This window comes from Ciconia boyciana, chromosome 9 (assembly GCF_034638445.1).
Source record: "Ciconia boyciana chromosome 9, ASM3463844v1, whole genome shotgun sequence".
Taxonomy (NCBI): Eukaryota; Metazoa; Chordata; class Aves; order Ciconiiformes; family Ciconiidae; genus Ciconia; species Ciconia boyciana.
The window spans coordinates 21,713,908-21,783,606 of NC_132942.1; the positions used below are offsets into that span (position 1 = coordinate 21,713,908).

Sequence of the window (69,699 nt, forward strand, 5' to 3'; positions counted from 1 at the left end):
AACTTCCCTGCCATGGTGCTCCTGCATCCCTTTGGTGATGGAGGAGGGAGATGCTGAGACCAGGGGTAAAGGAAATTGGAGAGACCCCTTCTGGGCTGTCTGGCCTTTCTGAAGGACCACCCGACCAGTATGTGTACTGGGAGGAAACTGGAGTGGCCGTCTCTGGGGAGGATGGGTAGCAGTGACCCTGGTGCAGCTGTGTTCTCATCCCTTCTCCCTGTTCGCGTAGGGCAGGGCTGGCCTTGGGGGAATTCCTCTCCTGGGAGCCCGGACCTTTCCCCTGGGTCCATGGGTGCTCCAGGGAGTGAAGTGGAGCTGGCCCTGCTTCGGGCACCTCCCGGCGGGGTTGACCCCTCTGTTGGGGCTGAGCCTTTTTGGGGGGCTGAGAACTGGCTCAGTGGTCAAACACTGTTTTGGGGAGCTGAGCACTGGCTTGGGGGTCAAGCATCTTTTCAGGGGGCTGAGCACCAGCATGGGGGGTTGAGCACCGGTTTGAGGGGCTCAGCACTGACTTGAAGGTCAACTGTCATTTTAGGGGGCTAAAGACCAGCTTGGGGGTTGAGCACCATTTTGGGGGACTGAACACTGGCTTGGGGAGTCAAGCAGAGGTTTGGGGTGTTGAGCACTGGGTCAGGGGGGCTGAGCACCATTTTGATGGGCTGAGCACTGGCTTGGGGGTCAAGCACCATTTTGGAGGGCTGAGGACCAGCATAGGGGTTGAGCACCGTTTTGGGGGGCTGAGAACCAGCTTGGTAGTCAAGCATCATTCTGGAGGGCTAAGCACTGGCTTGGGGGTCAAGCACTGGTTTGGGGGGTCAAGCTCTGGTTTGGGGGGCTGAGCACCATTTCAAGAGGCTGAGCACTGGCTTGAGGGTCATGCACTGTTTTGGAGGGCTGAGTACCAGCATGGAGGTCGAGCACCATTTTAGGGGGCTGAGTACCAGCTTGGGGATCAAGCACTGTTTCAGGGGACTGAGCACTTGCTCAGGGGTCAAGCACTGTTTCGGGGGTCTGAGTGCCAGTTGGGGGCCTGATCGCTGGCTTGGGGGTTGAACACCATTTCAGGGGGCTGAGCAGCAGCTCAGTGGTTGAGTGCTGGGTGAGGGTACTGGGCACCAGCTTGGGGGTCGAGCGCTGGTTTGGGGGTTGAGCACTGTCTCAGGGGCTGAGCACTAGTTCAGGGGGCTGAGCACCAGCTTGGGAGTTGAGCACTATTTTGGGAGGCTGAGCAACATCTCAGCAGTCCAGGGGGCTGAGCACCCGCTCAGGGGTTCAGCACCAGCTTGGGGGTTGAGCGCCATTTTGGGAAGCTGAGCACCAGTTTGGGCACCGAGCACAGGTTTGGGGGGCTGACCACCATTTCAGGAGCCTGAGCACTGGCTCGGGTTGAGCAACGGTTCGGGGGGCCTAAGCACTGGTTCCCAGCTCGGAGGTCAAGCACCAGCTCGAGGGGCTAAGCACTGGCCCTGCAGCTAGGTAGGCAGATACAACACCGGGGTGATGTGGGCAGGTCCAGCCACTGCTTGCTCGGGCATTTTACAGCCTGTGGGGTTGGATCCAGCAGCGGTGAAGACCAACAGGCATGTGGGGACTGGATCCTTCCTGAGAGTACTGGGTGGGGGCATCCCGCTGAGGATGTGTTCCTGCCTCGCACCCTGTGCTTTCATGCTGGGGGCTGGCAGTGCGGGGGAGGTTGTTCCTGCTCCATCTTCGCTCCCTGTCCTCCTTCATGCGCGCTCGTACTAGGGTCTCCACGGGATGAGGAGTAGCACGAAAACCTGAATCTGGGTCCCTTCGCTGGCACCAAGTGGGTGGGTGCCTCCTAGCCCTTCCTGCCTCAGTTTCCCTCCTGCAGTGGAGGACTTCCAGAGGTCTCCCTGCTGCCTCCTGCCTTTGGGTGTTCAATTGTCCGGCTGCTCTCCTGCTGGGCTGCCGTGGGGCATCCCTGCCCAGGCAGGCAGGGCAGGCAGGGATGGGAAGGAACTTGGTGCCCCGCAGCAGGGTGACTGGTACTCTGGGCAATGCCGGGAGCATCCCTCTGAGTATTCCCCTGGAGCTTGGCAGTACGTGTGTGTGGGGCTGGGCGCTCCAAAAGACACAAACCCCCTGTGCCCTTGGGGCTGAGACTGCCCCAAACTCATCTCATGGGTGAAAATAGCTGCAGGGTGAGGAGGATGCTTGGCCACATCCCTGCCTAGCTCTCCTTCAGCTGCATCCCAGCTACGGGGTCTGCCTTGCTCTGGAGGGACCCTCTGGCGGGGGCCCCGGCTGGGCTTTGTGCCGGGGTTGGGGGGGGCGGGGGGGCTGCGACGCATAGGAAATCACGTGGCTCGGGGTTCTCGGGCTTTACGGGAAGTGGGGGTTGAGGTGAGGGGCTGAGGGACCCGTGCTGGGCAGGTCCCATCCTGCCTGGGGGCATCTTGGCTGGTGTTAAGCACAGGATCGGGCCCCCAAACCAGCTGCCCCGCAGCAGCTTCCCAGCAGGCACGGGGCGAAGGGCGGCGGGGAGGGACATGATGAGCCGCCATCCCTCCCTGGAGCAGATGGTCCCTCGGCAGCAAGCTGCCCCTTCCGCATCGATTACCCGAACTGGCCGTTTAACGATTGCTTTCTGGGGTTAATTAAACTCTCCTCACTGAGGGCTGCTGTGTGGCATGGCCCTACCTGCCTGCAGCCCCGGTGGGCCCCCCCAGAAAAGGGTGGGGACGAGCCTGTGGCTGGAGCTGGGGTTTGCTTCCAAGCCAAACTTCACCCTTCATATCCGTCCCGGAGTGTGGTGGTGGTGCCGGGAGGATCACCGCCAGCGGCTGCTAGGGCAGCTGGAGCAAGGTCAGCTGTGGAGCCCGGCCATATCCTGCTTCCCAGGCAGCCTGGGGTGCTGGAGGAGAGGCTGGCTGGCATCTTCCCTGCCAAACACTGTTTTTTGGGAAGCGGTCCCTGCTACCTTGGTCCTGTAGGGTTTGGGCTGTGACCGACTCCGTCTCTATTTGCAATGATTTTGGAGAAAGGCGTTGAATATTCGGCAGCCAGACAGTGACTGTGGAGCAGCGTGGTTTGCAGAGCGGGTCACCAGCCCTGCAATTGTTGGGAGTTGCTGCTTCTTGCATATCTAAATGTGCCCTTTCAGCGGGCGCTCTCGGTCGAAACTGCCATCTTTTGCCTCATTGTCAACCTCTGCGAGGTTACGCATCATTTGCTGACTCACAGCCTCCTGCTCTAATTACTTGGCTTAACTCCCTTCCCGGAGCTGCCCGGCCAGTCCCAGCACATCGCTTCCCGCGGCCGGGCTGCGCTGCTTGCTGGGGAGGCTGGAGCCTGGGCACCCCGTGCAACCCGCCTCCCTGCCCCCGTCCCTGCCCGTGGGCATCGCTCCGAGTCTCCCGAGTGCAGCCGAAAGCTGCTCTCCTGGTCCCTTGCTGCGGCATCCCACTGCTCGCACCCTCCCGGGATGGTTTTGGGGTGCAGCTGGGGGGCTAGTGGGTGCTGGCAGGGCAAGAACATGGCGTTCCCGACCCATCATCCAGGCGTGATGCTGGGGGGCTTCAGGGCTGGCTGCCTTACCGGCCATCCCCCCACGCATTGCCTCGCTGAGGGATGCTCACTCCTGTGCGCAGGAGCATCCTGGGTGCGCAGGCCCCCTGGGGTGAGCAGGAGCCCGGCCTCCCCCCTCGGCGGCAGCACTGGCTGGGACGAGCCGCACGCTAAACCCGTTAGCTGAGCCTCTTTGATCCCTGTCTGATATGATCAGCCGGCCCAGCCCGTAAGCTCTCAGCCAGGCCCAGTGTGATTTCCAGTGTCACAGCGATTCGAACAGACGCCGCAATTACTGCCAGTGTCGGGCTGGTCCTGCTCCTGCTCCTGCTCCTCTGCACTGGCTGGGGCTTCTGTCTGCTCAAAAACGAAGCTGCAAAGGAAAGCACCAGCTCTGCCCTTTGTTGTTGTTGTTGTTATTATTTATTGTTATTGTTATTGTTATTATTGTAATTATTGTTATTATTGTTATTATTATTATTATTTTAAATATTCCCCCCATCCTGGGCTTGCCATCAGAGTGTCGTGCCAGTGGGAAGAGCCTGCTCTCCACTCCGGCATCTTGCTTCTTGGAGGCTTGCACCTTCCAAGGAGAGGGGACCCAAATCCACCTATCCCAGCAAGCCAGATGGGTGCAGGGGCTCAAGCTGGCTTTAATTAATTTAATTTTTATCTCCCCCTGCATTTGCGTGGTAATATTGGGGCAGAAACAACATCCCTGCAAATCCATCTTGCTAACGGAGGTGAAACCAAGCTGGGTAATCCGGTGGTAACGACAGCATTCCAAGCCGGGTAATGCAGTCGTGCTTGCCTTGGAAGAGGCAATATTTTATTTATTTATATATCAAGAAAAAGCCCCATATATGTGTTTGCACAGGCTTCTGTCTGTCACAGAATGGTACAACCATGCATCTTATCTCGTAAAGCCATATTTTGGCCCTTTTTTTCCCCCCAAGAAAGTGAATTTTAAGCACTGGGAGACAGTGATGGTTTCTTTGGAGCTGTTACGATCTGCCATGTACAATAAATCCGTCTTAGTTTGTGGATTATTGGCCCGATAGACCATAACAGCTCTGTCAGCCCCCCCTGGCGTGCTGTGTCCGGTGAGCTCACCCTTCTGTGGGTTTTCCTTTATTTTTTTATTTTTTAGCAGAAATTTCCTAAGGATTTTTCCATGCCGTGTGCGTGTACAGCAGCTGATATGGAAATCACAGGAGCTCAGTTGCCTGCCCAGGTTTTTTTGGGTTTTTTGCTTTTTTTTTTTAATATATTTCCCCTCTGAAAATACCCGAAGGCACAAACCTACACGCTGGAGTCCAAGCCCCCAAAATATGATGAAGCAGGAAGGCAGAGTTGTCCCTGCTGGAGTGCAGGAGGCTGGCAAGGGGCTGGTGAGGGGCTGCCTCGACAGTGTGGGTCGGGCTTGTCAGGGATGGGGTTTTGCTGCTTTGCAGCAGGATTTTCCTTGGATGGCTCTGCTCCTGCCAGATGTCACTTCTGGTCCCCTGTGCTTGATCCAAGCCCGGAAAAACAGGATTTCTCGGGGATGGCATGGGATAGTGTGCTGGCCCCTCCATCCTCACCGGGCAGGGTGCTGGGTCACCCCCATGCTCCTGTCACCCCCAGCCTGAATTTGAGGGGGGTCTGAGCACCCCAGAGAGGGGGGAACCTGCAGCTGGTCCTGCCCTGATCCTGCCCCAATGCCAGGCACCCCTGGTCCTGCTGCATGGGCTCCGCATGGCCCTGGGTGATGCAGTGGGGTGAGATGTGAGGTGAAATGTGGGGTGCAGGCATAGGGCAAGATATGGGGCACAGGCGTGCGGTGAGCAGTGGAGGGTGGGCGTGGGGTGCCAGTGTGAGGTGCAGGTGTGGGTCACAGGGTACGGGTGCAGACATGGGGTACAGGCACAAGGCACAGGCATGGAGCACAGGCATGGGGTGGGGGTGCTGGTGCAGGCACAGGTGCAGGTGCAGGCATGGACCACAGGTGTGGGGTGAAGTGTGTGGGGCACAAGATGCAGGTTCAGGCATGGGGCACAGCATGGGGTGAAGTCTGGGGTGCAGGCATGGGGTGCAGATGCAGGTATGGGGCACAGGCATGGGGTGAAGTATAGGGTGTGAGTTGCAGGTGCAGGCGTGGGACGCAGGTGTGGGGTGCCGGTGTGGGGTGCAGGCACAGGTACAGGCATGGGGGTGTGGGTGCCAGTGCAGGCATGAGTGGGTGTGCTGGCTTGCCCTCTGCCACCAGCTTGCCTGCACCCCGCTCTTTACCTGGGCCGTTCCTCTCTTCCCCCGTAGCTGTGGGCTCTGCTCTCCCCTGGGGGTGCCAGGGGCCGGTGGCATGGGGTGGGGGGGATTAGATCTGCTGTAGAGCCAGGGCAGCTGCAGGGGATGCGCATCTGCCTTTGTCCTCAAGGCCAAGCAGGGGATGCCTGCCTGGAGGAAGGTGCATGGGATTTGGGATGGGGGCGGGAGCGGGCTGAGTGCTCCGTGCTGTCAGTGATAGCCCGGCCGGGATGGGGCTGGCAGGTGGCCCCCGCTGTGCCAGGGATGGCTGGTGTCAGCGGTGCCGTGGGGGACAGCTGGCCAGCAGTGCCTTTAAGTCCCCCAGCCCCTGCACCTGGGGAGCCACTCTGGTCCCAGCAGCTCCGTAAGCCCATTAAGAGCTCAGGGAGCCTTATGCCTCGGGGGTCTGCAGGAGGGACTTGCACTAGCTTAAACCCCTTGAGCCAAAGCGGAGCTGCCTGCTGTGGGGACACGAGGATGTCTGTGGCCATCCTCTGGAGACGCCCCTCCTGAATCCCCCATGGGTGCTGGCTGCTTCCCTTGACTGCGAGGGACAGTGAGGGCTGCAGTCCTGAGAGCGCCCTGGTGTGGGGTTTTGGCTTTGATGCATCATTAAAATGCATTTTTGGGATAAAGAATTACCTCTTCCTCTACAAAATCCTTAAGGAGGATGTTTCCCCTCCCGGTACTGAGGTTTAGCTTCACATCATGTAGGAGAAAGGTGCAGGGAGGCCATGTGAGTCCATCCAGGCTACACGAGGATGGGGAAGCCACCCTGATCAAGGGGAACCTGGTTGGGAAGTGCTGGGGAATTTTTTTTCTACTCTTAACCTGAATGTGCCCCATGTCAAATGTGCCAAAGGAGGAAAAAAACCCCAAGGATGGGTCTTTGTGAAGCCCTTGGGATGGTAATGTGCCTTCCTCTGTTTTGTGAGTGCAGTGTTCACCCCACCTTGCCCTCAATCATGCCTTGGATTTGCCGACCACCTGCCAGAAGATGAAGGAAGGCATCGCAGAGTCCTTAAAATGCTGACGGCTCATCCTAGCTGTGGGGACGAGTTTCTTTCTGCCCAATCCACCGCCTGCAAGACCGATCCTGCTCACTGGGGGATGGAGGCTGCTGGGGCTCCCTGCCCAGCTTGCCCCCACAGCCCCAGCTCATCCCCCAGGCTCCCTTGGGCTCTGCCACCATGGAGCAAGTCACCAGGGTCTTGCTGCCGTGAGTCTGTGGCATGATGGTGCCAACGCGGGGAAGAGGGAGGAGGAGGAGATGGAACAGGCTGGAGAAAGCAGCAGATGGAGGATGATGTCCATCGTGGAAGCTGAGAGTGGGCAGTGGGGATGTCAACCCTTTGGGTTGGTGCCCTGTGCTCTGTAGGCCCTGTTCCTCCCATCTCGGGGGCTTGCTGGCGCTGCGGCAGGAGGACCCATCCGGAGATGGGGATGTGGATGTTGGGTTTCAGGAGGGCATGGCATCAAACCCTTCTGCATGGGTGATAGAAGACTGTTCTCTTGCAGGGGGGTCACGAGGTCCCTGGGAAGAGGCTGGGGGAGGGGTGGACCACCATGTGGCAGGTGCTGGCTGTGACAACCACATCCAGCTTGTTCCCTGCCATTCCAGCTTGCCACCTTGTTCCTCACCTTTTGGGGAAGTGAGAAAAGGCAGAAGCATTGATATCTAACTCTAGTTTTAGTTGTAGACCCTCAGAGCTTGGGACCAAGAAGGACCAGTGAGTCCAGAAGGATGCTTACACCCTGTAATCAAATCTCCTCAAAGCACATCTCCAGTGCGATAAGCTCACCACATCAAGCCCTTTCCAGCTCCCACCACGTGGCATTTCCTTCATGCTCAAGGCTTGGTCTTGTGGCTCTTCCCTGTCTTCTTCCATGTTGTGACATCTTGTGAGATGGACTATTCCATGGCCGCTCTCTTCGAGGCCACACACAGAGCGAACCCCTCTGTTTCTTACTGTGTGTCCTGCAGCTCTTTCATGAGGGTTCCCCCTTCCTGACTCACGTCATGGCTGGTGGTAGTGGTGTCCCCTTCCTCCTTCCCAGGGCCTCTGCTTTCTGAGTGTCTTGTGGCTGGTTCTTTGAGATCTCCAGCTTCACCCATCTCACTTGTGCTTTTTTGATAAGGCATGGTGCTGGTGGTTAAATTACCATAGAATCAGAGAATGATTTGGGTTGGAGGGACCTTCAAAGATCATCCAGTCCAACCCCCCTGCCATGGGCAGGGACATCTTTCACCGCAGATCAAGTTGCTCAAAGCCCCGTCCAACCTGACCTTGAACACTTTCAGGGATGGGGCATCCCCAGCTTCTCTGGGCAACCTGTTTCAGTGTCTCACCACCCTCATTGTAAAACATTTCTTCCTCATGTCCAGCCTAACCCTACCCTCTTTCAGTTTAAAACTGTTGCCCCTTGTCCCGTCACAACAGGCCCTGGTAAAAAGTCTGTCCCCATCTTTCTTACAAGCCCCCTTCATATATAGAAAGGTCTTGTGGCTGTGTGCGAGACATCCAGTGAAAATCTAAGTGTTTTGTAGTGGTCCATTTGCTTTTTGCAGCCAAAGTGGTATCCAGTCAAAGACAGAAGCTGGGCCTTGTTGGTGCAACCCCTCCCCACCATGCCACCACATCCCTGAGGCAGGACTTCTTGTCCCAACAGTTCGCTGGGAACTGTTTTCCTAATGACTCTTCCCATCAGCTTGCCCAGGACTGCTGTTCTTCCATCCGTCCACAGGAAGACACCCTTCCTCTTGGGCTGATTCTTGAAGAAGTGTCAAGAACTGAGAGAGCTGTTAGACATCTCCTCCGAAGGAGAGCTTGGTGTGGGTTAGGTGCCTTGCCTGTGCTCCTCTGACCTCAGACACGTTTGCTCATCCAAGAGCACGGCGTGCGTTCAGTGCAGATCTCCTTCCTGGCTGTGGTCCTGGTTGAAGGTAGAACTTCTCACTTATGACATCACAGTTTGTCGCCATTGAAGCCCCGTCAGCCAGGACGGGGCTGTTCTCGCTCACTCACCCTGGAGCGCCCCAGCACCAGGGCTTGCTGATCCCCAGGACACGGTGCAAACCCTCCCTGCGGCTCTGCTCTCCTGGAGGACAAGGAGCTGGTTGCTCCCTGGGCTCCATCAGGTACGAAAGGGAGGAGCATCACCTCCTTCTTCTTTGTCCTGGGATGCTCCAGCTCGCCTGTTGCATCGGGCACTGCACCAACATGGTTTCTTTGACTGCCCTTGCCCTTGAGTGTGCGGATGGCTTGGGGGGTCTGGGTCTAGTGCTACGACTACATGTCATGGAGAAGCCAAAGGGGAGGAGAAAGGCGGTGAGGGTCACAGGAGACCCGAGGACCAGTGGAACCAGTTTCTGTAGTGGTCCCCAGGGTGAACCGAAATGACGGAGCACCTGCAAAACTTCACAGGTCCTGGAGGTGGTGTTGGCAGCAAGTGTCCCCATCCTCTGGTACCCACTGGCCTTGCGGTGGCAGCCTTCCCTCTGCCCAGGTCTCCAGCGCTGTCCTCTTGCTCAGCGTCTTCCAGCCTGGCATGCAGAGCCCAGCAGGTCATGCTCAGCTCGCCTGCGCTGCCTTGAGTTGTCCTGGGCTCTCCAGTTCCATCCCTACCGTCTCTGGCAGGATCCAGCTTGGCACTGGGGTCACCCATGACCTCCCGGTCCTGCTGGGAAGTGGGAAGCTCCCAGGGCGCACGGCAGCGAGCTTGGGTGAGCACTTGCATCCGAGCTACAGCACGCCAGGGTTTGCTCTGTATTATACTGGATTTAAAAGGAAAAAAGTGATTGCTCTTTCCCAGTTCCTGCATTTCCTGAGAGAAGGCTAGCTCCTAGCTTATCTTCAGACAGCCTCAGGGGTATTCCCTTGGAGTTTGGGAGTTTAATCAGGCATTGCTGGGGCATGTGAACTCTGTGTCAAGTCGCCGTTCCCATGGAGGGGAGCGCCTCTTGCAGATATTTGGGTTGGCGTGTCTGGGCTGGGGGCTGGGCTGGCTGGGAACGTGCTGCTCCTTTTCCTGGGGATGCAACTGGGAATGGCTGGGGGATGATGACCCGCCTGGCTGGGGGTGGCTTGCGGGCAGGATGCTGGCAGTGGCCGTGGGCAGGGTGGCTTCCCGAGGGCACCCCCTGCAGTGGGGCTGGCTGTGCTTGGATGCATTGGTTTGGCAGCGGTGGGAGGGAGCTTTCGTCCCCTCCAGACCTGCCTCTGCCACCTGCTCTTTTTTTTCCAAACCCATGGATTTTCCTTGTAACATCCTGGGCAGGGTCCGCCGGTCCCCACCAGCTGTCCTGACCCATCACCCTTCTTCCAGCCCCAGGGCAGCTCCAGCCCCTCCAGCCCTGACCCGACTCCGCTGCCCGTTTTATTTTGGGTGATTCTGAATTCGGCAGAGAATCAGGACCCGGGTGGAAATGCCCGATGCCAGGCTCTGCTTTGCTGGTGAAATCAAGGGCTTTTGTTGCTGGCTCTTTAGCAAGCAGTATTTCTTTTTTTGGGGGCTGGATATATTCCTGGCAAGTAAAATGACGGATGCTCTGTTTCGTTTCCAGCGGCAGCATTTCAGATTCCTTGCTCCAGGGCAGGAGCCGAGCAAACTCTGATTCCGGAGCAGCTCTGGTACCTTGGCAGCTTAAAGGCCACAAGGTTTGCTTGAATGACAAGCAGTGCTGAGTGTGGGGAAAGCTCGGTAGAGGCGGTTTTGGGTGGCATGCCTTCCATCTCTTGGAGGAGTGAAAGCCCACTGAGCAGGGAGGCAGCTTTTTATTGTCTTTGCACTTCACAGGCAGACCGGGTGGTGGTGGAAAGGCAATGCACAGAAGGATGGCGAGCCCTGCCTTGCTGGCGAGCAGGGATGCTCCCCAAGTTGCTGCTGGGTGGATGGGGAGAAGCACAAAGTCTTTGGGCATGGCTGTGCATCTTCTCTCTAGGAGCTCTCGGATGCCTCTTAATCCAGCTCTGCCTGCACCTTCTGTTGTATCCGGCTTGGAGGGATGGGTGCAGATCCCGGCAGCTGGCTGAGCCCTGGGACCAGCATCCTGCGGTGTTGGTGAGCCCAGGCCATCAGGGAGGATGGGACCTGCCAGCGGGGCTTGCCTGCTGCCTGGGATGCTGTGGTGCTGGGGATGAAGCGTGAGGGATGGGGGCCCACAGCCTGGGTGGGTCAGGGTAGGTCGGAGACCTGCCTTCATGAAGCTCCACAGCCTTTTTGGCCCATCAGGATGGACCTGAGGCATGTGTGGGTCTGCAGGCAGGGCTTGGGATGGTGCTGGCAGCAGACAGGGCTTGCCTGTCCCTACCGGAGCTCCCCTGCCCTTTCTTTTGCTGGTGGAGACAACCCCGACTGCTGCCTGCGCAGGAGGGTGCTGGCAGCTGGGCAGTGAGATCTGCCCTACAAAACCTCTCAACCCTCTCTGGTCCACTGGGCTTACTGGGGTTACTGGGAGCAATTCCCCTGGCCACCCAGGGAGGCTGTGATGCCTGGGCTGGTAGGCCGCACTATGACCTTGCCACTGGCCTGGCCAGTCCCACCGCTGTGGCGAGCTTTAGCTGTGCTCAGCGAGGCTGTGGGGCTGGGAGGAGACCGACCCGGGCTCCCTGAGGTCTGCGGGATGCCCTGCTGTCCCCTCCCAAAGCTGAGCCAGTCTTCTCTGGCCAGGCAGCCTTCCTCCCCTTCCTCTTCTTTCTCCTATTTCCCTCCTGCCAGCAAGGCCAAGCAAAACGCGGTGCTGACCAAAAATAACAACCATCGGCAGATCCAGACAATGGATAAACCCCTGGTGAGGGTGAGGGCGACCCGAATCCTCCCAGAGGAAGATGGGATTATTCACCGTCCTCTTAGATATCTGTCAGTAGGTGCCATTTGTGGACCCCGGTGGCTTTCCGACAGTGCTGCTGCCTTCCTGGCAGTAAAAGCAATTCCTCCAAAGTGGTCACCTTCGGGAGTGGGTGCTTGCGGCGGGCTTGGGGGGGACGATTGCACATCTTAATCCCGCTGGCGCAGAAGCAGCAGGGACCCAGCCCTCCGGGGCTTTTTTGGTGTAAGCGGCGGAGATGCCTCTTGGATGCCAATGTCTTCTTCAGCCTGCAGAGGGATGGCTGGCTAGGCTGCGTGCTCACTGCACCCTTGCTTGCACGGCTTCTGCCTCACTTCCCTGCGCTTGCTTGGTTCATGGGGCACAGGCACCGAGGTGCTAGCCTTGCCCTGCTGCCTTTGAGGTGGGGGGTCTCATCACTAAGGACCATGAGGTCCCCACCACCCATTAACGACCAAACTCAAATCCACTGAGCAGGCTCTGGCACTCTTGAGTGCACGCTGCCATGGCCGGCACACTTCTTGCTTGCCAGTGGTGACAGTGGCACAGGTGCTGGCACAGATGCACTGGTCCTTTCCACCACTGTCTCTCCTGGGATCTGGAGCAGCTCCTCGGTTTGTGCTCTGCCACCATGGAGCTGCCTGGTGGGATGTGGAAGGATGAGGTTTTGAGAGAGCTGGGAGCAAAAGGGGACCTCTCCAGGCTGGGGCTGCTCTTGGAGGTGGCACTGATGGATTTGGGCACTATTGGAGGTTATACTTGGAGGTGGCACTAATAGATTTGGGCGCCATTGGAGGTGGCACTTGGAGGTGGCACTGATGGATTTGGGGCTCTTCGCCATCAAATATTCCCATGTGGCTGTGCCTACAACTTTTTTTTTTAATTTATTTTTAATTAACTTCTTGGAGCTCTGTGCCTGCTGATCACTCTCTCCATGAGCTGGTTATCGGTTAGACCCCAAGTAATTTATGCTGTAATCGCCCCATCTGTTAATGGGAGCAATTCACATGTCTTAGCTTGGCCTTGGTGAGGCTGCGTGCGGGTCTCCCCAGGGCGAAGTCTTGCCTGGGCCTCCCGCAGCCCTTTGTGGTGGCTCTTGGGACTCTTGCTGGGGTGCCTGTTGATGCTGGCATCTGCTGCTAGGCAGCGCCTGTCCACCTGTCCACCTGGCCCCAACGCCCTTGGGTCATTCAGCCTAGTCTCCTGAACACCGCAGCCCTGAAATCACCTTGGGGACCTCCCCTGGTGCGGGGGACACTGGGGACTAGCTGGCCCAAAGAGCTGGGGTGCCTCCAGGAGGGTCTGGGGGGGCTTTGGAGAGGGCAGGGGGTTCTGCTGGGCTGAGAGTGATGCTTCTTCTCCAGGGGGGCAGCGTTAGGCAGGGCGATGCCAAGCTGGGGGGAGTGGGCGAGCGGCAGAGAGCCGTGCCACAGCGCGTGAATGTCAGATGCTGCTTGGCTGCAAGCTGGGCTCGTGCGAGCACAGATCTGTTCAATCCCATTTGGAGGGAGGGGAGAAGTCGGGGGGGCCTTCCCGAGGCTCAATCTGGTAGGTTTTAGTTACAGTCGTTTTAGGATTTGGGCAGCAAATTGGCACAGCTTTGGCACGGGGGGGGGATGGATGAGTGCTGGGGAGGTGAGGCTGCCAAGCCTCCCTTGTCCCCCCGAATTGGGGAAGGGGGGGTTGTGCAGGTGGGTGCAGCCCCTGTGCTGAGCAGCGTGGCCATCACCCTGCTCTCTGGGCAGCAGCTGGGCGAGCGGAGGAGGGGAGGAGGTGCCTGGCGTTGTCCGCAGGGCACCTGCAGCCCTGCAGTGCTCGGGTGGATGCTTCAAATCGCGTTATCTCCATAACCGCTCGGCTCTGGCCGCTCCGAGTGGCAGCGGAGATAAGTGGATTTCAAGGGAGCGCCTGGTCGTCTGACATTTAAGACTCCTTAATCCGTAACCACCACCCCGTGGAGGCAGGACGCAGCCATGTTTCTCAGCCAGGCGGTGTGGGGCGGCCCGGGGCGTAGGCTGGTCCCTGCAGCGGTGGCTCTGGCTGTGCCAGCACCGCAGCTCACTAGGGCAGCAGGGTGTGCACGGGGCCACCTGCAGGGTGAGGTTCAAGGATGTGCATGGAGGCAGTGGTGTCCCTGGGGACATCCTTGTCCTCTCCATGGTGGTAACCTCCTTGGAAGTCCAGGGCACGTTAGTGATAGGCTCTGCCTTGCTTGGGTGCACTTGCCCGAGTTGGGTATCCCTGTATGGCTGTGCTGTACCGGCACAGTGTGCCGGCAGGTTGGGAAGCTCGCAGCAGCCATTGGGTTATGTGGGGAAACCCATCACCAGCAAGGAAAAAATAGGCCTTTGCTGGAGCGGAAGGAGTGGCATCAGCTCCTGCCTGCTGAGCTGGGGCATCTGCAGGACGGTGGCATGGCCTCACTGCACCGTCCCTGGAGGATGTGCCTGGCAGGGCACGTTGCTGGCCCTTGCTGGCCAGGCTGTTTGTGTGTCCAGAGCTGCTCTTGGGAGGCACCACCAGAGCAGAGTGGCTGCCTGCAAGGAGGAGACGGGTGAAAGCCACTCTGTGCGCCACAATGATTCACCATCTGCTTCCAGGGCTAACTCCAGATGCTGGATTTAATCTTCCATAGCCTTTTTAATTCACGAGTTGGCTTCTTAACGTCCCTCAGTGCCACCTCGGCAGCAGAGATGAGCAGAGCGGCTGCCACAACTGGCCCTTCAAAGGATGTTCTGGAGCACAGGAGATGAACTATCTCCATGTGAGTTGCCCATCTGGTGACCTGTCATACCTCTGGCTCATTAACCTGCAAATGGCCAGGGTGAGGCTTAGCATTTATGACACTGCCCAAACCTCCCCCAGGACTGGGCGTCCTTTCTTGATGTCTGGAGAAAATGTAGTTGGGTGACGGTAACTTCCATGGCGCATTCAGGAGTTGATCTTCTGGCGGGACCAGTTTTTGGGAGGATGAATGCGAAGAGCAGAGCTTGGGGGCTGTTGGGCTGACAGAGGCAATGGCTTGCAAACAAAGTAGGTGAAGGACATTCTTGTCTTTGCCTCAGGGTGCCCGTGCCTGGTTATCAGGCACCATGTTCTCCCTGAATGGGTGTCCTGCAGGGATATTCAGCCTTGGGAGATCGCAGCTTGATTTCTCTCTGGTTCACCTTGTTTCCCCACATGGCTTTGGCAGAAGCAGCAGCCCAGAGGTGACGGTACCATGGGTCTCTGCCCTGCCAGCAGTCCCTGTGGCCAGCTCTCGCCTGGCTGAGTCCCCGGCAGCTCAAGACTTGATGGTGCTTCCTTGTGTGGTCAGAGACGTCCAGTAGCTCTTTGATCTGTTGCCTGCTGCCTGACTTCTGGTCAATGAGGCTGTGCTGAGACATCACCGCCAGCTTTCAGATGACCTGTATCTCCTGGTGGAGGGAGCAGCAGGTTTGACTGTGCTGTGGAAATTTGGTACCTGGAAGCTGAGTCAAATGTTATGGCGCTGGGTTTGGAGCTGCTTTGAACCTTGTTCTGGTGGTTCTTGTTCTCCTGAGCCTTTGAGCTAGGTTGCAGCTGGACCCTCTGACCCATGATGCTGCTACAGGGCGGTGGTCCTGTTCTGCCTGCTGGCTTTTCTCATCCGAGGGTGTGTTTCAGACACCAGGATGCCTCAAGCGTGTCTTGGGACTTCATGAGCCCCATGCATCGCTCCCACCACCCGTGGCCCCACAATCCTGGCCATCCCAAGGTCTTGTCCATGGCTGTTGGCCAGGGTGGTTGAGGAGCATGTGGCCCACCTCTGGCCCCTCTCTGGAGCTGCAAGTGGTACCTCCAGCTGGGAAGGTACCTCCAGCTGCAGCCTCCCTCAGCCTACACTGTTCCTGGGATGCCTTGTAGAGTAGCAAGTGCTGGTGGTGGGTGCCCTCCTTAGGTCTGCCTGTGGTGTGGCTGACTGTGTCCATACGTCCATCCATTCATCCATCCATCACCAGGGCTTTGCTAGGGAGGTGGGGGTCGTGCTGGGTGGGCAGCTGCATGGCGAGGGGGAGGAAACAGGGACAAAAACCTGGTGGAGGGGACAATTACTGCCTTTCTTGAGGCTGAAAGGATGCCGGGGTCCCTTCTGTCTTCGTTCTCTGACTGCTCTGGGCGGACAAAGCCGCCGCCCCCGGTGCCCATCCAGCACCCAGGGATTAGAAAAAAGCCGAACTTTTATTTTCTCCCTTTGTCTCCAGAGCCCAGGAGCAGCTCGGCTTCGGCTTTGCTGCTTTCTTCTCCCTGTACGGCCATGTCTATGCATGGCTGACTGACCGGCAGCTTTTCTGGGAGGAGGTTGATTTATTTAAAATTAAAGGAAAGCAGAAGTTCTTTCTTGAGGATGAGACTTTTTACGTCGGCAGGAGCTGATAGCTTTCCAGTGATGCAGTGAAATAACACAGGGGAGCGGTCTGGAAATTGCAGCTTGTCATTTTTTTACAAGAAGCAAAGCTCCTCTCCCGCTCCCCTCTGATGGTAAATGGTGCCCGCAATCAGGGAGACTCTTAGTCCATCAGCTGGCGATTGTTCCTCCGGGTGCTGGACCACCAGAGATCCTTTTGCAACCTTTATTTTTTTTGGAGTTGTTAGGACTATTGCAGCCCAGTGCCCCAGGTCAGCCCGTGTGCCAGGATGCAGGGAGCCCCGGCGCAGAGTGAAGGAAGGATGTGGGGTGGTGCTGGGCTGAGCTCCAAGGGGAAGCCCTGGGGAGAGGAGAGCTCCCTTTCTCCCCCTCTGGACCACAGGAGAGTGCTGCTGCCTCGCCTCAGCTGAGCATCCCAGGCTGGCGGGGTGCAGGTTTTTGGGGTGACCCATGGAAATGAGTGTTGGCAGGAGCAGGGAAGGTGAAGCAGGTGACACCCAAGTGGTAGCCTCTCCAGGGAGTTGTAGCTCACTGGTCACTAGACCCCCTGGGGCACCTGGCTTTCAGATCCTATGGGCTCAGTCTGTACCTGGCAGAGGGGTTGCAGGGGGGAGCAAGGTCCTGCAAAAGGCTGGGAACCCCCTGGGTGTGGGCTGGGGCCTCCCGACCTTGCTGGTGTCCCCTTGAACCCTGGTGTCCCTCCAGGCTGCTAAGCTGCCCGGTGCAAAGACCCAGGCAAGGGAGCCCATCACATGCCCCTTAATGCTGTGGCCGGGACTAAGCACCTTCTGGCGGGAACCCAGATGATGCTGCCCGGCACCTTCCCCAGGGCCTGGGGGCCCAAAAAGGGGTAGAAACGGGACGGGGGGGCCCTCGCAGTTGGGTCAATCATAAAGAAGGGATTAAAATCATTAATTCCTCCCCCCACTGCAATTAGCAACCCAGCCGGGCAGAGGCTGGTGAGGAGCAGCTGAGATGTCTGCTGTGCTGTGTGGTCCTGCAGTGTTGGGGTGGGGGGACACACACCCTCTTTGTGTAAATTAGCCAGGCACCCCACAGCAAGCAGGTCCTGGGGTCCCTGGATGGGAGACAGTGTGGGGACAGACCCATCCCACCTGGCATAGCAGCAGTGCCTGGTGCCTGCCGCAGTGGAGGAGTGCAGCCCCAGGGGGCTGGAGGGCAGCGCCGGGTGGTTGCAGATGGTGGGAGCTGGTGGAGGCAGAGTGGCGGCAGGGACAATGGCGGGGTTGTGTGGTGGCACTGCTGGCACGGCTCGGTACAGCTCGGTACGGCTCGGCTTAGCACCCCGTGCCAGCAGCTGGGCACCGCCTTGCACCTCTGGGGCTGAGAGGGGACACAGCGGTGTGCCCCTTGTCCCCCCTGGCTGACAGCAGAGCTGCATTGGGTGGGCCTGGGTGGCCTCATCCTGCAGTGCCACCTGCCACAGCAGTGGGTACTCGAGGAGGCTGTGCTCCAGGCTCTGCAGCCATCAGTCCTGGTTGGAGGAGGCTGTGACTGGCGAGGGCTTGGAGCTGCTGGCACCCAATTTACGTGGCAGGGTGGGACTGGCAGGCAGCTGCCTGCTAGAGCCAGCTGGGGAAGGCTGGCTGATATGGCTGGCTGTGGAGGAAGATGTGAACTGATGGAGATGGTGACCACGGCGTGCCTCCAGCCAGCGTCCTCCCCACTTTAGCGCCGAGACCTCGCCGTCCTGTGCTGTGGGGCTGAGGGGGACCCCTCGGTGTGGTGACGAGCCCCAGCGGGCACGACTTGGGCTCTTTGCCAGAGCGATGCGAGGCACGCACCTGGTCATGACTGGAGGCCCCCAGTTAATGCTGCAGCAGTGCTGTGGCTCGGCAGTTAGAATGCCACAAGGCGAGTGGGCAGGCTGGTAAATCCTGGGCCGATCCAGCCTGGCGCTTGGCTCCCTGCTCGGTGGCTGAGTGGGGCTGCCGCGCCATGGGACGGAAGAGGTGCAGGGCCGCAGGAAAGGCAGCCGCAGGCGGGTGTGAGATAACGCTGCCGGGTGGCTTTATCTCACATCCTCCCGTCCGGTGCTTTTCCTGCCACACTCCCCGCTCTGGCCCCAGCACCCGTTACTTTCGGTGTTAAGGTGTGACCCGTCCTAACGCCTCCAGGGATGGGTCCCCACCTCCCTGGCAGCCGGGGACGGGTGCCCCAGCTGCACGGCAGTGGCTCACCCACCCTCCCAGCACCCATTTAGGGTGCACCCCAGCCTTGCCACCACCCAGCATCCTGCTGCCTGGTGTGGAGCGTGATGCTTGGCGAAGGGCAGTCAGTCCTGCCACTGCAGCCCTTCCTCCCCGCGCGGCCTGGTGAGCTCCAGGCTGGAACCCGAGCCCTGCATCGATCTGTGCTGCATCTTAAATCCCTCAGCAGCTGAAGCAAGCGGTTTTTAGCGTGAGAGTGGGGGGTGGTTCTCCACAGGCGAGCTGGCTCTGGCACCGGGGTGAAACGGGCTGTCTTCCTCTGCCAGTACTGTGGTGGTTGCTGTGGGGACCTAGCCCCCGTCAGTGTTTTAACAGCAATGCCCGCAGCTTGACTGCCGAGCTGTGTCCGTGGGGAAGGGTCCTGAGCTGTAGCGGGATCGCTGGGGTTGCATTGTGGCTCGGCTGTGATGAAGGGGACATGAAGGGTGATGGATGAGCAGGAGTGGGGTGCAGGGGGTGCAGGGATGCCCCTTGCTCTGCTGCATCACCCCTGGGCAGGAGCAAGGGTCTCAGCAGAGCTTTCCGCATGTGGCCACAACCCTGCCCAGACTCCAGAGAGGAGGCTACCAGAATAGCCGGGATGGAGAGATGGGGTAGGCGAGGGGCCTCCTCCCAGCGCTACCCTCCCCCAGCTGCTGCTGGGGTGGGGATGTGGGTTGCTGCTCCATTAAGCCCTGCAGCTTTTCTCCTCTAAAGCCTGATTACTCCGGCGGTGCCTGTGCGTGCGTGCATGTGTGCTCAGTAGGGGAGGAGGAGGAATTTCACAAGTGTTTGCAGCCACACGAGGCCCAGCTGCCCCAGAGCCACCTCAGGGACAGCGGCATCGCCCCTGCTCCAGGGAACGGTGCTGAGGGGGGGTCTCTCGCCATTGCTGCTGAGCCCCTGCCTCCGCTGGAGCGGCCAGGCACCTGTGGTGGGCATGCGGGCAGGGCACACATGGCAGGAGATCAGCACTGAGGCTTGGAGGTGGATGCTGTGGCTCCTTATGGGGTTTGAAGGTGGACGCTGCGGCCCCTCATGGGGTTTGGAAGTGGATGCTGCAGCTCTGTTTGGGGTTTGGAGGTGGACACCATGGCTGCCCATGGGGTTTGGAGATGGACACTGCAGGGGCTTGGAGGTGGATACTGCAGCTCCCTACGTGGCTTCCTTCCCCTGTCCAGCACTGGTGTGCAGTGCTGGCCCAGCGACAAGGGTCCAGGAGGAGGAGGAGGGTGAGGGGCATGACCCAGCCTGAGCTGGGTGAGCAGCATCACTGGGGGGGTATGGGAGCCAGGGCGCAGCCCTGCAACCTGCTGCTTCCGTGGCACCCGGCCAGGGGGACATGGGCGGCCGCAGGATGGAGACCGGGTGCCCCTCGCATGAGCTCCAGCTGCCGGCCTGGGGGCATCCCGTGGACGCCTGCAGTCCTATCCGGCATGGGGGCTGCATGCTGCTGGAGCAGAGCAGGAGATGAGCCCTGTGACTTCCTTGGGGCTTCAGTCCCTGGGGGAGGAGAGCTGGGCACAGAGAGCCTTTAAGCATTGGAGTGCCATTGCTACCAGGCCAGGACTTCCCCTGTGACCCCCCCACTTTCTGTCTGGATGGCGACCCTTTTAAAGAGCAGTGGAACGGATCTCCACTGAAGTCCGTTCCCTGGAGTTTCTTTGTTTGCAGCGCTGAGACTTTCGTGGCGGGGGGAGGAAGAGCCGCTTTGAAAAGCCTGTTGGCTCTTGCCAATGCTAACTCTCTTTTCTTTTCTACTTCCAGAGCTGTATGTTGTGTACCAGAGCCGCAGAGTACGTCTTTGCACTGAGATTGGACTGAAGTGCTCTGCAGCTGACGCTGGAGGAGACTCCCCGTTGATGAGCATTCCCATCTAAGCTTTCCCTGGTGGCTGGTGGGCTGGTGCTACCAGAAGGGCTTTGGGGGTCTTTTGCTTGGGCGTTGGGGGTGGATTTTTGGGTTTTTTTGTTGGTTTCTTTTTTGTGTGTGGGTTTTTTTTTTTTTTTTTTTTTTTTGGGGGGGGGGGGGTTGGTTTTGTTGTTGTGCTCTGGGCACCATGTCAAATTCGGGCTCCCATCAAGACACTGGGAACAAGCCAGAGACAGAAAAAAATAACCAAGATGACTCTCAACCCCCTGTCAACTCCGAGAGGAGGAACAAAAGTGGAATAATAAGTGAACCTTTGAACAAAAGTCTTAAGAAGTCCCGTCCACTCTCCCACTATTCCACCTTTGGTAGTAGCAGCTCGGTAAGCGAACATTCAGAGAAAGGCAACCCCTTAGCTAATGGCAACGAAGCGACTGTGGATAAAAGTCATTCTACCTCAAAGCACAAAAACATCTCTAGTATGCTGAGCAAATTAGACCGGGTGTCGGAGATCTCCTCAGAAGGACAGACCGCCCTACAACAGTTTGCTCAGTCAACAGAAATGCTCAAAAGAGTGGTACAGGAGCATCTTCCTCTAGCAAGCGACCACGGGACTGGTATCTCTGACATGGAGGCAGTCTCAGCTGCAGAGACAATGAACAGCCCCTCTGATTTTCCTTACCTGGGGGCTTTTCCCATCAACCCAGGCCTTTTCATTATGACCCCTGCTGGCGTGTTTCTGGCAGAGAGCGCGCTCCATATGGCTGGCTTGGCAGAGTATCCCATGCAGAATGAGTTGGCATCTGCCATCAATTCGGGGAAAAAGAAACGGAAAAGATGCGGCATGTGCCCGCCCTGCCGAAGACGGATAAACTGCGAGCAGTGCAGCAGTTGTAGGAATCGCAAAACTGGTCACCAGATTTGCAAATTCCGAAAATGTGAAGAACTCAAAAAGAAGCCTTCTGCAGCACTGGAGGTAACTGGCCCCTCTCAGGCACCCTAACCCCTCCTCGGGCTGTGCTCCTGGGTTCGGATCTTGCCCTAGATAATAAAACACCTGGTACTCCTTACTTTTTTATTTTTCCCTTTTCCATTAACAGTTCTCCCCATGAGATGTGTGTTCTGCCCAGTGCCACCAGTCCCCGCCCCCCCTTACGTACTGGGGTTGATTGGCTTGGGGAGGAGGGCTGGGGTCTCTCCCTGGCATACCCAGGTGCACTGAGTTTCACTCTCCCCTTTGCAGGCATGGGCAGCAGTGGGTCTCTGCTTGAGTTTCAGTGCCAGCATCCCTTGTCCTGGGTGGGCTGCAGCTCCCTAAGCCAGGGCGTGGCTTCTAACCTGGCGATTGGGTCAGAGGATGAGGAGGCAGGAGGCAGCTTTTCGGGTCAGAGCTTGGGGGTAGCAGTCAGTGATGGTGAAACCCGTGGCCATGGTGCAGCTGGAGCCCAGCCCCTTACCTCACTCTTTGCTCTGAGCAGGAGGACGGTGGTACCTGGTTTTGGGTGGCAACAGCTGCATCATGCGCTGGGCAGCGTCTCCTGTGCTGTGGCCGTGCCGGGTCTCCCTGGGCCAGCAGCTGTCCAGGGCAGTCAGGATAAGTCCATAAGGCACCAACCGGATTTCCCTGTGGCAGCTGAGCTGCAGTCCCCGCAGGCCATGTGCCTGCTTCACCACCCAACTGAGCCAGGAGCACCCCTGCTCCTGCTGCACCTGCTGAGTGTGGGGATGCCTGGATCCCCCTGCTGTGAGGCTTTGGGGTGGTACTCGGGCTGTCACTGCCCACCACGGTCCTCCCATGGGTGTTGCCCTTGGCCTCAGAGGAGAGCCACTGCAAGCTGCTGTTGGGTTGGGGTAGGGAGGTGTGATATTTGTGTGGGGAGTGAAGGAAAAGTCCGGTGACTCAGGTCGTCGCGTGGGTCTGAAATTCAGCTGGGGCCATGGGCAGCTGCTGGTGGCATGGCATGGCATGGTGTGGCATGGTATGGCATGGGTGAGGGCTGAGTGCTGGCAGCGATGGGATGCGGTGCAGGGATGGCACATGGGCACACTGCTCTGGCAGAGCCTGCCTCTTGCTGCACACCCGTGGGTGCTCTGGGCCAAGACCTTGTCTGCTGGGTCCCTCACCTGTTTTGCTTTAAGCTGGGTTTGATTTTTCTGGGAGCTGATCCCACCGCCAGCTGTGCCAGCATGCTTCTTCCTGCCGGTGAGTGCATCCCCAGAGGTGGCAAAGGCTAAAAAGTCACCCGGACATCAGCTAGATCGCGCATCCTGGCACGAGGGTATTGCCCATCCTCTGGTCATCCCAAAGAGACAACCTACCATTTTCTTAGCCACGTTCTGCGTTTTTCAATTAGCATCAGCTCTGAATGAATAGTGAAGGGGGAAAAAAAATCTGTTTGGGCGGTGGGGATGAGGAGAGGGGGACTGTGTCTTTCAAAAACCGCTGTATTGCTAAATTATATTCTTGTTCTAATTTGCTGAGTCAGTGATCTGGAAAAAGGGAGAAAGGGAAAAAAAAAGTTCATATCTTCCAAAGAGTCCTGAAGCGGGTCAATAGACTTGGAGCTCACAGCAGCTGGAGGAGTTGCTCTCTTCTCCTGGTGCTGTGCTGGGTCCGGGGATGATAAATAGCACTGGGAGCCCATGAAATGGTCACCCCCTGGCTTGGTTTCTGCATCCTGTGCCTGGCTGAGAAATTGGAGCCACTGAAATAGTGCTCTTCATGTGATAGAGTTGTGCCCCACCAAAGATAGGTCCCCATCCCTCCTTGGCACAACCATAGGTGTGTTGAGGCTGAAAAGAGATGTTGTGCTGGTGGGGACGGATGCCTGGGCAGATGTGGGTTGCTCCAGAGCATCACCATCCCCTTTTCGGAGCAGATCCTCCCCTCTCTCAGGATATCCACTTGCGCTGTGTTTTGACCTTGGTAGGGTTGAACAAGATTGTGGCCTTATGTGGCTGAGACAGGGACGCTGGGACCCCAGCTGGTGTCCCAAGGTCACCTGGGCCAATGACTGCATTAAACCTCGCCCTGCGTCAACCAGCCTTGGTAATGTGTTGTGTTGGGCCAACCCTAGGGCAACCACCGGCACCTGCCTTGTGGTGGAGACCCGTCTGGAGGTGGCGGTGGCCAAGAGGCAGAGCTGCTGCCAGCTCGGCAGCTCCATGGACTGCTGGTCCTGGTAGGGTGCCATCACACCATGGTGCTTGATACTGGGACAGGAGGGGCCATTCAGTGGCCCTTTATATGGGGCTAAAATGTTCATAGGGCTTTGTAAGCCATCATCCCCCTCTGTGGGGAGCTGTGCCATTGCCCGGGAGAAGAACAGCCAGCAGTGACTCTGGTCTTCCAGCCTTGTTCATCCAGAGGAGCATCCTTGGAGAGCCTGGACAGGGGCCACAGCTGTGATTAAATGTTGATCTAAAATCAAGCAGTAAAAAAAAAATAGAATTAAACCTTTATGGCAGCATTAAAAAATGGGCTAAATCACTCTGCTGCTGTTAGTTTTATCTGCACATCTACAGAGCCTGAATAACCAGTTGCTGCTTGTGTCCCAGTGTGGCGGTGGCCGGCTGAGGCTCTAAGACTGGTGAGGCAGGTCCGATGCTCAGAGCAGGCAGCAGCACGTCCCTGCATTGACCCGGCTCCTCTGGGCTCTGTCAGCCCCAGCAACCCTGGGTAATGCTGTGGGGGCTGGTGGCCAGCCCTGGACAGGTCACCCTGGGCTTGTCTCCAGAGCTGTAGGTCACACGAAGGCCATGAATAGTCGGGATTTGACTCAGAGACCTGTCCTTCATCTGGAGAAGCCTTGGTGAAGTGCCTTGGTGCCCCAGCTAGCACTGGTGTGAGGGTCACGGCCACCCTCACGTGAGTCTCACGGAGTGAGACTTTTCACCAAGGCCTGTCGTGACAGGACAAAGGGCAACGGTTTTAAACTGGAAGAGGGCAGGGTTAGGTTGGACATAAGGAAGAAATGTTTTATGATGAGGGTGGGGAGACACTGAACAGGTCACCCAGAGAAGTTGTGGCTGCCCCATCATTGGAAGGGTTCAAGGTCAGGTTGGACAGGGCTTTGAGGAAAGTGAAAGATGCGCATGGCAGAGGAGGTGGACTGGATGGTCTGCGAAGGTCCCTTGAACCCAAACGATTCAGTGATTCTATTATCGTGAGGATGATGGGGGATCTGTCCTGGGCATCCACATTAGAGCTGGTTGTCCATCTTCCTTTAATAATGAAGGGGCAGAGGTGTTTAAGGTGATCTGTATCAGACGTCTCCTTCCAGACCCATTAGGAGCCCCCTCTCCCCTCGTTCCTCTCTCCTGGGATGATGTATCTGAGTAGGTGGCCCTTGCTGGTGAGTCCACCATGCTCTGCCGTGGCGGTTCTGCATCTGGTGCCTTGGGCGGGATCCAGCACGGGCGGCATGCTGTGCCACAGCCCTGTGCATCACTGGCCAGAGGCACTTTTGTCTTCCCCAGATGCCTGATTACATATTGTAGAGACCTTTGGAGAAGTGGTGATGCCTGCAGCTCTCTGCTCGTTGACTGCCCCAGCTCAGTTTGCCCCGAGGACCAGACACGGGCCAGGAGCAGGAGGTGCAATCTGTCAGCAGCCTAGCTGGATACCACCATCTCTTGCCTGTTCTTGCCCTTTGGCCCCCTCCGCTTGCCCGAGCCCCATGTTTGGCTCATGGTGCCTGTGGAAGTGAGCACATTGGGGTCCATCCCTCAGGGGTAGGGGGAGACGCTGCCCTGGTTACTCATTGAGGCTTGGTGAGTGTGTGATCCAAGAGAAGGACCTGATGAGAGCTGACTGGCTCCTCCGTGGGGTTAGGAACCTGAATGTGGCATGGTTTTGACTCTTGGGACAACACATGAGGTGCCCTAGCCCTGCACACGGGCTCAATGCTGGGCACTGGTGCTGGGGCTGGCTGTCCCCTTGACCACCCCGTGGCAGCCCAGCCTGCTGCCCCACACCCATCACTGCAGCCTGTGGCTTGTTTCCTGTTGGCGTCCCTTGCTTGTTTGGAGATGCAGGAACCAAAGGGCCCTCTGAGGCACGTCCTCTTGGTGATGCTGTGCCCTTGTCTGCTGGCTAGCATGGCTTGGCCTTGCTTGGGGGCTGTTGGCATTGAGAGATGTTGTGGTCCTTGCATACTCCACTCACGGTCTCATGAACGTTGCGTGGGCTTCCTACCCTATCCAGCTGGGAAACGTCCCAGGTTCTCCTTCCAGAGGACTGCAGAGCTGTTGGGGCCATTGCTCCACACCACCTTTCCTGGAGGTTGCTTCAAAGAGGTCTTGTCTGTTGTTGGGCGCTTTGTTGTGTGTGGGATTGAGCCTGGTGGGACTCATCCCTCTTCCCCTGTGAGATGCCGAGAAGCCCCTGGTGGTGCCTGGGTCTGCTCTGTTGGGGACAAGGTTGTTCATCATGGCTGGGCAGCAGCGGAGAGATGTCCCCTGTGTCCCAAGCAGCTCCCAGGTCTGGTAGCCCCAAGCCTGGCCAGCTCCCTGCCTCAGTTTCCTCCGAAACACCCTCCTAAACCCATCTGTTGGCTGGGCTCCTGTCCGCTGGGTGACCATCCATTCGTGGCAGGAGAGATGGGGGCTGGCAGTGAGGGGGCTGCCGTGCCAGGCCATGCTGGCTCACCGTGGCCTGGCCATTGTGCTTGCTATCGGCTGGAGGGGAAGTTGGGGGCTGCGCCATTGTGCTGGCTGCGGCGTGGGGATGCAGGAACAATGGCTGAGCTGCTGTGCCGGGTGCTCTGCTGGGGAGGGGGGGGTGGCGGCGGGGGGAGCCCTGTCTCCCTCTGGCTGGCATTCCGGCATTTGCCGGTGGGCTGGAAACCTTGGGATGCTCATCTGCATCCGGGGGATGCCAAGCCTGGGCTGGATCCATCTCAAGGCTGGTGACCGGGATGCCGGGATGGGAACTGGGTGGGGGGGGAGGGGGGCACGGGTGTACAATCCTGGTGCTGCGCGGCTGTGCCGGACCCGACCTAACGCCTTGTCCCTTCTTCTTCTGTCCCCTCTCCTTGTCTCTCTTCCTTTCCAGAAGGTGATGCTTCCTACAGGAGCCGCGTTCAGATGGTTCCAGTAGGAACGGGAATCCCAAAGCTCTGTCATCCAAGTGCAATGTCACTGCTTGCTTGTGTTGTCTCAGGCAAGGGATTTTTGGCTGAAATGAATGGATGCACCTGTGTCTCTTTAGAACCAAAAATATTTTCTCGCAAATCTCATTCCTGTTTTTATAATTTTTTTTTGCGTTCGTTTTAACATCTTCGAGTCCTAGTCAGACATTTAACTGCTTTTCAAATAAAAATAATTAAAAGAAAAAAACAATGGATCTGTAAAGTACCAAGACTTAATAGACAGAGTATGGACAATCAGTTTCTTTCTGTGTTTTGGTGTTGATGTTGTTTATGTGTGAAAGATGCAGTACTTGTGTAGGGAATGTAAATTTACAGTAACCTTTTAAAATCTAGTTACTAATAAGCACTACTGTAATTTAGCACAGTTGTTTAATTGCACCCTCATTTATACTTTTTATTTGATTCTTTCCCATCATACAATAGAGTGGATAGTTTCTAGAATGCCTCAACTTCATGTTTATAACTGAGAATATGTTTAAAGCGATGTAGTATCCCTTTTCCTAGCCATTCAACTATGTAAGTTTAACCCGCAAGAAGTTTGGTATAAAAGGTGGAAGAAAACAATTGCTACACAACTGGCTGTCTTTGAAAAAGGAAAAAAGAATTAAAAAAAAAAAAAAGAAAAAAGTCATTGTTAGTTTATTAATATAGAAAAAGAAACACTGCGTACAGAAAAACCTCCTAATTGCAACAGTTTACTCCTAGAATTAATTTTTGTAAACTTACTGAAGTTAAAATCAAAATAAAAATAATATGCAGGACCTGTGCTGAAGCAGTTATGAAAAGTGATATTTCTCTTCTGTTCAAATCCCCATCTCTCCAGCCCTCTCTACATCATTAAATTGAAATGCTGTTTGTAATGTTTTAGCGATCCAGGCTGTTTTTGTGAATAAAATGAATGCATGTTTTGTGTCATGATTTACAGCTTTGTTATTTCTCTCCCACCCCTCTTTCCAGCTGTCCAGGGCCCTTAATGCTGATGGCGGCTGGTCCCCCCCTGCCTTCACCTGCCCGTGTGCCCTGTTCCCGCTGCTGCTGCCGGCTGCCAGACGCAGTCCTGCTGGCTGCCGGGGGGGACCTCGCCAGTGACGATGCCAGAGTACGGCAGTGGCTGGCCCAGGTGGGGTGGTGTGATGAGTCAAGCTGGAGTTGCCCCGGCTGCTAAATCTGCACGGTTAATCCCGGTAGTGGCTGGACGAAGCCAGCCCTGGCTCCTCCCGGGGATGTTTCCCGGCTTGACCTGCCTGGGGTTTTACTGGGTAGCGCAATGCCATTTGTTTTGGTAAAACAACATCATTAATGTGCCACGGAGAACCATGGTGAGGCTCGTTTTGTTGGGACAAGTCCAAAACGAGCTCCCAAAGGTGAGTGAGCTCAGGAGGCTGAGCGTCTGGTGCAGCTGATGGAGGGTTTTCCAGGCTGGCCTTGTGCTGGCAGTGGGTCAGCGGGAGCCCTCTGGGATGGAGGGGATGTTGGATGGGCTCGGCTGTGGACAAGGCGGCGGGGTCGCTGCTGATGCTTGGGGTGCTGTGCTTGGCATTGCACCAGGCAGGTGGGCTGTGTGCCCCCTTCCAGCCCCTGGGAGGGTCTCCTGGCCACACAGGCAGGGTCATCCCAGCCTGGGAGAAGAGGCAGATCTGCCTGGACCTGGCAGCACCAGCTCTGCCTTGCTGGGAGGAGGTAGCCAGAGCCTTTGTCCTTGGCTCCAGCCAGTGTTTGGGCCAGCATCTGTTGACCAGATGTGCGCCTGGAGGAGGCGGGGTGGTGGTGGTGCATGGGCTCTATCCCTGCTGGGCAGTGACTTGCTGGGACGGAGCAGAAAGTCCTTGGGGAAACTGCCCCAAATGCCCTCTCCAGCAGTGTTCCACCTGGCCGCCCCAGCAGCTCCTGGGGGATTTGGAGCCTGTCCCTGGGCACCCAGGTCACGCCAGCGGCTGAGCCCAGGGGTGCCTGTGGGGATGACTGGAGCTCATGGTGATATTGATGGAGCTGAGCCAGTGTGGAGAGGGACAAAGCTCAAGGCCTGCGGGGACAGATGGATCCTGCTTACGCCCCAGGAGTGCTCCGGTGTGTGGCATGCCCAGCTTGTGGCACTGGGGAGCTGGTTCCCAGTTCATGCTGCTCGGGGAACAGCTGAAATCACTTAGCAGGAATGTGGTAGGGGGGTGTTATGGGAAAAAGGAGTCTGGCTGGTTTTTTTACGACTGTAGCTAACAGTTGGGGCTGTGTGAACGCACAGTCCTGGCACCTGAGGGGAGCCAGCCCCTACCCGACGCTGGGAGAGCGTGCTGGGGAGCGGCACGCAGATCCCCTCCCTGGGGCTTTCCAGTCCCAACCCCCTGTGGGAGCTGCATGGGGGGGGGTGCTGCTTCATCCCACCAGCAGCCAGGACTGGGGACTGCTGGGGCTGCCCCACAGGGCTGTTTCCTCTAGTCTGGCTATGTCAGTCACAGCAGGCCTGTGCTTGGTGCTGTGTGTGCAGCACAGGGGACTGCCATTGGCACAGATTGGTGCTTGGTGAAGTGCCATTGGGGCAGTTGCAGGTGCAGCAAACTCCGCTGCGCCATGCTACTTCTCTGCTGCCTGTTCCCCCTGGGAACAGCAGCGTCCCCAACTCTGCTTTTCCTCCCCGGGAAGCCACAAGGCACAGGGCATGTGTCCCGCATCACCCCCATGGACATCACACTGGCACAGCACCTAGTGGCAGCCCCAGTGCTCCAAGGAGCCCCTTGGGGGAGGTGTGGGGCAGCACCCAGCCCCTGTGGGCAGGTAGCACGATGCAGCCGCTGTGCACGGTGCTGCTGCCTGTACAGGCAGGTGGTTCAGAAGTGATGCCCTGCCAGAGCGCCTTGCCTTCACTGCCACACTGAGCCCAGTGCTGCCAGTGCCTGCGTGCTCCTCTGGCCAGGGCATTGGCAGGGCACATGGCATGCTGGCAGGGACTGTGGGCATTTGCAGGGACTGTGGGCATTAGCAGGGGAGGTAGGCACTGGCAGGGGAGGAGAGTGATAGCATGGGACGTGGTGCTTGCAGGGCAGACATGGGCATTAGCAGGGGATGAGGAGAGCAGGGCCTTCTCCACGAAGGATGAGGGAAAATGGGTTTGGGAGAAAGGAAGGAGCCAGAGAGAGGGTGGGATTCAGACCATGCCTATGAGTGGGATGGGATGGTGGGGTGTGGGGAGGTGGGAGATGGGGAGGTGGGAGATGGGGTGCTGGGGCTGTAGAGTGGCCCCTCCACCCCACTTCTAGATTACCCCCTTGCTCGGCTGCGTCTGTACCTCCTGGGTGTGTGTGTAGGTGGACGGCCCTGTGCTCGCCAACGAGCCTTGCCTAACGAGATCCTGCCTGGGCAGGCAGGACCTCAGGCACCCTTTGAAGGTGAAGCCCATCCTCTCCACCACACTCAGCTGCAGTGCCACTGTCAGGCACAGCCCCTGTGCCGGGCTGTCCCCACTGCCTGCCCAGCTGCTGGTGGGGAAGTGGCACCCAGGGCTGCTGTCCCCAGGGCTGTGTGCCGGGGTGGCCACCAGCAGCTGGGTGGCATGGGGAGCACGGGATGATGATAATGAGCTCAGCACAGCACTGAGGGAGCACCTTGGGTGCTACTACAAGGGCTGGCCTGGGGTTGCTCTTAATTACCATCCTCATTAAACAGAGTTAGCAGAAGGGCAACAAAACCTGCCCTAGGGTGTGCTGTTGCAGAGGGCACAGCCATGTCTGAATCCCTGCTTGGCCTTGGTGGCTCTGTATGGGAAGGTGCCAGCAAGTGATGCCAGGAGAGGACGGAGCCTGGTGTGTGGCTGGTGCAGCAGCATAGCAGCGATGCCAGTGGTGGTTTGCATGGTGGAGCTGGCCTGGCTTGGACAGGATGGCGTCCGCAGCCCTGAGTCTGGGGTGAGCTGCAGCAGAGATGGCAGCAGGAGCTGCAGCCTCTGCGCTGGTGCCAGAGACATGTCCTGTCCTGCTACAGGGGCACCCCAGCTCCTTGGGGAGTGCTGGGCTCGGCTGCAGGGTGTCACCCATCCTTCTCTGCAGCAGGACCCACAGCTTCCCCTTTGTTGGGTTGCAGCCTGATGTGGTGGGCTGGCGGCTGCCTTGTCCCACCATCCCCCAGGCTGCGATTAGCAGCTTGACCCGAGGCTGACCTGCTCCCCTGGCGTGGGTATGGGGCAGGATGCAGGAAGTGCTGAACAAAATGTGCTTCAGCTGAGCAGGATGGTGGGCTCGCTGTGAGTGCTGCTGGCCAGGCGTGACCTCCTGGCTGGCAGCCTGCTCCAACTGCCAGGGCTGGCCATGCTCCCCATTGGGGCTCAGAGCTGTGGGGAAGGGGCTGGTGGGACAGCGAGGAGCTGGGGTCTTGGCAACGGGTGCTGTGAGATCCTTGGTGGTGGGATGGGAATGGCCATGAGCATCAAGTCTGGGGTTGCTGCTGGGTGCACCCAGTGGTTCACCCCAAGGGCAAGAGGGTGGTAGCGAGTTGGGGTGGTGGGATCCACGCAGGCTTGCTTGGTAGGGACACTGCACAGCCCTGGGGGCTGTGGGGCCAAGGCAGGGGCCAGCCAGCCCCCACACCAGGCATTAGAGACATGTAGCATCTCCTGCAAGGCTGGGCCATTTGTGGATGCTCCGCAGCATGTCCTGGTGCTGACCTGACACGAGCTTGGTTGGGGGTTTTGGCAGCCCTACCACAACTGGACACAACTGATGTGGGTCTGCCAGGGGTAACTGTCCCTCACCAGGCACGGGCAGCTGTGGGGGATGCTCACCACCACATGGCTGGCTTTGCTCAGGCTGTCTGATCATCTTCAAGGCTGGAGCCTGGGGCTGCTGGCCCAGCTCGGTTGGGAGCATTAATCTAAATAAACATCCCTGAGTTAAACTCCTCGCAGCTGGCTAGGTGACCTTCCCTGTGTCACACAGCTCCTGGGACCTTTCCAGCCCAATTTTCAGCCCTGTCTCAAGTTCTTCCAAATAGTTGCGCAGTTTTCAAAGTCAGGCTAAGGATCCCTCACCTCTTTGTAGCTTCTCCACTGGGAACGAGCACTGCGTTAGCTTCTTTCCCCAGAAACTGCCTATACCGAGGTGTGGGATAGGGAGCAGGAGGGTCCCACCAAGAATCTGGGATGCTGTGCTCATTGCTGTCTCTGTACCAGAGCAAGCCTGAAAAGGGCTTTTCTCAGAGAAGAGGAACCATGGGAGATCCTTTATCAGCTAAAGGCTTGACATCCACATCACTTCACCTCTGGGACTTCCAGACTTCCTGACCTACCACCACATGCTGAGATCTCCCCAAGCCTGAGCCGGGGCAGGAGGATGTTTACCCAGCAGCACCCTTGGAAAGGATCCTGTAGGTGGGAGCTGACACCCATTGCTGCATCCTGCCAGCCGGCCCTGGGATGAGCTGAGTCCCCAGCAAGGCAAAGCTGTGGCTCCAGCTGGCCAAGTGCCCTGGCTGGCTGCCCTGCTGCTGCTCTGCAGGAGGCTGAGGACTTTGCTGCAGCCATCACTAGGTGGTTTCTGTATCTGGGGCTGCACAGAAACTGCCCGAGGTCCTTGTACCCTGGGGATTTGTGTGCCACTGGACCTGCACCCTACCTGCAGCTCAGCAGTGCTGCCTCCGTGAAGGAAGCTGTCTTGGTCTGGGGTTTCAGCTCCCATCCCTGCACCCCATAGAGTGAATGACTGTTTGGGATGTGCTGGTTTTGCTTACATGAAGGAGGACACCTCTTGCATCCCCAGCTCCTTCAGCCCCAGCAGAGTACCCCAGCCTCCAGCACCCCATGGCTGTGGGCAAGAAGGACTGTCTAGCCTGGTTGAGCCATGGAGTCCCTCTTTTTAATCAAGAACAATACCTGCTTATTCCTGATGAGCACATAGGTGCTCCCCAATTTGAGCCGTGCCACAGCCACTCTGCTCTTCCACCCAGTGTCTGCTGGCTGCAAAGCCCACACCAAGCTGCAGTGGCTCCTGCTTAATTGGGGACTCACTGCTGTGCCAAGGCCAGTTTCAGCACTGCGTCAAGATGTTTTAAGGCCAGAGCAGTCAGGATTTGTGAGAAATAGGTTGGCCTGTGACAGCAGAAGGAGGCTACTCAGTGCAAGATGCTGTGTTATTGGGTAGGGGGGAGTGGCTGGCGCAGCATTAGCCTTCAGCATTTGGGTGATGATGGGTGAATGACAGCAGCTGAGCAGGGGCTTAGCAGAGGCAACACGTACCAGTCCAAGCTGGGGGGGTTTGCAGCCTGGAACCTGCCTGCCCCTTGGCCAGACATTGGCGCCGACAGCCCTGGTGAAGCATCGGTCTGGGGTGTTACATCTCCCCCCCCCAAAATGCTGCAAGTGGATGTAGTGCTCATGAAGATGTCCAGCTGGTACCATGGGTAGTGGGAACACAAGACCAGGCTGCCCTGTTCTTGCCCCCCCCACCAGTCCTGCAGCCCCCCTTGTGCCTCTGATCCAGGGATGGAGGAAGAGACACCTATGGGGCAGGAAGAATACCCTGCCCTCTCCTGCCTTGCCTTTGAGACACTTGGGCTGGCTTCTCCTGCAACTGGCCTGGCTGGACACTGTGCCCCAAGCCTGTCCCATTGCACAGCCCCCTGACCCTGAGCCCAAGCAAGGCTGGGGCAGGCCTACCGAGGGTGGAGGCTGCTGGCCTGTGTATTGTGGCTCACCCATGAGCCGACAAGTGCATAGAGCAGGTTACCCCAGGAAGGGTACAAGAACAGGGCAAGCATGGATGAGACCTCCCAAATTATTAAGTTCCTTTTCCTTGATGTGCCAACTGGTGCCACCTACCTTCTGGCCTTGCCTGTTCTCTTCCTCCTGGCTGAAGAGGAACGGTGGCCAGGGTGTTTCACAAGGCCACCTTCTGCCATGATGGTTCTGCATGGACAAGAACAAGACCGCAGGACAATCTTCCCCTCTCTTACCTGCACATGCCATAACACAGCATCATTTTGCCCTGGCAGAGCCCTGGGTGACCCTGGTTTTCTGCATCTCCTCACCTGCCCATGCCACTGGGGGGACACCCTCTTGTCTTGGGGGACATGGGTGCAGGTAGGTGGGCGATGCCAGTGCCCGCTTGCCTTCTGGCTGTGCAGGCTGGGACTGCAGCAGTACAAGTCAGCCAAGCCCACCCCCAGGAGCCGAGGACCATGGCCTCAATGAGTACATCCTGCTTGACCTTTACAGGCATTAATTTCTGCCACTTGCTGGCCCTGTTCTTTTTAAAGCTCCCTCTGTTGTGGGTAATGATACCTCCAGCAGTGGCACGGCCATGAGCTTCCCCACCTCCGGCAGACTTAGTTTTCCAGCTTCGGGAGCAGACCAGCCAGGAGATCAATGCCCATGAAGACCTCACAGGTCTTGCACCTCTCTTCTGCAGAGCTGGATTGTGCTGGACCCTGGCAGCAAGCAGGAGCACTCAGCACCTCTCAGCTGCGACCTTCCTGAAGCTCCTGCTCATGTGGTGGTGGCGGCATCACCATCACTGACATCCTTCCACCTTGCCATTGTGGACACAGGTCTCCCGCTGCTGGGTGACCTGGGTACCATTCCAGTGGGAGATGCTCCCCCAGCAAGGCTCTGTGTCCTGCCTGACTGCCTAAGCAAGAGGTGCGCTTCACCCCGCTGCAAGGGCAAGGCCGGTAAAGCCAGAGGCTTTGCTCCAGGTTTTTCCCGGTGCTTTTAACCTGGAGCAGGTGGGGTGAAACCAGTCTGGGGCAGAGCCCACTTGTGTGCTCCCCATTCCCTGCAGCGAGGCATGGGGTGCAGGCGCTGGGCTTGCACTGAGCCCCAGCTCCTGCCTGCTCTGCCTGGCCTGGAAGGCTCCCACCAGCAGCACGGTTTGCTGCCTTGCAGTGAGTCCTGACATTTCTCCACCGAGACAGCCGCAGGGGGAGGTATAAAGGCTTTGCTGCGAGTACATGCATATGTAATGGGGGCTCCCTGCCCCCCCAGCTCCAGTCCACAAAGCGCCTGAGCTGACTGGTAGCCCCCGCCATGTCTCCTGGAGCCTGGTTTGGCCGTGGTCCCTTGCAGAAGAAGCAGGAGTGTGGCAGTGGGGGCTGAGCTGCAGGGCAGCTGAGGAGGCAATGCTGCTCCTGGGGGCTTGGGGGAGACTGAGCAGGGCAGGGCAAGACATGAGGGGTTGGGGACTGCACAGGGAAAGAGAAAACACTTGTCCTTCAGGCAGAGGGATGAGAGAAAAGGGCAGGAGAAGAGGCGGCAGAGGAGGGTGGGAAAGGGACACAGCGGGGATGGGAGTCCTTGGAGAAACCACAATCTGTTGGGTGCAGGGCATGGCGGAGGTCTCGGTGCCCCCACATCCTACCCAGCCCCACCATGAGATGGCTCATTAGGATACCACAATTAAGCCCCAGCCTGCAAGATGGGCAGCAGGACCAAGCTGGGCCATGCAGGGTGAGCAATGTGGTGCCTGATGAGGGCTGCCCATAGGCGTCTCAGCTGATGGATGCCGACCTGCTCACACCCTGAGGAGGGTCTGCAACCTCAGTCAGCCCTCCAGCACAGCGCAGAGCTGCCGACTCCATTCTCCCACCTCCCTTTTCTTATGTCTCTGGACAAAGTGACCGTTTATCCGATTGGATTTCAAGCTGTGTGCACAGCCCCATGCTCACCCCTTCGGCTGGACACGGGGAGGAAGAGGAATGCAACCAGGCAGGTTTGTGCAAACACAGGCACTGCATGGTTCCCCTCGGTCTTTAGTCTGGTAAGCAAAATCAGCATCTAATCCAGATCAAACAGGACTTTAGCTCCTGTCAAAGGACTGATCCTCTATTCTGCCCAGGCTGTGGTATTTAAAGGGACATGGCCAGGTTAAGTAGAGCTGGAAACAAAGGGTTTGTAAAAATAATAATAAAAATAACAACAACAAAAACTGGAAAGGATTAGCAGGAAGAGAGACTGTAATGAAATATAACTGCCAAAGAAAACTGTGGTTAATGGAGACATCTCCCTGGAGCATTTGAAACCTCAGGTAGTAGAGGAGGAAAGAGGTAAGTGAAACCACTCAGAAACCAGCAGCAAAACAGACCAGGCTGTTCCTGGATCAGGGCAAGATTCCTCTCCTCCTCTCCTCCTCTCCTCCTCTCCTCCTCTCCTCCTCTCCCTCCCCCTCTCCTCCCCTCCCCTCCCCTCCCCTCCCCTCCCCTCTCCTCTCCTCTCCTCTCCTCTCCTCTCCTCTCCTCTCCTCTCCTCTCCTCTCCTCTCCTCTCCTCTCCTCTCCTCTCCTCTCCTCTCCTCTCCTCTCCTCTCCTCTCCTCTCTCCTCCTCTCTCCATTTTGCAGACTAGCTCCATGAAGGAGCTGGACGCAATGCATAATTTGTTTATTTGATTTCCAGCCTGTGATGGGAGCAGGTCCGAGGCTGCTCTGGGTGCCAGGGAGCGGTGCCAGGGGCATGTCCCCCGGAGTGCTGGGATGCCTCCACAGGCTGGCACAGCCCTGCTGTGCCGCAGCCCCCAGATAGGATTTAGCCACCTGACTTGTCCTGACCTTAATAACTGGCGCTGACTTAACTGGGAGTCTGGTGGCTAAATCCTGCGTGAATCTGGAAGTGTCAGTGTCAGTGTCACAAGTAATTTATTCCATGCATCTCTCAGCCTCCTAAACTTGGGGAAGCCAGTTCTTAACACAGATCCTGGTGCTGCCACAGCCCTGGTTGAGCAGATCTACAGCAGCCTCTCTTTATACCCAGTTTTCTCCTTTTCACCCTTTCCCTCACAGCTGCTGGCTTTCCCAGGCTGGAGAGCAAAGCCCCGCTCAGTCCCTTCTCCCAGCCCAGGAACAGGCACCATCTAGACCCGGGCAAAGCCCCTGCTGCACACAGCACCGTGGAGCATACTTCTAGCTCTAGACAAGTCCCAGGCCAGCCACCTCCAAAGAGGGGAAAGATGCCCCAAAAAATGTGACTGGAATAGGTACAGCCCCTACAAGCAAGGTCTGGCTCACACGGGGGTGCTGCACATGGATGCTGCATCCTGGAGACCTTGGTCTTGCTCTGTGGATGCCATGGGCCCAATGTGGCTCTTCTGCCTCATCCCAAATCACTGCTCTGGTATGTTGAGGTTGGAAGACCAGAGGAAACTCTTTGGCCAGGCTCTGTGGTGCCTGGGCTGGGTAAGTGCAGGATGATAATGCCCATGCAAAGAGAGGCAGTCCTTCTCTGCTGGACATCATTGCACATGGCAGCCTTGCCTGAGCCTTTCCTGGGGCTTCTGGCCCTGTTCAGAGCCAAAGTGCTGGAGGCAGGTGGGGACCCCCTGGACACAGCCCCCTTGGCAGGGGTGTCCAGCCCCGACACCCCTGTACTGCCCAGCTGGGGCACTGGCCAGTGCCTGGAGGTGCGGCCCCCTGTACTCAGAGCCAATGGATTTCTCATGTCTGCATCCCTGGCTCCACTTTCCATTGTGACGTGTGTGGCTGCTACGCCCTGCGCGTCTCATTATGGATGTGAGACCAAACCAAACCCAATGGCCTGGACTGCTCCCAGGCATGACCATGTGCGGGCTACTCCCTCTCCTTCAGCATCTGCTCAGACGGACTCTGCCAGCAACCTCTGCTGTGCCACGGGGATGCCGAGGGCCTTGGCCACTGTGGGAGTGTGGGCACAGGCAGGCAGGAGAGCTCTGCGGGCAGGGGAGTGGGGTGCAGGCAGCAACTGGCAGGAGCTCGCCAACAGGCTGGTGGCGGAGGCCTGGGCTGGAGGGAGGGTTTGTCAGCCAGGGATGGCTGTCGTCCCTGCTGCCTGCAGCGTGGGATAGACCTTTGCGGCTGGAGAGTTCAAGCTGGGTTACAGCCACTGCTGCAGTCTGAACATCATATTCATATTCCAGTCACTTTTTTTTGGCATCTTTTCCCTTCTTTGGAGGTGGCAGAGCTCCAGGAGGGCAGGGTAAAGAGGGAAACAGACCTAACTTGCCATCTCTCTGCTGCTCCAGCTGTCTCGGAGGAGTTTGCCAGTTGTCCTGAGTTGTGTCTGAGCTGAGCAGAGCTGAGCTGACACTCAGCACAACCTGGGCTGTTGCATTTGCTACCTGGGAGCCTTTTTATTCCTCTCACTAAAGAGGAATTGGGTCACAGCCTGTTCTGCCTTGGCTAGACAAGTGCTGCTGGCCCAGGCAAGGGTGGACATGCCTTTGCTGCCCAGCACGAGACAGTTGTGAGCCCATCAGTAGCCGCAGGGAGCTGGAGACCTGCCCTGAGACTTGCCCACTGAAGCCCTCCTGAAGGGCAGGTGCAGGGCTGGCATGCCACCTGGCAGAGCCTGCAAGCCCTGCCTGCGCCCGAGTGCTCCTGGGCAGGTGCTGGCCCAAGGTGCACAGGACAATTTGAGGATATAGCTTAGAAAATGCTGTGGCCATCTCTCCCATGGCAAACACGGCCGTGTTAGGACATGACCACTCTTGAGTTCGTCAGTCTTGTCCTGTTCCTCCTGCAGGGTCCTACAGATTTGTTTGGTCCCAGTGAGCTGTTGAGTCCCAGTGCCTCCTTCTCCACCTGCTTGTTGAGCTCTTCTGGGAAATGAAATTCTTCTGATGGCAGAAGGTCCTCGAGGAAGCTGTTGTCTCTGCAGCATCCATGTATAAAGGGTCATTATCACCTCCATTTGGCCCAAGGAGGGAGCCAGGAGGGTGTACCAGCATGGGTGTTTTGGTGGCTAGGTGTGAAGCAGGTGAGTTACCACTAGACTTTGAACTGTCCTGCATGTACAACTTTCAAACCTGGCACAGAGAGGTTAGGGCAAAAAAAACAAGAAAGAAGAGAAAACACAAACATCCCAACTCCATCTTGCAAAGTCCTTGAGCCACGCATCACCAGGGCTGGGAGCATCCCATACCTACTCGCCCTGCTTGTTTCCCTTCCCTAAGCATCGGCTGCTGGGCACGGCTGGTCCCTTGGCTGCCCTCTGCTCCCTGCAGCCTGCTCCACTGGAGGACCCCAGTTTTCCAGAGGTTGAGCATATTCTGTGGCATTGGCAGTCTGTAAACTAATCTGCAAACAACCATTTCTAGAGACTGATAATTCACCCAAATGTGTGTGCAGATCATCAGGAAATAGAGCGGCCCCGTCCGGGCCCAGCACAGCTGTCTCATTCCTGATTTCAGGCGAGGCAGTGGGAAAGCTTCATGGTCCTGCTTGATGGGCAAACTGTATTCTCAGAAATGAATTTTTGCTTAAAGTTTAGAGAGAAAAATGCAGTCTGAGTCAGCCACAAAGCATGGAAAATTTCAAGCAGGCTGTTGATGTGTGGCAAAAAGTGTACTTGGAGCTGTGAGAATAAGTGGGGTTGTATTGTTTTGACTGTTAAATCAAAAACCCAGGGGAAAGAAATCACTTTGGATCAACCCAGAATGAACTGTTCTAGATATTCTTTCTGAAACAAAGAAGTGTTGCTTGGACAGGAGCAGGCACTTGGTTTTATCCACTACTGATATTAACTACATTTCTAGATGAATTACAAGTGAAAAGTTGCAAAGTTTCTCTAAATCCACAAAAGTAAAAAAGAAACACTTTGCTTATTCCAAGATAACAGATGCTCCTTGTCCTTTCAAATGGAGCCCAAATTCACAAAAACTTATAGTCTTTCTGAAACTAGAACTTTCAGTGGATAAACTATTAGTGTGAACAATTCTACCTGGCTGCCTGAGTCAGGAAGGTGGGGACAGATCCATGACAGGATCTGCTCTTCCTACCTCATCACCCAGAGGATGCAGAGTGCTGAGCAACCTTTATTTTGTGTGTTGCTACCACCCTGCAGGGCTACATTTGGTGGGATGGCTGGCGGTGCAGCCACAGTCCTCTGGTCAGGACAGGGGCTCAACTTGCTTGTGTCGGGTAGTTCACCCTGCCAGCTTGCCTGCTCCAGTTCTGGAGCTGAGAAGTAGAGGCAGGGTCAGTTATCAACCTGCAGCACTGGCTGTGACTCTGGCTGAGGGGAGCAAGAGTACAGGACCCTCACTGTGAACGTATTATGGTGTGCAATTCATGATACCCCTGCTTGCCCCACCTGGAATGTGCACTTCCATAGTTGCACAGGTCCCAGCAGAGCCGCCCCATGCCTTTGCATGACCAGTTCTCCTTCTCTCTGCTGAGGCAGCCTGCAAGCAGGCAGGACCCTGAGCAAGTCACTGGCCTCAGGGGGCCACAAACACTCCATGTCCTCTGGCATAGGCTTTTCAGCCTAATTTCTGTGCCCGTTTTGGCAGGGTGTGCTTCTGAGCTCCCTAGGGGCTCTCACCCAGGCAGGTTCTGGCCCATCAGGGAGAAGCTCCTGCCCTCCCTCTCCCTGTCCTCCTGGCTCAGCTTTGCAGGCTGCAGGACTGCCTCCCCTCCCCAAGGTGGGGTTTGGCCAGGGAGACCCATTGGTCCTTGTGGATGGCTCCTCTTGCCCTTCCTTAGGCAGGAACAGAGCACCAGAGCTGCTCATGGCGTCCTCTGGGCTGGCACAGCCTCTTGCCCCACCTCCTGCGTCGAGGAGCTCTTGTAGCTGCCCTGCCTTGTGCTCTGCTTCCTTGGCACCAGTTATGCAGGTGGCTTTGGAAGCAAAACAAAATTACAGCAGGAAGAAATCATTGTATGGCTCTGGTGGGAAAAGATATTATCCTGTGTTGCTAGCAAGACCAGCTGTCAGCAGGTAGGGCCCGGAGGAGAGCTGCGTTGCAGGATGATCGCTGATAAGATGCCAGGTCCTGCTCCGATGGCCTCAGGAGAGGGAAGCGCTGTGTTGTGAAGCTATGGAAACAGCCAGGCTGGGTGCGGAGCTGTAATTGGGCCACTCGCATCACTGCCGTGCAGGCAGGTATGCCTGGCTCTTTTGTGTGCACACACACTGGGAAGAGCGGGGCTGCGGGAACAGCGATGCAAAAGTTGCTCTGTTGGAAGCAGTGGCTCTGCTGGCAGCTGTCCCTGGACATCCCCCCCTCCCCAGCTCCCCGCTCTGCCTTTGAGTCACCTCGGCGGCATGATGGCTGCATCTGCCCCGCATGAAGGTCACGCTTAAAAGCATTGGACATGGCTGGGTGTGGAGATGGGAGAGGCGCTGCAGAAGTTGCATCACGTTTGAAGGAGTTGCAGCCAGGGCAAACCTCCCCAACATGCCCTTCGAGGAAGGGGGCTCCAACAGCCTTTCATTATTTGCCAAGAAACGTAAGTCCAGAGGTCCATGAAACTGTCAGAATGTGTGAAATCAGGCACCACTGGGCAGCTCTCCTGCACGACCATTTTAAATATTTAACATGTTGATTATACAACATTGGTATTGAAACGCTGGTGTGGGTCCAGACCTGGGGCTTGGGGTGGGAGGATGTGGGATTTGGCTGCCCTGCCCTGGGCTCCTGGCTGCCACTGCGGTGCTGGCGGGAGCAGGGGGCAGCATGGGGGCAGCGGGGAGGCAGTGCGGGAGGCACTCAGGTGATGAGTCGCTCCTGCTCCAGAACCTCCGAGTGACAAATGCGCTCAGGAGAAGGAATTCATTCCTGTAAATATGTTTGCATTATTTATTTTAAGCATTTTTATAAATCATAATAGGAGAGACATCTGCTGTTAAAACTGCAAACTGCATTCATGCCTAGGGCAAAGCAGGAAGAGGCTTTTCCCGGGGAAAGCTTAGCAAACTTTGCAGAACACTGCAGGTCTGGGAGAAGCACGAGGGTAAATGTGTGGGGGCATTTTCCTGGTGTGAGTTAAACACCCAGCCTGCCCGTTCCTTCCTGGGGTCTTTATTTAAACACCTACAGTCCCCCCTGCCTCCTCCAGCCCTCTCGCTTTTGACACCTCTTTATATGAAGCTTTATCATGAGGATGGCATCTTGCTCTCAATTTGCTGATGACCAGAGAAGCCGGGACCAAAACACCCTGCTCCTCTGCTGAGATATGCCAGTGCTTGTGGATACCAGTGGGTGTCATTTCCCTCAGATGTGGCAGACGGATATGGAGCGGGGACTGGCACCTCTCTGTAGGCAGGGCTCTCAATTGATGGCACAGCACAAAAAAACCCTCTCCCCGAGTCCAGTGGCATTTACAGGTCCTGTGAACCAAGAGCTTCTGGAGATGACAGCGGCTCATTCTGGGAGAGGGGAGAAGGCTCTGGGTGACTCTGACTCACTGCTTCGCAAGATTAATTGCCAGGCATTGCAAGAGGTTTATCACTGCCACCCGCGGCTCGCTGCATCTCACCTCCTGCCGTGGCTGCTGGCTCGTTCTGCCTGCCTTCCTCTGGGGAGCTGGGGTGAGGAAGAGCCCGCAGGCACCCTTGTCCACCTAGTGTGCATCGGGTACTGTGGTGGAGCCAGCATGTCGCTGTGACGGGGAGGTGATGGTGAATTATCTCCCCTCTGCACAGCCTGGAGGCAGCCCCATCCATCAACTCAGGCGCCTCGGGGTGCGGGGGGGTCCTGGATCTGTTGCTTGGATGGGTCACATCGTCCTCTGCCTCAGTTCTCTGTCCCCTCAAGGAAAACAGTGTTTGAGTTGGGCTCTCGCTGCCACTCCTTTTTTTGAGCCATGCTACCTTGCAGTGAAGCCCACCATGGGAAGCAGGTGGCAAATCCACTTTCCAGGGCTCATCCAGACATCATCCATCCTGATGTCCTCAGCCATCCGGTCCCCCAGCACTGACAAGCTCAGCAACTGTGATTAACAAAATCTTTTGCATAATCAATAATTAACATCTGGGGTTTCCAAGCAGCTAATTAATCTCTTGGTGAATCATGAAAAAAATATTTAGAATAAATGTAGGTGTTTGCAAGCCAGGTGAGCAGAGGTTCACGCTCAACCCAGGCTCTTCTATCAGCTTGCGTCCTTTCTAACCATTCCTGGACAGCTTCTTGCTCCAAGTGATGCTATTCATTGCTAGGGAGTGGACAATATTGATCATAAATATTTGCCTAATGAGATCATATCTGCTTTCCAGCATATGCAATGAGTGACCTCAAAAGGCCTGGTGTCCTTTGGGTAAGCTTGCAAATTGTCTAGCTGAGTCTTGCAGCTCTGGAGGTGAGCTGAACTGGAATTGTGTGGTGGGGTCAGGTCAGCCCCAGCCATGCTGTTTTGGGTCAGAATGGGAATACTGGAGGCAGGGAACAGATCTTCACTGGTACACATCAGAGCATCCACTCCTAGTGCTCCCACCCAAAAGTTGGGAAATGCAGCACATAAACTATTCGGACTCCAGGTTTAGGCAAAGATTTGAGAGGATTTCTCTGGGTCACTGCTTTCAGATTCAGGGAGTCTCACAGGCTTCATCCAGTGAAACATCCCATCCCCAATAAACTCCTACTTGGGAAACCTCCACCAGGTTCACTACAAGCTTCAGCAGCAGTTGAGCTCACACCAGCCCTGGGCTTTGATCCAATTTCAAGTAACTGGGGGGTGTTGCAAACTCATTGAAGCACCTGTTTCTCCCTGTGACTTTCAGGGACCCTATGTGGCTCTCCCCTGTTATAGACCTGTGAGGTCTGGTAGATAAATCCCATGTCAGATATGCAGCCATGGCTCCTCACCAGTGACCAGGGACAGGGCTTTGTAGGTCTCTGACCAGGTCTCTGACAAACATGTATCTTCTCTCCCTCCATGCTGGGCGTTGCTCAAATTCAGGCTTGCTGCAGTCCATTTATGTGCTAGCAGGCTATGAATTTGCTCTCTCCAGTGCTGGCTCGTCAGCTCATCCCAGAATAGCCAAGTCACTGACTCGTGGCTCATTTTGAATGATTGCCAAGCAGCTGCAGCTGTCCTTGACTTTAATCTCTGCTCCAGTGTGGCTTTGCCCAGCTCCACAAGTTCACACTAGGAGACTCCACTCCCCCTTCCCAGAATAGAAGACATCCAGGGCCCAGCGTCAGCAAGTTTAGCAGCTGTGGGAAGTGTTATCCTTCAAGCAATCAGTAATTAGTCTGGTTGAAAGGCCAGAGTCCTTGTGGCTAATGAGTAGCTTGCGATGAGGCCTACAATCTTCTGACCCTCTTTAAGTCTTACTGGTGACTTCCAAAGACTTCCTGGCTTGCTCTCACCTTTATGCCAGCTCACAAATGCCCTTCTGACATGGAAGTTGGTCCTCTCCAGCAGATCCAAAGCTCATGGTCAGCTCTTGCCCTGTCAGCTCTGGTTATCTCCTGTTCCTCCTCACACCGCCTGTTCTCCACACTGCTCTCAACCACCTGTTTCCATCACACCTTCTGTGTCCCTGCTCATTTATAGTCTCCTACCTACCTGTCTGTAGCCATCATGTCTAGTACTGCTATCTCTGTGAACCAGGGTTGGCTTTGGTCAATGCTTGTTGAGGAGACATCGTAGGGACACTGTTGTAGGCAGAGGGACTGATGGCTGACGATGGTGATACATGGATCTGCTTCTGATCGATGCAGCTAACTTCTGGTGTCTCCAACCTCGCTTAATTCTGTCTTCAACCTGGAAAAAAATGTAGCACACCTTCTGAAGAGGCTTAACTATGTGAGGACTGACTTTTAGGTTTGGCTTATGCTGAGGGACTATGAAATCAGAACACGGGACAGAAAATTCAGCCAGGGGAAGAGGTTGATTGGGTAGCACTTGCATTTCTGTGCAGATGCTTAGTGCATTTAGCCGTTGGTTCCTGCAGGAACAGCATGGAAAATGAAGGCACAGCAGGTTTAAGGGATTTACCTGAGACCTATCAAACCACCTTTTTCATTGTTTTACCTACTAAATATCTCTGCTTCCCTAGAGAAAGTTGAGCTGTTACAGAAAGTGGCTTTTTTTCCTTCAGAAATGTTACAGGCTAGGAGTATTCATAGCCCTGTGTTATCATGTGTCAGCAGAGGGATGGGAACATCTTGGACTGAGCTAATTCAGTTGATTTATCGTTCCCGATTCTTAGACCACTCCAGAGTGTGATGGGATGTGATCTGCTCATCTGCCTTCATGTTTAGTGGGATTGGGGTGAAGAGGGTTACAAGAGCTCAAGGCAACTGGGGAGGACTATTGCCTTCTCTCAGCTGGAAAGGATGGCAAGAACAACAGCAGTAGTGAGAGATTTATCCTTGAGAAGGGAAGGACTCAGGGGTACCTAATAGCAGCCTTCCAGTACCTATGAGGAGGTTATGGAGAAGACAGAGCCAGACCTTTCAAAGCAGTGTATGACGAGAGGAAGAGACAGAGTGGGTATATGTTGAATTAAGAGAAGTTCAGACTGGTGATAAAGACACATTTTTTTCTCTGTGAAGGCAGTCAAGCATCAGCAGGTTGCCCAGACCTGTACAGTCTCCATCCTCTGAGGTTTTCAAGCCCTCACTGGACAATGTGATCTTACAGCTGACCTTGCTTTGAGCAGAAGGTTGGACTAGAGACCTCCTTAGGTCCCCTCCAACCTGAGGTATTCTGCGACACTATGATGAGGTCAACACGGATGAGCTCATAGGAAAGGCAACACTCCAGGACTGCTCCACTTCCTCACATGATTAACTCCAACAAGCAGCTATTTGAGTTCCTGAAGGCTGGAAGTAGGTGGCTGAGCCATGTCTAAGGCCACGGATCACCACACACTGGCTTCTTCTGTTCTTGTGCTTTTTGGAGTTGCTTTTTAGTCTAGATCATTTCACCAAGTTCACAGCACAGCCGTATGAAGCAGTTGGTGCAATCACGGACACAGTAAACACACAGAAGCATGAGGAAGAGGTCAGGTAGAGGGTAGACTTGACCAACTGCTGCTGCAGAAGCTGGTGCACCAGGACACTATGGTCTGAAGAGCAATGGGTCATAAAATGATTGTGTGTTGCTTTGGGATTCCTTGCTGGCGCTGGGTCACTGAAGTCTGGTCTAGGGTAGCAGGGGTTAAACTAAGTCACAGTGCTTACAGATAAAGCCAGGCCTGGAGAGAAAGTGCTCATAACTCCTCTGGGAAAGAAAATATTCATAGGGTCTCTTCTACCTTCCCACAAATGTCTGAGAGTGGCTCTCTTCTGAGCTAGGATATTGGATTCGATAGAGCCCATACCCCATCCATGGCATCTCCTGGGCATGTGTCCCATCCCAGGATCTTCCCAGGTATCAGAGTGAAGCAGAAGGAGACTCACAGCCGACTGGCTGTGCCTGAGTCAAACGGACCCAATGGGATGCACAGAGATGCAATCATGCCATCCCCTGCTGTGCTGCAGGCCAGTCTGGAGCACTCAGGGCCTCCAGGGGAAGAGAGGGATGTTGCAGTGGTTGAGTCAGTGCCTCTGAGCTCAGACTCTCATAAAAAACCTGCAGACCACAGTGGCTGGAAAGGCTGGGGATGTGATGTGCAATACAGCAGTGGTTTCTCCGTCTCTGTTTTCTGTGACCTCTTTGCGAGGCAGCTTTTGGCACTGAGGTTCACATCCTCTCTGGATCTGCTGGCTACGTCAAAACAAAATTTGCTTTACAAAAACTCCCCAGCTCCACATGCACTTCACTGCTGAGGAGACAGAGAGGTCTAAAATCCCGGTGTGCTGGTCATTTGCAGGGCAGATACCTGTCAGTGAGGCAAACCTCACCTTGGGGATGCTCAGGATTCCTCCAGCTCACACAGCTCCCCCCTTCCAGCTCAGCTCCCCTTCAGGATGTGTGCTGCTTTGGCTGGGGAATGCTAGTTCTTTAGCAACTCGACGTCCAGAAAAACCTGCAGTCATGCAACTATATATAGCCCAAGAGAGGCTGTGAATATGGTGACGCAATCTGGAAGTGGTTCCTGGCTGTTCTCCAGCTGGGAGCAAGGCACGTGGCTTTTGCTTTCTAGGGGCAGTGGTGTGCAGGGGAGGTGGGGACCAGGGAGTTGGCAGCATGAGGGGCCCAAGAGGGGACTTCGTCCTCATGTGGCTCCAAGTGCAGGCTGGTGGGGTGAGCCAGCAGATGTGATGCCACTCGTGGTGTTTGGGGCTTGGAAGGTGTTTCAGTGGTATAGCAACCTGGTCCAGGACTTCATTCAGCTGAAGCTTCCTGGTAGATGGGACTTGGAGAAGTCCTGATATGGAGACTCATGACATTTCAGCTGGTGAGTGAGCCAACTAGGGAAGGTGCCCCACTGGACCTCTTGTTCACGAACAGAGAAGGACTTGTGAGCCATGTGATGGTTGGAGGCTGTCTTGGGCAGAGTGATCACGAAATGATAGAGTTTTTGATACGCGGAGAAGCGGCGAGGGGGGTCAGCAAAACTGCTACCTTAGACTTCCGGAGGGCAGACTTCGGCCTGTTTAGGAGACTGGTCGAGAGAGTCCCCTGGGAGGCAGCCCTAATGGGCAAAGGAGTCCAAGAAGGCTGGACATTCTTTAAGGAGGAAGTCCTAAAGGCACAAGAGTGGGCTGTCCCCAGGTGCCGAAAGACGAGCCGGCGGGGAAGGAGACCGGCCTGGCTGACTAGAGAGCTCTGGCTTGAACTCAGGAAAAAGAGGAGAGTCTACGACCTCTGGAAGAAGGGGCAGGCAACTCAGGAGGACTACAAAGGTGTAGCAAGGCTGTGCAGGGAGAAAATTAGAAGGGCCAAAGCTGATCTAGAGCTCAATCTGGCTACTGCTGTAAAAGACAACAAAAAATACTTCTTCAAATACATTAGCAGCAAAAGGAGAGCTAAGGAGAATCTCCAGTCCCTAGTAGATGGGGGAGGGAACACAGTGACCAAGGATGAGGAAAAGGCTGAGGTACTTAATGCCTTCTTTGCCTCAGTCTTTAATAGCAGGGCCAATTGTTCTCTGGGTACCCAGCCCCTGGAGTTGGAAGATAGGGACGGGGACCAGAATGGAGCCCCCATAATCCAGGGGGAAATGGTTAGTGACCTGCTGCACCGCTTAGACACTCACAAGTCTATGGGGCCTGATGAGATCCACCCGAGAGTACTGAAGGAACTGGCAGAAGTGCTCACCAAGCCCCTTTCCATCATTTACCAGCAGTCCTGGCTAACTGGGGAGGTCCCTGCTGACTGGAGATCAGCAAATGTGATGCCCATCTTCAAGAAGGGTCGGAAGGAGGACCCGGGGAACTACGGGCCTGTCAGCCTGACCTCGGTACTGGGGAAGCTGATGGAGCAGATCATCCTCAGTGCCATCACATGGCATGTAGAGAATAACCAAGGGATCAAGCCCAGCCAGCATGGGTTCAGGAAAGGCAGGTCCTGCTTGACCAACCTGATCTCCTTCTACGACAAGGTGACCCACCTAGTGGATGAGGGAAAGGCTGTAGATGTTGTCTATCTAGACTTCAGTAAAGCCTTTGACACGGTTTCCCACAGCATTCTCCTGGAGAAACTGGCTGCTCATGGCTCATGGACGGGTGTACTCTTCGCTGGGTAAAGAACTGGCTGGATGGCCGGGCCCAAAGAGTGGTGGTGAATGGAGTTTACTCCAGTGGGCGGCCGGTCACAACTGGTGTTCCCCAGGGCTCTGTGTTGGGGCCAGTTCTGTTTAATATCTTTATCAATGATCTGGATGAAGGGATCGAGTGCACCCTCAGTAAGTTTGCAGATGACACCAAGTTGGGCAGGAGTGTTGATCTGCTTGAGGGGAGGAAGGCTCTACAGAGGGACCTGGACAGGCTCGGTTGATGGGCTGAGGTCAATTGTATGAGGTTTAACAAAGCCAAGTGCAAGGTCCTGCACTTGGGCCACAGCAACCCCATGCAACACTACAGGCTTGGGGAAGAGTGGCTGGAAAGCTGCCTGGCAGAAAAGGACCTGGGGGTATTGGTTGACAGCCGCCTGAATATGAGCCAGCAGTGTGCCCAGGTGGCCAAGAAAGCCAATGGCATCCTGGCTTGTATCAAAAATAGCGTGGCCAGCAGGAGTAGGGAAGTGATCGTGCCCCTGTACTCGGCACTGGTGAGGCCGCACCTTGAATACTGTGTTCAGTTTTGGGCCCTCCACTACAAGAGAGACATTGAGGTGCTGGAGCGTGTCCAGAGAAGGGCAACGAAGCTGGTGAAGGGTCTAGAGCAGAAGTCTTATGAGGAGCGGCTGAGGGAACTGGGGTTGTTTAGCCTGGAGAAAAGGAGGCTGAGGGAAGACCTTATCGCTCTCTACAACTACCTGAAAGGAGGTTGTAGAGAGGTGGGGGTCGGTCTCTTCTCCCAGGTAACAAGTGATAGGACAAGAGGAAATGGCCTCAAGTTGCACCAGGGGAGGTTTAGACTGGATATTAGGAAATTTTACTTCACTGAAAGGGTTATCAAGTATTGGAACAGGCTGCCCAGGGAAGTGGTTGAGTCGCCATCCCTGGAGGTATTTAAAAGACGTTTGGATGAGGTGCTTAGGGACATGGTGTAGTGGTGGACTTGGTAGTGTTAGGTTAATGGTTGGACTCGATGATCTTAAAGGTCTTTTCCAACCTATACGATTCTGTGATTCTGTGATTCTGTGATTCATAGTGTGTGGCTGGGGACCCCCTTTAGCCCCAAAACAGGGGTGAAGACTCTCAGTGCTGGGACTCCTGTGAGGCTCTGATCTTACCCCCTGGTTTCCTCTGGTCTGAGGACCATAGGGTCTCCTGGGCTGTGAGACCTCATCAGAAGGGATGCAGAAGCCATCACCACCAGTCATGGCTCCAGCAGGGCCAAACCAGCAGGACCAGAGTCCAGCAACAAGCCAGCTAGCCCCAGTCCCCCCTGCCCCCCCATCCTACACATTGCTCTGAGGGCAGCTAACAAAGTGGTGGAGACTTTGGGCTGGACACCATGCTCAGTGGGTGTCTCTCTCCTGCGCAGGGAGGCAAAGCTGGCTGTGACCAGGTGGTGGGATGGAGTCAGGGGGTTCTGACACCTTGCTGGGTGCCATGCTCATGGTGAAATGCAGGGGTGTTCAGGCTCAGCCACCTCTACCTTGCTGCAGAGTTGGCAGCTGCTGGGAGCATCCCCAGGCAGGAGCCACAGCACTGCACACTCTTCCTCTTATCCCCGTGGCAATAAGAGCTTTCCAAAGAGGAGACGGGGCACAGGAAGGGCCGTCTCCAATCTGGCCCCCAAACTGTCCCTCGCCACCTCCCTGCTCTGGGGGCTGGACCCCACGCTGGAGAGGATCTCTGTGCTGGCAGCTCTGGCATAGCCTTCCTTCCTTGCTCAGCCAGCTGCCTCTGCCATGAGTTCTCTGCTGCCCCCAGAGCCTGGGGAGCCCTCAGGGCTGGGCATGGCATACAGGTGGGATGGGGTGGTCTGCTGGCTGGTGAGAGCTACAGGGCTTCAGCCAGGACACGCTTTGGCCCTGCTCATGATCCAGAGCCACACCTGATGCCTGACTGCTGAGTGGGAACATCTGTGGCCCTTTCTAGGCCAAATCATAGGTTGGCTTGACAGGATTCGGCCTGCCAAATCTCTGTCTGCTGCTTAAAGCCTTTTGGGATATATCTGAGGGTATTCACCCCCTGCATCAGCCCAGGTCGCTCACCCTGGTCAGGCCCTTGGTGTGCACCCCAAAGGGGGAAATCTGGCCTTGACCCCTGCTGCAACCCATCAGCATGGAGGGGCTCCTGCAGAGACCAAGCTTGTTGCACCTGCCTGTGCCGGGGGAAAGGCAGGAGATTGTCAGAGCAGCCCCCCACCTCTGGGGTGTGCTGGTAACTACCATCAGCACCCCGCCATGTCTGGACGTGCAGACCTTGTCTGCAGGTTGCTTTTCAGGGGACAGATCCCCTTTGCCATGATAACAACTTGATTGTTAACACTGGAACCTACTGATGGGAATCAGAATCAGGTTCTGGTCTGCTTCACTGTTGCTCTGAATGATTCTCATGCCCAAAGATCCTGAACAAGGCTGGGGAGGGCAGCAATAGACCTGGCACGCTGTCCTGGGTGGTTCATCATGCGGACAGCTGTGGTATGCAAAGAGTGCCCTGGAAAGCAAGGCACGGGACTGGGTTTAAGGCACCTCGTAGTGCTTGCCACATCCTGTTCACTGACTGCAGGAGCAGTCCCAGTCCTCCTTACTGATGTTTGGACGTTTATGGTCAATGTTATGGGAAAAAGCATGGGACAGGTGGGTGACTAGCACCCGGCTAGAGCAACAGGACTATGCACCCTGTCCTGCACTCTGTCCCCACGCATCTTGCCCTCTCTGCTCCAGCAGTGGCAACTCTGGATTCAGGCTTACCTCTTCCCTGCCCATACTGAGATGCAGAGATTTCTCCTGTACATTGAAATATTAATCTGTAGGTTTTACAGTGCTGAAGGAGCAGAGAGTGTCACAGCATGAGCACTTGGAAGCAGACAGTGCTGCTGCATGGAAATCTATGCCCAAATGCTCCATATCATATCGTACAGCATATGTCTAGAGACAGGCCAACAAATTTAGACCTGAAAATGTGTATAATTGCCAGGCAGGACTTTGAGGCTGGAAGAGCTTCAAAGAAAACAGAGCTCGTATGCCTTGACAGCAGTGTGATGGTACTCTTTGCATTAAGTTTAGTGGGACAAACTCTGCCTTTGCATGTTACTTCGTCCTAGCATGACTAGCATGCCTGCGTCCTAGCATGTCAAATCTGGCTCACTCAGGAGCCTGCTTCAGCTGAGGAACTTGCACGACTTAAATATTTGTTGGTTTGGCTCAAAAACAGAGATTGCTGGGTTTAGCACAATACACAATATTCCCATATAGCTCTTTTTCTATCTTCCTATTATCTCTGCAGCTTAGTTTTTTCAGTGCATTGCCTAGAAACTGCACTGCAAAAGTGGAAAATGCTGTCACTGGCAGAGGATCTTACTTTGGTCAATGACACGTGGCTGGGAGCAGCATGCAGGACTGGTCGTGGAGACTGGTTCCCCTGGAGAGCCAGCCACTCTGCCTCTCCTGGTCCCCAGCATGGGTCCTCATGCAGCAGTGCCACCATCCTCTGCTTCAAGGCATCCTTTTCCCTGTGGTGTGAACCACCTCGGGGGCAACCAAGCCTGCAGGAGAAGCAGGGCATCTGCAGGTCGGTCCCCAGCTGTGCTGCCCTGCTGTGGCAAGCAGCTTGGGGGTGGTGTTAGGTGGCCTGAATGGCTTGCACTGGCTGCAGGGTGGCCTCAGAAGTGACCTGGATTGCGGTGTGACCTACCCCAGGGGGTACCTGGCTGTGTGCTGTCCCTCCCCGTAACAAGGTGCTGTCAGAGGGCTCCTGCTAGCTCCTGGGGTTGCACCACTAGCAGATCAATGCCTGGGCATGTCCCAGGTCTGGGAGTCATGTGAGTCTGTGGAAAGGTCGGTCCTGTCAGCCCTCGCAGTGGGAGCGGGGAACTTCATCCCAGCTTCCCTCCGCACCTCCCATCACCTTTGCTCTGCAGGATGTCCTCCTACGTCCTCTGCACACCCTAAACCCTCCCTGGCAGTATCACCAGCTGCATCCCTGAAGCCTCCTCCTTGCAGCATCATCTCCCCAGTCTCCTGGTCCTCACTGCCAGCGCAGTGATGAGCATTTGGGTTCTCCCTAGCCCTTATTTTCTTTCAGAAACCAGGTGAAACCCAGTAGTTTTTAGGATCTGTGTTGGCAGAGAAGAGTGAGCAGATGGTGCCCTAAAATCCCTGCACCCCGAAGAGTGAGCTAGTGATCATTTTTGAAGCTCTTGAGATATTTTTTTTCCAGATCCTGCTGAGTCTGGGGAGGACTGTAATTGCAGCTTGGACTGTCTGGAGAAGGCAATACTCGGATGGGCTCCCTGCCTTTTGGGCTGTAATTGGGCCCTGGCGATACAAAGCACAAAGCTCTTTCCTTCCTGTTTGCTGTGCTCCCTCCGTGAAACTTCCCCTGCCTGTGCTGTGCATGCTGAAAAATATGTAAATACCAGGGCACAGGAGAATTATTCCCTCGTGCCTGCACCACGTCTGAAATGCCCATTAAAAATATATGTTCCAAAAAGAGCACCTCTGCACTGAAGCACAAACTCTCCTGGCAGTGGGAGGCTGTTGGAAGGGAGCGAGAGGGAGTGGATCAAAGGGTTTTGCCACACATGTTGTCGGGAGAAGGGACGACGTGGCCATCCCAGCTAAATTAGCAGCAGGAATGGGGATTTTGGAGGCTACACAAAATCAGTAGGACTATCTGGAAATGCCTGCCACTCACACAGGAGATCGTAATTCAGCAGTGGGGCCTGCAGTGCTGTGCTGCAGCTCGGACGGCCATGCCAAGCCCGGAGAGGGATGCAGCCTCCAGGGCTGCACTGAGCCAGAGAAGGGGGATGAGAGAACGCAGCAGGTGGGGGAAAGGGGCTGCTGGGGCACAGGCTCATGAAGCAATAAGCAGGTCTACCGAGGAGCCTTGAGGACATTCGTGTCCCCCAGCCTGGCTATGTCAGCCCAGCACTGGTGGGATAGGGGTCTGGTGGCATCACCTCCCTGCCCCCTGTCTGTGAGGTCCTGTCCCAGCTCAGGATATGGCATGACAGTTTGGTGGGGAGAGCATGGAGCCCAGTGTCACATGCATCCTCCTGGCCCCTTCCCTGCCTCATGGCCTTGGGCAACTGGGGGGCTAATTACACATAAATTTGCTGCAAAATCTCCCCTTCAGCTTGGCAGGGGTCATTAAATTGTCCCAAAGATCCCAAGTGATGTAGGAGAACAACCTGTGTTTTCTGGGAAACCTGACAGCAGGCTCGGAGGGTCTGGGACATGAGGGCTGGTGATGCCTCCAGTCCTGGTCTCCTTCAGAAACACCCTTGGGGAAGCGCCTGGGGCTTGGGGGAGCCACTGGGCAGTGGCTCCCCTTTCCAGGCTGGGCACTGGGATCTCTCACAGCTCCAGCCAGTGAGAAAGGGCAACCCACAGAGACATTTTCTTCTTCTTCAAAGAAATTCAGTGTTTGGCTGGAGCTTTCAAAGGAGATTTAAAAAGAGAAGATAAAAAAGAAAGTTAAAAGCTGCCCAGTGAGGGGTGGAAATGGGAATGTAGGGAGAGATCAGGGGCAGCGCCGGCAGCAAAGCAATGGCAGAACACCAACCAGCACTGGCAAGTGGTGGGGAGAGGATAAGGAGAGCCTTCATCACGTGGCTGTCCAGCCAGGGCATCTATTCCCATCCTCCAGCATCTGCGTCTGTCATGGCCATCTGCAAGCTGAGTCTCTGCATCTCCAGAGCCCTCGAGAGCCCCAGCATGGCAAGAGGAGCGGGGCTGGAGGCCAGCTGTGGTAGGCAACCACAATGGGAACCGGGGAGCCGTGCCCAGGCGAGTGGGACCAGCAGCATGGGAAGGGTGGGATGCAACGGGGATGCAGAGTGAGACACCGGGAGGGAAAATGTTAATCAACTGCAGTGCCTCCCTGAAAGGAGCCAAATGTAAATGAGATAATTAAGCTATTATTTAAAGCCGGGAGACGGTGGGGACAGGCCCGGGGTGGCCGGACTGCATTTTAATCAGCTGCCTGGCTGGGGCTGGTGAGCTGGTGCTTGCGTCCCTGCCTCTGCATCCCTGCCTCTGCTGCCAGGCTCCCTGGGTACCGTGCAGCTGCTCCACAAGCCATGGGGCTGTGGCCACACTGTGCCCCCTCTGCCTAGCTGCTGCCATCCTGCTTCCCCAGGTATCTGGCCAGGCTGGGGGTGAAGGGTCTGGGTGTGGGTGTACCTACACCTGTGTTACCACCCTTCTGTGGGATTTGGTTAGGCTGTAGGAGGCCCTCTGGTACCTCAGTTTACCTGCTCTCGCTATTTCAGATGCTAAAATCTAATAATGAGAATAAGCAGTAGTGGTGAGGATAAATCCACCCAAGGAAAAGTAGAACATAAAAGCTCCAGCGATGTTGGCTGGACTGACCTCCAAAGGCAATGACTGGGCTTTGGGAGCCTTTTTTTACCTTCTCATGTGGAGTTACAAGTTGACCAGAAGAAATGTAAGTAATTGTCCTGTGGCTCAGTTTCCCCACCTCTGGAAGCAGTGTTGAGCTTCGGAGAAGCTCTCAGCACAGTAGGGAGCTCCAAGGTCACTTGTGAACTGTGGTGAGCCAGCAAATGTGACAGGACAGGATTTTCTTCCTGCATTTCTTTGTTTTGGTCAGGAATGGAGAAAAAAACCATGTCCAAAGCTATCCACAACAAGGGGCATGAACTCATTTCGTTCCCTGTCATCAGGACCATCCTTCCCTGTGGTGGAAGATCCAGTTCCTGGAAGCAGAGACCTCTGAACAGCAGGGAGAAAATGGATGCTTCTCAGTTCACTGCTGCTTCTCACATATGAACTGGGATCTAGGTGAAATGAAGTTAGTAGGGGCCAGGTTCAAAGGAAACCTGAGGAGATGTTTGTTCTGTGGAGCATCCTTAAGGGGAGCTCCTTGCTGCAGGGGAAGTGGGTGCTCCCACTTTGCATCAGAGGTATGAGAGTTGAAAGACAGAAGGAAAAAGCCCATGGAGAGCTCTTAAGCAGAAAGGCAGCACCTCTCTAGCTCAGAAAACTCTGCTCCATGAATGTCTGGAGATCAGGAGAGCAAGGAAGCATTACACTTGCCAGCCACTGTTTGTAATCTCTTCCCCAGGCACCTGGCATTGTCCCCGATGGAAACGGAGGACCAGGTTAGAGGAACATCTACTGTGTGCCTATAATACAGCCCTTATCTTTCAAGAGGCTTTCTTACTGTATGGTTAAAGAGTAAATTAAAAGCCTGATCCAGAGTGGCTTTCAAATGCCTTACTCTTATTTAGGTACCTAATTCCTGCAATTTCCATTCCTTTGCAGAGCTGGGCCCTTAAATCCTGAAGACACTTCAGAAAATGTTATCCAGCATCTCCTCTCAGCAAAAGATTGCCCCAGTGCCCTTCCACCGCCAGTCCACGGACCCCCGAGCATCCAGCCAGTGACAGTGGCTGACCCCTGGCCATGCACGGACTGGTCCTGCTCTGTGTCCCTTCCAGGGGGCTGCCAGTGCCGGCAGGCTGGCTGCTGAGGTGGCTGGTACTTCCAAAGCACGCTGCTGGGGAGCACCACGCTAACTCACCCAAGCGTGAATCCAGCCTCCCCCTGCTTTATTTGCCCAAAGCAGCAGTTTTTTCCTTCTCTCCACCCACCCAGCCAGGCTGCAGCTGCCTCCCCTCTTCCAGGCCTGGGGAGGGACTTCAGGTGCAACCAAGCTATAAATAATTGGCACCAACAACACCGCAGTTGTGCTGCATTTTTATTTGTACACTCAGCGTGTGCATGGGCAAGTATTGCCTTTACACTTTCCAGATTAGGAAATGGGTTTGTGTCATTGCCCTCTCCCTTTTTCCCCTCCTCAGCTCTTGGGGTGAGGTGGGTGCCATCATCCACACTGGTGAGGTCATTTTGGCTATGGTCACGGACTGTATCCAGGGCTCAGATCTCAGTGGCCTGGGGCAAGATCACATAGGTTTAGCTTGGCAGCTATGCTGGAAGTGCTTTATAGCTCGGAAACCATTCAAGGAATGAAGAAAGCAAATCCCATGTGATTTACATAGACAATCCCATAGTGATGAGGAGGTGATGCTAAGTCTGGAGTCATACATGGCGCAGGGTTGCAAAGCCTCGGTCCCAACTGGCCATCAGGTGATTTAAAACAGGGAATACAGGAGGTAAAATGGGTGGCTCTTGGTGGTTTATTTGCCATAGGAAGCAATTTGCATTTCTTTTTTTTCTGTCTGATATTCACAGGCAAGACAAAATTAGCCAAACAACCTTTCTTTGAGCTCTGAGTTTTACCACAGTGTGACTCAGTTTCCCTAACTGTGATCTAGGGATAACAACCCTTTATTCCCAGACAGCAGTGTGGGAAGGCTTGTGCACCTCTTCCTTGAGGCAAAGCTCTGTCCAGAGCATCCAGATGGGAAGAAATTCTGCACCTGCGTGTCTTCAATCCCAATTCCAGGATCGAGTGTTTTCCAGCCTGTTGGTAAGAGTGTTATAGGACCATACAGTTGCATGTGCTGGAGACAAGAGGAGATGCTGACTGGGCAGCTGCTGTGGAGAACACAAACCCAGCCTGGTGCCTTCATCCCCTGGGGCCAGCAAGACCCCAAGCAGTGCACTCCAGGGTACAATCCATTTTGCTCTGAAGGAGATGCTGCAAGAGCTTAGAGGAAGCCTCGCAGTGCCTTGGTCTCTCTACCTGTGAAGGAGCTATCCAGGGTGGGCAACCTTCATTTGTAGAGGTCTACTTGCAGATATCTTGAGGTGGCAGAGGTGACTCCTAGCCTTGTTGTTTCTGTATTGAGCAGAGGAGAGAGGTCACCTGCCCTGAAGCTTGACACTATCCTGAAGAGCTTTTTCACACCATCCCCTTTGGGGTGGAAGTGTGGCTGTGAGGTGGTCAGGGCTGGGGCAGGGATGTGGACCACGCTGAGTAGGACCTCGTGACATTGCAAGGCTGGACCTGTGCCTGGAGGGGGAAAGCTTGGTGCCACAGCCTGCAGCACTGGCACAGCTTAGCAGGCTTCCAACAATGCTACTGGCACAAGTGGTCCCTGGTCTGCTGATGCTAGGTGGTGGGTGGGGGGTTGGGGGAGGGGTCTTTTACAGCCTGCACAGTGATTCTAGGCAAATCCATCTCAGGATCAGATGAAACTAAATAAAAAAACAACTCAGTGCCCCAAGCACGTGTAAAGTTGTTTTCTCAAGGATTTGTCCAAATGCCGAAGTTCCCATTCTCCCAGCAGGAAGAGGAGATAAAAAAATCCAGGCACAAAAACCTTAGGAGCAGGCGCTGGCTGGCGAGGGTGGGAAGGGGGCCAGGGCTGGGCGCCATGCGGTGGCAGTAATTTTCCACACGCGATGGATTAGGTGAGGCTCTCAGTCAGGAGTGAATTCTATGGGTTGTTTTTTTTTTTTTCTCCTCTTCCCCACCTCCAGAGACCAGTGTTGGATGGGAGCCCGGGAGAGGCAAGATAAAGGACTTCTCTATCAGACAGCTGTTGAAAGATCTCAAATAAAGAGGCAGGCATCACTCAGAAAGCGTTAGAGGCAGCAAATGTGAAGGGTAAATTGCAGAACAGGTACTATTTTCACCTTGAGAGGCCTTTGAAGATACCTCCTCTCCTGGCTGGGCAGCTCACCTGACCTCCAGCTGCATGGGGCTCTCCAGGGCTTGGTGAGCTGCTGCCCTGGTAGGATGGGCAAGCTGCGCTTGCCCAAAGCATGGCAGCTGCCTTGCCAGCCAGAGGTTGGAGAGCATCATTTTGCATCTGGTGGGAAGCAGGGATAGGGTAACCATCCACTGGGGTGGGGTAACCTCAGACCTTCTCTCCATCCATCCCGTAGCCCCCAGGGCTGGTGGCTGCCCCAGGGGGACGTGCAGCCAGCTGAGCCAAGCTCATCGCCTGGGCATACCGCATCCAGCCCTGACCCCGTCCTTGCCACCCCTCATGTCTCAGCCAGGACGTGTCCCAAAGCATGCCTGACTGCCCTCTCCCCAAGCCATTCCTGCCCCTCCTGCCATGCATCAGCCCCCAAAGCCCCGGGAGGACACATGGGTTGGGCAGGGGGCACGCACTGCGGGCCTGGCCATTGCATTGTTGCCATGCTGCAGTGTGTCACAAATCTAATCAGATCTCATGCTCCAGGGAGCAATTCGCTTCCCCATGGGAAAGCGTGAGATGCTTGCGCTGGGCCTCACATGTGGGTCCCCCCCTGTGGCATGGTGCCCAGCGGGGCATGGAGGGCAGGCCAGTGGGGCCGGCAGGGATTGCTGGGGCTGCTGGGCAAGGGTGGTGTGTTGGGCTCTGCGCCAAGACAGGAGGTGCTGGCTGGACCTGGGAGGTGGCTCCCAGGAGGACTTCTTGTCCCCTCCATCTCATCCATCAAGTCACTGCTCCATCCCATCCCATCCCATCCCATCCCATCCCATCCCATCCCACCCATCTTATCCTTTCCCATCCCCTCTGTTTCATTCCATTCCATTCCAGCCCAGCCCATTCCCTCCCATCCCCTGTTTTATCCCATCCCATCCCCTGTTTCATCCCATCCCATCTCATTTTATCCCATCCCATCCCATCCTATCCCCTGTTTTATCCTGTCTCATCCCATCCCATCCCTTCTGTTTTATCCCTTCCCATGCCAAGCCATGCCATGCCATGCCATGCCATGCCATGCCATGCCATCCCCTCTGTTTTATACCATCCCATCCCACCCCACCCTACCCCATCCCATCCCATCCCCTCTGTTTTACCCTGTCTCATCCTGTTCTGTCCCACTGGTTGTCTCCCATGCCAGCCCAAGCCATCCCATTACATTATCTCTGCCTGTCTCATCCTGCTCTGTCCTGTCCCATCCTATCCTCCCCCAAGCAACATCTGTGTCACTGTCTGCATCTTCCAGTGACCAATCTTGTGCAAGCCTCTGGTCCCGATCAGTCCCCAACAGCCACCCGTTTCTCTTCCATCGCAGCCCCGTTCCCGCTGGGTGCATGTCCTGCAGTGTGGGCCATGCCATAGGTAGGAGGTGGGGCAGTGGAGCAGAGGCAGGACACTCTCCCTTGGCTGTCACAACATACACGCACTTTCACGCCAGGACTAGAGGCTTCCAGGAGGACAGGCAGCAAATGAGCTCAGGGCAAGCCACTCGCAGGGCATCCCTCTGGCATGAATTCCCCCCCAACACTCTTTTTCTACAGCTCCTGTCCAATGTGTCTACCTCCTCCTTGCGCAATTTCACATGTATCCAGCACTGAGTCATGGACAAATGTCAAGCAGGGGTTGATTTACTCCAAATTAAGTGGCTAGGGTCTGATTCTGTGGCATGCAGAAAGGACTGGTTACAGTGGGGTCCTAGCCCTGGGGAAGGCAGGGACCAGGCTTTCACCAGGTGTCGGGGTACGGCTGCCTTTGTGATTTTTGCAGTTACTGAGGGAAATGATATAGACCTGCCCTTGACAGCCATTTTATAGCATCTCTTGAGCTCAGTGAAGCTGGTGCTAAACCTCGGTCACTTTGATGATGACAAATAGGAGCTGGGAAGCCAAATTCAAGGCAAAGTCACTGGCTACCTGTGAAGCTGCTGCTTTTTCAGGTTTTAGTTGTCTAACTGGTGCACAGCTGGTGACTCTACCACCCACACTGCTGGGGCCAGCCAGGGTGGCAGGGATGGTGCCATCTGAGCTCGTGCTCTGTGAATCCGGAGGAGCCTTGGGATGCTGGTGGGACTGGTCCTGCCCATGTCTGCTCTCACCTCTGCAGGAGCAGCTGGCCTGGGAGATACTAAGGGATGGTGTCTTGGACCTCAGCTGTATTGGCATCTTTGGCTGATGGCAGAGCTTGTGCTTTTGACTCATCAATCATGTCTTCCTGGGCAGGAAGGTACCCTGGGGTAGGCAGCTGGGGGGTCACAGGGTTGCAGTCCTGGTTATCCAGGGCCTCTCCAGGCATCACTGTGAGGTCTGTGGGTCTTCTGGAGAGGCAGACAAGCTGGGATGTCTTACTAGGGGGTGCTAGTAGCGCTGGGACCGTATGCGCCCTGTCCCCGCTGCGCTTGCACAGCTGCATCCCCAAATGGACACCCTCAGAGGGACAGCAGGTCCCCTGAGCCCCTGCTGGGCTGTGGCGTGGGGCTTGTATCCATCCCCATGTGCACACGCGGAGAGGGGTGCCGTGAGCAGGCGGTGGGATGCGGGGGGGGAGGGAGCCATCCGCTCCCTGCTCCCACTGGGCCTCACTCTACTTGCTGTGGTCCCCAAGCTCCCTTCCCTTCCCCTCTGCTGCCTTTTATGCAGCTCGCCCAAGGCTCCAGGGCCTGGGGATCTTTCCAGGCTTCCCCAGCTGGGGTTTGGCAGCTCTAATTTTAGGCACTTCTCAGTTTTGCTTTCTCACCACTCGGTTGAGGAAAAGCACTTGTGCAGGGGGGTGAGCCTGGCCCTTCCCCACCACTGCTGGCTTTCTCTTTGTCTCTCCCCTGCATCCTCCTGCCGGGTGCCTGCTGCACCGAGATGCTGGTGGACATTAATAAGCCCCTTTTTAAAGCTGGTGCTCTTGCAGGGGTGCAGTGTGGGGATGTACCTGGAGCCAGGGCCCACCCAGACCTTCTGTTGCCTCACAGTGATGCTCACTAGACCATGGCGTGACACTCCAAGCCCCCCTGAAAAGACTCGGAGGGCTCAGGTCCAGACTGAGAGGCTGCAGGCTCAGAGGAAAGCCCAGACAAGGACATCAGACTGGCCATGTTTTAACCACAGTGACCCAACCCCTTTCAGGCTGTCTGAGTCTCTGGGAAGAAGCTGGGGAACACCTTGCTGCAGGAAACCCAAAAGCTAAATGTGGATCCAAAAAAGTGATCAGACCAATCCATGCACAGAAAACCCAGCAAGAGCTAATTCAGCGCTTAGGTCCCCTCTTGCACCCTGTTAGAGCTGCTGGAATATGTGATCCTGGACCAGGTCAGCCTTGGGGCTGAGCCAGTACAGATAGTGAGTTTTAATTCAAAAGTCCAAGCTAAGGAAAGCCCTGGGCGTGTGACAAGATATTTTGTCCGAAGTCCTTGCTATGCAATTTGGACACAAAAGTGGAGTGTAATCTCCCTCCTCACACCCTGTGGCAAAGTATCTTCTGGGGAAGAGAAGGAAAATTTTTTCCCCAAGGAGGAAAATATCAGGTGAGGAGGACAGAGGAAGTGGCAGCAGCTGGGACAGCAGGCTGCACTAGCTGGGCTGGATCCCGCCCGCAGGGCACTTCTGCTTGCTTGTGAGAGGCACATTGGGTTTTGCCCGGTGTATCCGACAGTCTTTCATCTTCCAGCAGGGAATGGCTGGATCTGGAGCTAACTGGATTGCGAGCTGCCTGCTCCTGAAAGGGCTCTGCATCCCATTATCCATAAACCTGTTCGTGGCACACAGCTAATTCAGGCAATTTGTGACACGTTTATGCTGTCAATATAATAACCAACCCATCGGCCTTAGCCAGGCTGGAGCACCGTGCCATGAACAGCAATCTGCAAATCAGGCTCTTAATGTGGGCCTTGCTGTCCCTGCAGCTGGGGTGCGCAGCCAGGGCTGTGGGACCGGCAGCAGGACCTGTGCCATGCTCCGGCGGAGGGCATGCCAGCACGGGCTCTGGGATGCACGTGCGCCCTCCCTGGCTTTGGAGCCTCTCTGCTGCCTGGAGGGAGGTGGGCTGGCAGGGTCCCCAAGGAAGCGCTGCCCTGCAGGTGATAGGAAGCTTAACTTCTCCTCCTGTGTTGGCACCCCTCTTGTCACAGATTTGCAGGACCCAAATCTAGTGTTATCAGAGGGGCACAGTGGCAGAGAGGGGCCCAGCTGGCTGCTCTCGCCCTCTCCATTCCCCATTGCTCACGTGGAGAGATGGGTAGACATGGCTCTGGCTCTGCTTTGCTGCCAGATTATTTCCGGGCATCGCCACAGATGGACGCTGCAGGGAGCGTGCAGGCTGCGGAGCAGGGTCGTGCTGGGAGCCATGCTGGGGGGCGCAGCAGGGTCACGGCCGTGCTGGCAGCTGGGGGACGGGACCCTTCCCGCTGTGCTTGCAGTGCCTGCCTGCCTGCCTGCCTTCCTGGCAGCCTCTCCCCATCGCTGGCCCCGCTGCTGCCCGGTGGCTGCGGCGTGGGTAGGCTGCCCGCTGACACCACCATCCTCCCCCTCCTCCCCACCAGCTGCGAGCGCAGTGTGTCATCCGGTGCTTGGCTAATTTGGGGCAACGATTTTGCGCCTGCGATGGATCATGCCGTGCGCTGCACCAGGGCCCCCATGCTCCTTGGCCCAGATGCCCCCCTCCCGCCTGGACAGCCTCTGCCTCCTGTAACCAAGGAGAGAAATTAGCAGTGGGGGAGAGCAGTGCTTTCTGACGCAGGGCTCGCACTGCTAATCACCCAGCACCAGGAGCTGCTCCAGGCCCCCCTCATCTCCGCCGTCACAGCTGCCCTGACCCTGTGCACAGAGAGGGTCAGGGACCCGGGGCTGATTTGGGTCTGAGTGCGGCTGTCACGCTCCCTCTGCAGACATGGTGCAGCTGCCGTTTGCTGGGCGCCGTGGGGGGTTGCTTCATGGTGGCCACATTCACCGCGGGGGTAAAGCTGCTCTTCAGACACCCCCGTGCAGGTGGGCTCCTTGGGGTGATGGCTGCAAAGCACAGCAAAGGGATTTGTCCCAGGGGGAGGGGGATGAAGGGCCGTCCTTGCTCCAGGGTCTCTTCTCTGGGTCCTGCACAGGGGCTGGGGAGCATCTGCAGAGATGAACCACGCGCCCAGCAGGATGGAGAGGGATCATTGTGCTCAGCTGAGCTGCATGCACAGGGGGGGTGAGGTGGGCACCCACCAAGTGCTGGCTGCGTGGCAGATCTGTGGGATGCCCAGGATGGGGTCACGTGGCCTTTTGAGAAGATGCCTGTGTGGGAGTTTGCCTCGGGGAGAGTTGTTCAAGCAGAGCTTTTCCTCCTTGCAGCCCCCACACTCTGCGCTCCTGACATGGCTCGTGAGCTGTTGGTGCTGGCAGAGCCATCACAAGAGTAGTGGCAGCGGGAGCATCATCCTCAGGTGTCTGTGGGTGCAGCTGGCCAGCAGCCAGGCTGCGTGTCCCTGGGCTTTGCGTGCAAGGCTGTGCCAAGCACTGGGGCTCATGCACACACTCACACAGTGCTGCATCTGAATCTCACCAGGTCGCCTTGAAGCTGGAGTTGATATTCATAAACCTTCCCAGACTCAGCCTCAGAGGGATTTGGTGTTTTCCTGCATGGATGGACATGGGAAAGCCAGCTCACATGGACGGCGGTGCTTTGTAGGGTTACATATCCTCATTCTCACCTCCAGGTGAGAGCAGGATTGCAGGGGAGAGAAGGGGAGGAGGTGGCTTGGAGACATTCATAGTCCTGGTGGGACCTCAATAAACATCCCTAAAGCGCACACAGTCCCTGAGGACACGCATGGGGGTGTTGCACAGTCCCCTGCTCCAACACAACGGGGATGCAGCACATTCTCTGCTGCGTAAAATGGAACAGGATGCGGAGGGAAGAATGGCTTTGAACAGTCAATTTCCATTGCTGAAAGCTGACAAGTTTAAAACAGCTAATGTGCCCCGCAAGATGAGGCCTTCAGAGATTTACAGCTCTCCTCGGCTGACTGCTCCCATACGGTGTGCATGTCAGCCAGGGAGTCTTTTAAAGAACCAAGATAAAGCTGCAGCGAGACCATACTGCCCACCAAATGGATGGCAGAGAGAGAAGAAAGGGAGAGGTTGCTGTGTGTGTCTTTTTCCCATCAGGCAGGCTGCTGAGCTCATGTCCCCTCCTGCAGCCACCACCACAGAGTTACTCCAGCTCAAGGTCGAAGCAGCCCTTGGGGAGCAAAGTTTTCCTAAGCTGCCGCAGGAGGAGGTTTGCAAAATGCTGCAGGAGCCATCAGGTGCCTGCTGGGGTGGGCTGGGGCGGATGTCGGTGGGACGTGTGGGTGGCACCAGCTGGCAGGGTTCATCATATGGTGAGGAAGCCCTGGGGATGGGCAAGAACCAGCCTGAGCCCTCCAGTGCAGGCTGGCAGGCTGGCACTGGAGTGGGTGGGATGATGGGGAGCAGGCTCCTGAGTGGGGTGGAGTGAGAGCATCGGGTCTCAGCAGGACCCCAGCCGGGGTCAGCATCCCCAGGAGGGCTCACACAAAATTTAGGAGCTAATGCTGAGCTCCTCAGTGCTGCTGCCTACCTGCTTTCTGTGCCATGCCAAGGCCAGGCCGGGGTGTCATGGTTGTTCCCCAGGGCAGCTGGATTCTTGATTCAACCTCTCTGTTCCGCTGAGTCCTCTGCTGCAGCCAGGAGTATCGTGTGCTTGAGCAAACCCGTGACCAGCACGGAGCTTTGTGGCGTGCATTGGGGCATCAGCTGGCCGGGACTGTGGCCGGGGAACCTTGGGCACATGGGGTGTCATGGGACCTGCCTGCCTGGCCTCAGCATACTTGTGGTGTCTGCAGCATGGGAGCTGTGTCTGCTGTCACCCTCCATTCCTGCTCTGCCTGGTGGAGACATCATCAGTGGATGCCAGGAGGCAATTCACCTTCCCCAAGGTCACCAGAAAAAATGGGCTGAATGCACCATGTCCTGAGAGCACCTCTGCCTCCCCACCAGAGCGAAGGCACTGGCTGGGATGGAGGTGTTTGCAGAGTATAGCAATGGTCCCCGTTTCCAGGACCATGCAGGCTGCTGGCCTGGGACACCCATGTCTGCTGGACTAACAGTGCTCACATTGGTACTTCTCCTCTCCCTGGCCTGGCTCAGACTCTCCTGTGTAGAGCAAAGCCACAATCACATCAGCAGGCTGCTACTGCATCTGAAGAAGATGAAGCTGGGGCAACAGGCAGGGCCAGGAATCCTCCTTCCTAGGCAGGTTACTAAACCCTGATGAAACAATCCAGGAAGACCTTTTGTGCCTTCATGTGTCACTCCATCAGCCAGAAGGTCGGTCCCACTGAGCTCCACTGTGCCAGCAGCCCAGGGTGAGCTGCCTCGGAGGATGGGGCAGCTGGTAGGTTTGCCCCTGCATGATGTCCACAAAGAGCTGAGCTACCTGGAGACACCCTTTGGCTGTGGGTACCCAGGAGAGCTGCTGGGGCTGGAGGTTTGGATAAGGAGGCCTTCTCAGGGCCTTGGGATAATTTTTCTGTATTCCCAACCCCTCAAATCAGAACTTGCTTCCCTGCCTCAGCTGGACTGTGGACAAAGGTCCAGTGTGAGCTGGCCCTCTGGAGGGCTGGAGAAAGCTCTCCAGGCTTGTTTTGGGCTCAGCAGCAGCATCAGGGGCTGCCAGCCATGACACTTGGGCGCTGGAGTGGCAGAGCAGCCCTGGCTCCCCTGGGGTGGGAGAAGCCAGCCAAGCCAAGGGAAGCACCACTCTGCGATGCCTGTCAGCCACCTCATCCCACCGAGGAGAAACAGGACAGGGCAGAGGAGCCACATGTGGGATGTTTAGCAGTGGTGTGTTTGGAGATACTCTCCATTGTTTCTGCCTGTCCTGCTGCCCGGCCCTGCCACCCCAGAGGCCAGGAGACCCCAACTCCTCCATCCAGCCCGGGTTGGGAGGGACTTTCCAACCCAGCACCTAACTGCTGCTGCTCCTGGCAGCAGGGCTGGGATGTGAGGGTTGGTGGCAGCATCCTGCACCCTTGGTGCGGTGGTGCTGCCTGGCCTCAGTGCGCCAGGAGCTGGAGAAGCAGCCTGCACCCTGGCACTAGCACATCTCTGGTGCAGAGGAGCAGGATAGGGTGAACTGAGCAGGAGAGGGCAGAGCCACCGGGTTCCATCTGCTCCCCTCCATCAAAGGACTGACCATGGTGGCAGGTGCACGTGTGCTCTGAACAACACCCAGAGCAGTCACCTGCCCTGACATTGGGGAGGGGGGCATATAATTACTGTCCCAAGCCAGCTGTTGGATTGAGCATGTCTCCTCTGAAACCTCTGCCCCCCTGGGAGCAAAGAGCCCCTTGCCCACTCAGTAGAGACCCACTCTCTGGGTCCTCACTGGTTCCTGTGCTGGGCATTGGCAGCAGACTCTGTGCAGTACTGGGGATGGGGCTACCTGTGATGTCAGTGCCATGGGTCGCCCTGGCAGAGGGGCTTGGGGCACACATCTCATCCCCTGGCTGGACCACGGAGAGGTCAGATGGCTCCGTTCACCCCAAGATTCACATTGGTACCCATTCTTCTCACAAGGTGCCCAGCCATGGCTGGACATGGCTGCCCCCACTGGGGGCAGTGGGGAAGAAGCATCCCCTTGTCTCTTTTCTCTTTGTGCAAACACATGAGCTCTCTTGGAGCCGCCTTGTGATGCTGCCAGCCGGAAAGCCGCAAAGGCGGGGAGGTTGCCCAGCTTCTGTCTCCTTCCCAGCAGGTGTGGCTGGCCCTGCCAGGCAGATGGCTCAGCGCCTGGCAGAGATGAGCGCCAGCGCCAGGAGCAGCTGGCTCCATCCGTACCCGGGCCAAGAGTGGAGATGCTGAGCAGCGTGGGGAGCTCACGGCAGGCAAATGAGGCAGTGACCTCCCCTGCCAGGCTCAGGTTGTGCTGGGCACTTCTGGGCTCTTGCACACATGTGGGGTGTGCTGCCAGCTCCTGCTTCTGCCTGTGGGGACCTTGCGGCGGGGCCTCAGGGAGGGTGTTGGCAGGGACCAGCGGTGCCGCAGAGGAGACAGGCATCTCTTGGGGACAGCCCCAAAGCCCAGCTCTGATGCAGGAACCTCCAGGTCACATTTGCTCCAGCGAGACCTGGATGTCAGTCATGCAGAGGGGCCTCTCCCTGCACCCTGGAGCAGCTGGGGCACAGAGATGAAGAACCACGGGGTGGACCCTGCTCTGAGCCATCATCTCCCATCCCAGGTTTGCTCCTTGTGGCCTGGCCTAGTGAACTGCTGGGCGATCAACAGACCAATGAACCTAATGAACTGCTGGGTGATCAACAGATCAACAGGCCCTGTCAGAACCAGGGCAGGCACTATCTTGTTATTTCTAACCAGCGAAGAGGGGGAAACAGACCTTTTTCATCCACTGGCAGTCACTCTGTGCTGTTGTGCAGCTCCTAGCACAGCAGGGCAGGGCTGAACCAAGCCTCAAAAATCAGAATGGAGACAAGAAGATGGGGCACACTACCCCAGGCTGTGGGGAGGGGAGGCTGTTACTCTAATGGGGAAGGGGAGCAGCAGACGGGTTTTTCTCCCATGCAAAACTTGTAGTGTGCAGGTCATGATGACAGCAATGGGAGTGCTGCAAAAGCTCTTGCGCTGTGATGGCCAGCCATGTTCATAAGGGGTAAGCACAGCAGCCTCACACTGCACAGTGCAGTCTCATTTTCTGTGAAGTTATTAATACATCTATTTGCCTGTCTCTGAGTGGAGGCAGAGAGCAAAAGGACATGAACAGCACCAGGACTGACAGCCTAGGAGCTTAGTGCAACCACCTCTTGAGTCTGACATTAAGGGCTAAGAGTGGCTGTTCCTGGGGACCTGGCTTTCCAGGGGGTGGAGGAGAGATGGAGGGGGTCTGGTCCATGGGAGCAAAGTCTCCGGGCAGGCTGCTCTGACGCACAGGCTCCTCCATCCTCACCTTGTAGCCGGTGCTGGAAGTGGAAGTTTTGAAGTCATACACAGAGCTGATTGCTTGGTATTTCCTGCCCCCAAGAACAGGAAGCAGCAGCGAAGCCCAGGAGGGAACTGCTCTTGGGAGATTTCCAGCCTGACACATTTTGATCTCTGCCTACGGGAAAGGGGGAAAGATCCATGCTCTTTCCCTCATCCCCATGCCCAGTGCTGGGAGCTAATGGGCCAGATTCAGGCTGACTTGGGCCTGTGGAGGTGGATTGCACAGAAATGTGGCAGTTTGAATGATCTTCCATTTCACTCTCCCTTGTACCACTCTGACCTGGACCTTATTTTCTCAGGCTCTAGGACAAGCACGGAGGTGCTGGCTCACAAGCTGCAGTGTGAGAAACAGCTAGTGGTGATGGATACCTGTCCACCCAGGCTGTCCTACTGATGTCCTGCTCTCCAGGTACTGTCCTCTTGGCCCCATTAGCTGCAGGTCCAGTCCTGCCCCCTAACAACCCTACCCTGACAGGTCGGGATCAGCGTCTCATCACAGCCCGCAGAACTCCCTCCTGCTTTCAAGGTCTGGGTCCATGCTGGGAACCACCAGCCCTACACACAAGGCTCCTTCAGCCCACCAGGGCTTGTGTGCAAAACCTGTGCTTGTCCTGTGCCCTGGTGCACATCCAGATCTCCTTGGTGCCACCTGGACTACTGGGGTCCCTGCCACAGGACTGTGCTACCCTCCCTAGTACTGATCGTCATGACAGGGGAAGGGCAGGGGAAGGCCAGGGGAAGGGCAGGTTGGGCTTGTGCCTGGTGCCACGCAAAGGCTCTGTCATAGCAGGAGTTACTCCCCATCAGGACTGCCAGCATCGGTTACTGGCAGACCATGGCAGCAGTCTCCAAGGAATGTGAAAGCACATTATTAACAATCTTTTAAAGAGCTGCCAGTGTGTCCTGGGTCCCTGTTTATTTCTGCATATGGTCTGTCCACCATTGAATGCAGCATTCACAAGAGATGTCATCTCAGCTTAAGGTGGTCTATTGGTGGACTGGTTGACCCCAGTCAAACTCCTGCAGTAGGTGATTCCTCCTCTGGGCAATGACAAAGTCCCACAGAAGGAGGGGGTTTATTCTTTTAAATCATCCCTGCTTTTGTTTTCCTTCTCCTGAGGGCTACGTTTGTGCAGAACGGATGTTGAATCAAGGGTGTCCAAGTTGGAACACGGTGGTCTCTGGATCTGCTCCCAAATCACTATGTGCATGGATGCTGGGGCTGTTTCTGTGGCTATGCCCTGAGCACACCCTGCAATGGAGAAATCTGGGGATGCGTTGGCTGGAGGTCACATGGCTGGGAAGCAGGGATATGCCCAGAGACAGGTGCCATGTTAGGGCTAGGGTGGCCGACAAAGAGGGGACAGGTGAAGCTGCCATCCACAGCTTTTGTACCAGGTCCACTCTGGTGGCTCCAGCCCATCTGCAAGGGCACTCCAGACACTGGCCTGAAGCATGGTGAGCTCACCGTGCAAAAAGCAGTTATTCCATTTTATGGTCACAGAGGCACCAGGTGGGACCCAAACCAAGAGCTCAGGGGCTCCTGGCCTTTTTCACGCAGCAATGTCAACACCAGCCATGGGACAAAGCAGCACAGAGCCCCTCACCCTGCTAGCCTTAGCAAGAGCAGGTTGCAGGGGGCATATTTTGGCCAGAGCTTCCCTGACTGGCTCCTGTGGGAACATGGTCTGTTTTGAAGGTGCTGGAGTCCCCCACTCCAGAGGTGCTCAGGTTCCACTGAGCAGGCAGTGGACTGGACACGACAAGGTTGTCTCTTTGGGGAGACATGAGCCAGCTGCTCTCTGGGGCCATTCAGCTGCCTGATACTGCACTGTGTCTGGGCACAGGCAACCAGGTAACGTGTGACAGACTGGGGCTAGGATGTTGGGGGAGCCAGCACCTGGAACACCTCTTTGGAGGATGCCCCCTTGGATTTTCACAGGACTCAGGGAGATCCTGAATCTTTCCACTTCTGCTGCTCACCTGGGATCTCTGCCCATGTCTTTTCCTGCTCACCTGGCATCGCTGCAGCAGCCCATGGCACAACCAGCTGAGAACAGCAGACCGTCCAGCTCTGGGTCCACCTGGAAAAACATGTCCTAGGTGAAGGAAAGACCAACACCAAAAGCAATAAAGAGTCACTGCTGTCATTGCCAAGATGCTGACTGCACTGCGCTGGCGTGGGCAGCATTTGTACAGCACTCGGCACAACAACCAGGCACAGTGGCAATGGAGACAGCAGCACACAATAATGCTGATCAAACCATGGGAGGGGTGTTCATGATTGAACCTGATTTTCTTTGGAAGCGGCAGATCTGGGTCTGGATTCTGGGCACCTGCAAAGGACAGGACCTTGGTCCGTGTAAGCGGTGGCAGGCGCTGGGGTCACTCTCAGTGGTGTCCATGCAGAGGGTTTGCTGCAGAGCAGTACCATCCTCTCCAGGAGTGAGCAGGGGGTGAGGACTTGCTGGGACAAGCAGCCAGAG

The 69,699-nt window shown here is 56.1% G+C and overlaps 1 protein-coding gene across 1 annotated transcript; it reads left to right on the forward strand.

Moving 5' to 3' along the window:
* Positions 1-20,087: 20,087 nt before the first annotated feature.
* CXXC5 (CXXC finger protein 5) lies at positions 20,088-27,161 on the forward strand. Its single transcript, XM_072873229.1, has 2 exons — positions 20,088-21,086; positions 26,166-27,161. Exons 1-2 carry the CDS (start codon positions 20,301-20,303, stop codon positions 26,208-26,210), a joined length of 831 nt encoding a protein of 276 aa, XP_072729330.1. The 5' UTR covers positions 20,088-20,300; the 3' UTR covers positions 26,211-27,161.
* The last annotated feature ends 42,538 nt before the right edge of the window (positions 27,162-69,699 follow it).

What these genes read in the sequence shown, in the direction of transcription:
- CXXC5 (XM_072873229.1), top strand. Translation starts at nt 20,301, where the DNA reads ATGTCAAATTCGGGCTCCCATCAAGACACTGGGAACAAGCCAGAGACA. An exon ending in AGCCTTCTGCAGCACTGGAG is followed by an intron (nt 21,087 to 26,165) that starts GTAACTGGCCCC and finishes CTTCCTTTCCAG; the next exon opens with AAGGTGATGCTTCCTACAGG.